Genomic DNA, 57,048 nt, shown 5'->3' with positions numbered 1-57,048 from the left:
GCCCGGAATTCCTCTGCCTTTAAAAGTGTTTGGCAGGCAGGATTTTCGGAAGTAAACTTTCCGATCTCCTATGTCGGGAACATCGTCGCTTAATTTGTTACGATTTAAAAAACATCGTAGCCCATCCGAAAGGGACGAAGGACAGATGGTCGCTCGACAATATGATCCTTGGCCGAGGCAACGCTCTGGCCCCTTTGGCAGTAAAGTTCATGCCTAAAAAAAAAGTAAGCGGCCAATTCTCTTTCCCCTTGAACCAACTTTAAGGGCAGGAGCAGGGCGCTACCGGAGGTGGGCTGCAAAGGCCCACGCGATCGCTAGATGGCAGCAAAGCGATTTAGTAAACTCTCTACGAGTTTGCTTTGCTACTCTCTACGAGTCGTATGGATTTTTACAGCCCTGAGCCGATAACCCGAATCCCAGACCTCGTTGCCAGTCTTGATCAAAGACGGTTTCAAAGTCTATCCATGTGGTCGCTAAGAGTGGACAATGAGTTGATGGCACATAAGCAATTAATCAAAGTCTACCTCAGTGATTTTCAACCTCGGCAACTCGGGAATTCTGGGAGTTGAAGTCCATGCATCTTAAAGTTGCCAAGGTTGAAAAGAACAGAACTAGCTTGTTACATCATCAACTGCTTCGCGCCCCCTCCCCTCATCTCCACCCCTTAAAGGGAAAAACAGTTATCCGGGTGCATTTTGGGAAGCGGCCTGCCCCCCCCGAGGCGGCCATATTGGATTTAAAGGGGCTGCGGCAAAATGGGGAGGAGCCAGAGTGGGAACTGTTTTCTTCGTTCAGGAGCGGCTGAAGCGGCTTGGGGTGACGGGGAGAAGCTTAAGCGCATGCGCGCTTCCTCCTCCATCCTCTCTGCTCTTTCAGAGACCCGAAGGAGCCGCAGGTAGGAGCTTCGCCGTGCCCATCCTCTCCTAGGAGGCGGGGATCGTGGTGAGTTGTCCTCGTGGAAAGCGCCCTTCTTGGCCCGAGAAGCAGCTAGCCTGTCTGACAGCGGAGCGTAACATCGGTTAGAGAGGTTGTGGCGGTAGAGGGGGCCTCCAGAGTCCCCCCGGGGAGGGGCGGGTGACCATTTCTGGAGAGAGAAAAGCTGTATGTCAAAACCCGAAACTGGCTGAAAATAGCGGTTTCTGCATAGGCGTTTATGTAATTTTACACACCGGCGTCAGTTGTTTTATGGGAGTAAATGTTATTTAAGTGGCTGGGCTAGTCCATCTGCATTGGGAAACCCTCCTCTTAATCCTTATAGCAGGATGAGGAGGACCCTGGATTTTTACCCTAGCAGCTAAAATTGGATGCAGTAGTGAATCCTGGCGTACATTTAGCCTGGAGGCACATCATGTGTCAGATCCTGCCTTTTCTGTCCTCCTCCACATGCGCACAATCCCTGTGGCCAACTCCTTATTTGTGGTTCGGTTGTCAGCGTGTTTCCTTCTGAAAGGGCGTGTCTCTGCACTGCTGGCACAGCAAAGGCAGGGCTCCAGGCTAAGAGGCAGGTGCCCGGGCTCCCTGCTGCTCCTTTGCTGACAGCGGTTGCCTGGTTTGTCAGAGCTGGGGGGGGGGGAAGCCCGTGTTCTCTACTTCCTGACCTGTCTCCCAATTCCAGCTGGCTAGATGCTTGAGTCACTGTCTAGTGACTCAAGTCGGCTGCTACTAGGATAGGCCCCAGGTTCCTTTGGGGATGTAGGACAAGGGTGATGTACCTTCTAACATCACGGTCCTTTATCTTCTCACAATATTATTACCTCTGGGCTCCGTCGGTGAATTGGTTTAGAATCAGCCTGCTCCAATGTTTTTGTTGCAATACCTCCCACCAAATTTGCACTGTAGAAGTGGCAGTCTTCTGAACCAGTGATAAAATGGGCTGGAGGTCATTATTTTGGAAGTAGTAACTACAAGCTGTCCTTGTTTAAGTGTCTTCCTTCCCTGATTCTCTTCTTTGATGCCCGAGAACCCTTTAATGCATCTGCTGTGTTTTCATAACTAAGATGTGGTAAAATGAATCCTCTGGTCCAGTATTTTGTAACTCTATTACTATTTCTTATTTTCTTTATATAAAGATTTCAGGAGGATGTGATAATTTTCTGTTTTTAACTCAATTGCCACCTAAAATGTATATACTTCTGTTACATTTCACCCTTTTGGTAATCATTCAGATGACTGAAGTTTTGATCTTTGAAACCAGCATTGGGAGGAGCTGGCATGTGTATGCTTAATTGCAAGGTCCCTTGTGTATGTGGCACTTTCTATTTATAATCATGATGCTATTGCATTTGTGTGGCTGTGTGCTGTGCCATCCTGCAGAATGGAAATTTAATGGATTCTTTCATGCTAAAACTTTAGGTATGCCATTTAAACAATAATAATTATTTTCAGTGGAAATCGTATCCAGAGTTAGATGTGTGTACTTTATATTACATATGAAAGATTTCATCTTTTGAAGCAGACTTTTTTTTATGAGATATAATATCAAAACAAGAGATAGTTCTATTTGATGTTAACCCTAGCTTTTTGGTACATTTAACAGAAGATAGAAGTGCTGATGATCATCAGTTTTGCCATCTTATCTAGGGTTGTCTCCCAATTCCAGCTGGCTAGATGCTTCTGGTACATTAATCTGACTCATTCTTCTGTGCAGGTTCTATGTTGATACCATGTTAATATTTCTAGCCGTTCTAGAAACTGACTTTCAAGTATATTGGCCTCCAGTTCCAATAGCGTGCATGTAATGATGGAAATAAAATGATGGTAATTAGAAACCAGTACTACAAGAGAGCAGCAAGGAAACATTCTAGTGCATCATACTTTTTCTGAAGATAATATTGAGCCAAAAAGGATAAAGAGGCGAATTTGAATAATTGCACTTATATTCTTAGAGGATAGAATGTTTTTATATATTTACATTTGAAGAAAGAAAGATATAAGTTAGCTTACCTAAGCATTACTGTACTTATTTTGGCTTGCTTCAGAGGAAAGAAATAAAGATAAATAAGCTTTGATTTTTAAAATAAACATTGGCATTGCAAAATATTGATTATTGCTAAGGTTGCAGTACTTAGCATAGCCAATTAGTAGCAGGAAGGATTATAATAATTTCAAAAATATTTTTAAAATGCCAATTTTAATGCTTTGTTAAACAACTTGTTAAAAATGGATATAGCTCAAATATATAATCACAAATATAATTTCTAATTATATTCTATTTTCCTTGCTAATGTTGAAATAAGAGATAAGTTAACAGATGTGGTAACTGACTTCTTTCTAAAAGTGAAAAAGCAAAGACAGACAGTAAAGAGAGAATTTGAGGTAATTAAATAGTATAATTATAAGTACATAATAGTTGTTCAGCATTTCATTACAAAAATATATTTTAAAGAATTGAACTGGATTTGGTTCAACTCTTAATGACTACAAGTGTTTATCGGCTTGCTTGGTACTACAATCAACATTATATTTTTGATAAAAATTAATATTAAAATTTTGACTGAATAATACTTTATTGGGGTGTAACTCTAAAAATATAATGTACATTTTGCTGAATACTGAATACATAGTTAGATTATACCTAACAAGAAGATGCTTTGACTAGTAATTATGATTATAAAATCTTCTTGACTAGTGATTAAATTATAATTTAATAATTAGATTGAGTCTTAGTTTCTGACTCTACATCTTTCAGAGTTCTTTTCATTACTTATTCCAAAGTAAGTCCAGAAATGTTCAAAGGGCTTAGTGCTATTTGCTGAGTGGATATATACAGGACTGCAACCATAGAGTAAATTATAGCAGTCCAATGAATCAGCAGTCTGCATGAATTAAAGCAAATTCAGTGGGACAGTAACCCAACCCTAATCCCGGGAAATAGATGTGAGTGTTATGTACATTTGTTAAATGTTGATATACTTACCTTGGAAGACACACAAACAATACAATTAACTTATCTGTACAATACAAATAATTTATTAAAACTAATTTAAAGTATTACTTAAGCTGAAGGCTTAGGCTCTACAATTGCAAACTAAAATCATACAGATAATACACATTGAAACAATTCCTATCCAGGTCCTCAAATCAGAGGAAACAAACCTTGACTAAGTTTCAAAGGGTTGCTTGTGTATTCAACAATAGCCCATCCAGCAACAAATGCTCATAGAACAAGTACCAATAACAGCATACCTGAGTTCCAGTCTCCTCCTCTCCGTCAAAGTATTCATGCTGTAAGCAACGCTTGTGGTCATTTAAAAATAATGATGGTTAGTATTGAACATAAGTGATTTCTTTTTCTGATGAATAGAACTTGTGGGCCAAAATTACTGGAAGTCCCACTTTTGTACCTAGTTAATTCCCAGCATTTTACAAGAAAGAGGAAACACAGAAGCATGGGAACTTTCTAAAGGTGGAAGTTAGTAGAAAGAAGTAATATAAAATGAAAAGAAATATTGAATAAAAGCTAAAATTACTTTCAAGAGGATGAAATATAGTCTAGCTGGCATATTTTTGATAACCCTTGTATAATATTAAAACCTCATTCCTAACAGACAAGTGGAAATTAAAATGAGGCTAGAAGGAAAGAAGTGTTGAAGTTGGAACCTAAGCACAGCCAGGGTCATCAGCAGATTGGGAAGGTATACTTTCATTTGGAGAAGCCAAAGTCAAGACAAGCAAAGGAATATGGTCATGTTCATCAGAAAATGAATAATAAATCACGACCCATAGATTAGGGCTTTCTAATGGTAGGGAGAAATAAATAATAATAAAAATAAAATATTGGATTTCTCCCCCGCCCATCTCCCCACATAAATGTGGTTTATACTTAATCAGTAGATTTTTAAGAAATCTGAAACACAAATCCTTGCTCATGGCTTACAAGTAAATGTAGTTCTCATAAAGAAAAAAGAAAAAAAATTGTAAATTATTCTATGAATTATAGAGAAGGACCAAGATAGAATGATGGTGTCTCTTCTCATTTCATGCATAAAACCCATTTCGGCTATAGTAGCAGTTACTGTTCTTCAGTATTGATGAGATAATGTACGGTACTACACTTTAGGATAGTTTGGGAGGAGCAAAAAAACCCATGTGGCACATTGCTGTTTCCTCTGACACCTGATCTTCTGGAACGTGACACCCAAGGAGTTATCTTATAATTTTTTCCATAAGTTGCTGTTCTCTAGGTGATCAGTGGACAGTTGCCTGAGCTGTAAGGCTATTTTGGCATTGAGGGCCAGTCCAGCGGATTAGGAACAGACTCAAAACATGCAGATTTCAAAAAGAACTAAAGTTACTAAAGAATATGTTTCTCCAGGAGCCTACATTGGGACCATTGTACACTTATTCATAAATAAATTGGAGTAAGGAGTGAGATACTAAAAGTTGTGGGTGATACTGACTTACAGTAGTCAAGCAAACTTCAAACAACTCTGTAAATAGTTAATAGAATGCCAAATATGATAATATTGAATTGTGATTTGGGAATCATTCTGGGTGATTCACTGAAAACTTAGCTCTAGTTGCTTCACTAGCAAAAAAGACAATGATATTGGGAATTGTTGTGAAGGGGAGTAAAAATAAAATAGTAATGATAATGTCATGTAATTGCTTTGGCCACATTACCCAAATAGCATTAAGTAATGAATAAAGCTGAATTTCAGTCATAGAATCATTGAATCCCCAGCTGAAGTAACAGTGTAGGTTACACATCAGAGACTTTGTTTTGCTGCATTATTTTAATGTGTTATTTGAACCTTGCTTATGGTAAATGATTGAATTTCAGCAAACCACAGCTTTTCATAATGTAGATGCCAGAGTACAGTCCTCAAACAACATCGTTCAGCACATCAGGACGGCATTAGGTTGGAGGAGACTGGCCTTGGGAAGTTTAAGTACTTTAATATAAAAAAAACAACAGCTTCGTTATAGGAACCAGTCTGCTAGTTAAATTGTTGCACAAGCACAAAGCAGTTGGGCTGCTATAAATTCATGTTTCCAAAAGCTGAGGGGCCAGCCTTCCCAAGGAGCTTTGGAGAGTTGCTATTGAAAGGCCAAAATGAGACTGAATAAGAAGTGATCTTACAATAGGAAATGGGTGGGGGAGGATGGAACAGTGGAAAATCTCACACTTTCTAAAGGCTTCAGTATACCACCAAATAAACAGTAAACTGATTTGGAAAAAGTGTATTTGCACTCATCATCTTTGTACAGAAGATTCTTATTTGGGGTGAGAGGAAGAGGGGCGATTAATGCTTTAATTTGCGGGTTAAGCATGCTGATTTGAGTGTTCAGGCTTGGGGTGTTTTCCCCTTTGGCAGAATTTCTTTCTTTTGATCTTGAGAATTCCTGTCATAACCCAAAAGCTGCCTGTACAAAGGAAGCTATTCCATTGATTTAAGTGTTGCTTTATATTCTGCCATTCATTCCACTGCAATTTCTTTAACTGGAATTAGGAAGGAGATAGTTGACAGCCATTCAAAGAATTAGATTTCTTTTAAGATGCTATTGTCAAATGAAATGTACAGCGTACAATTCCAAGATGTTTGTGGAATAATTGATTTTAGATGCACATTTCTAGATTTTAAATTTTAGGGAATTTTTAAAATTAGTACCCTAAAGATAAAAATTAGTGTTTGTTATTGTACAGCAATACACATATATGCAAGATCAGTTGGATTACAGTTCAGATTGGGAATTTGGAAATGGTTATGATAGTTTTTTCTTTCTCTCAAATGTAATTCTTAGAAGTAATTCACCATTCAAATATCTGAGAATAACGGCTGTCTCTGTCTTAAAGAGTAACACAGAAAATAGAGACTATAATGTGGGATTAATTTTTACAGTTTGCAGATTGGTGTGCCCTATAATATTCATTCTGTTTTTAGATTCTAAGAAAGCTGTGAAATGATGTATTTATTTAGTACCTTTTATAACATTAAAGCTGTTCAGAAAGATTAAAAAGTGAACTGATGGCTTCCAAAAAGTTTAGAGCTCTTCCTAAAGTATGAGCAATCAAAGTTGTAGCTTCAGTCAGAAGGAGAAGGTGCCATTTCTCGCTGGCATAGAGAGATAGGGAGAGTTACTAGAAATGCCAACTAGATGTCAATTAGATGTCCGCATATTAGTTGGAGGCACCCTTCCATGGCTGGAAGGGTGCCTCCAACTAATTTATAATGAACTTTGCACTATTTTTTATGGGTAATAGTCAAGACATGGCACTTAATGTATGTATACATGTATTTTTCATCAGACTGGCAATGGCTGATAAAATGAAACAAAGGATAAAAAAAAAAGAATTGCAGAAGGATGACTGAGTAGCAGTTTCACTGGATGATAGCAGTGTTTCATGATTTTTCAGACTGCTGGGTCTAGTTTGATCAACTAGTTAATTAGCCTATATTTGCTTTAGGTGCTGCTGGCCATTCACCAGCAGCATGGCATGGCCTTGCAGTGCCTCCACATTCAGGCAGGTGGTAGGATAATTTCCTCATGGCTCTTCCTCAGCAGCACCCGCCCTGTCTCATCTATCACTGCTGATGTATTAGACCTAGGCTGCTGTTCTTCCAGCTAATATCTGTTCTTCTTTGTTGTTTGTACTTCATATGGCTCTTCCAAACAGCAGCAGTCTGTTTGTCTTTTAGAATTTATACAGTGGCTCTCCAGAGCTTCTGTGGTCTATTATTTAACTAGATTGGAGGAGAAACAGGCAATTTAAATGAGACCTATATCAGTATATATCCTAATTGCAGCTAAATCACTGCTCCCCCTTCGTGTGATGCTGGCTGTTGCAAATTGCTGCAGGGTGCTGTGGATGGATCATTGTGCAGTAATCTTGGGGTGTATCTTTGCTTTTGTTTTCTGCATTGCATATTTGAGCATATCTTTGTTTATGTGAATAATTTGTTCTCAGATTACTATTAAAGCTGTTTTCCTAGTGGCATATCTACTCCATAGCCAAAGGCTTGCAATATTTCTCATGTTTTAATAGGAATTGTTGGTGCAGGTTGATTTGGTGCTGATAACATGTGGGTATCTATTCCTGCCTAACAACAGTGCTACTATTGTTCTGTGCAGAGTAGAGGCATATCTTCTGTATCAAGCTGTGAAGATCTGCACGGTCAGCATGAATAATTATGTGTGGAAAATGGGCAACACAAACAATAAAATATCCCCTGTGTACTTTTGAGGGATTTGCCAGATCAGACTGACCTATTGGAATAGTCTCCCCTGTTCTGATCTTGTCTTGCAAGATTTAACAGAGGAACTTAAGGGGTTTTCCATGCATAAAAGCCTCTTCAGATTGCTTACCTAATCTAATGTTAGGCTATCTCGGTGTTTCTCAACCTTGGTGGCTGTAAGATGTGTGGACTTCAATGCCCAGAATTCCCCAACTGGCGTGCTGGCTGGGGAATTCTGGGCATTGAAATCCACACATCTTAAAGTTGCCAAGGTTGAGCAACACTGGATTATCTTTTTTTCTCCATCTAGTATAGTAGCTGGGTTTGTAAGAGAGAAGGGAGGAAAACAAATCCTTGTTCTCTGGGGAGCACCATGTTGCTTGGTTGAGGAATAAATGTTGTTTCCACAGGCTTTCCCTCTTTAGAACATCATTTGGGCCTTTTGAAAGTGCAGATTGCCTGGAATTATACCATGCTGCACTTTGAACTTAAAACAGATTGCAAATGAAAGCTTAGCACTATGCAATATACAAAACTTGAGAGAAACAGACATAATGTAATTATATCTTTGCGTCTGATCTTGAATCCATTCAAGGCATTAAATCAGACAGGATACTTCCAAATGTAGGTACTGTGAGTTTTTGACAGATTCACATTCCTCTGAAGAGCACACCTTGATGGGGATTCATACTCCTTATCTTCTATAACAGAAACCATGCTATTCTCTTTGAAGGCAAGCAATGTTATATGGATCAGGGGGTTTCAAACTTTTTTAAGCTGCAGAAACTGTTAGTTAAAAAAAATATCCCTGATAAAACAAAGTTCTAGTGATAAAAATGGGCTATGTTTGAACATTGTTTTGCCCTTACACTCACAGGACCCCATCAAAGTTTTCCTAGGGTTCCCCAGAACACAGTTTGAAAAACTCTGATATAGAGCATAGAAAAGAATAAGTCAGAACAATTAAAGGAATGAGAGATTAAAAAAGGAAATCTTGCTAAAACTAATTTAGACCAACAACATTTTTATATTTCTCCATTCCTTTTTATGTCCTTGCTTCCACCACATGCATAAACTACTTTATATACAGTATTGTATTTTGTTGTTTAAATGTCTCACCTGTTTCTTTTTATCACATCAGTAACATCCAAATATTATTTTCTTGGTTTTCCCCTTGTTCACATATTCAGTGTTCTTTCTTATATTTGTTTTACAACCTGATCCTCATTCATTCTTTTTAGATGATCACCTCAGAATATTTATTTTGTACTGATTACTCACTTCTGCAATCAATCCACATTCATTCAGTACCAATTCAGTCTTGATCCTGTCTTTTGTTGTTTTACCATACACACACATTCCCACATCATTCAACTCACATTTACATTTCCTCTGGCATACCCAAAGCTTTCATTTACATTTTTCATTTCTTTTGAAAAACATTCATTTCTTGCAATAGAACAAATACTACCCATTACCCTTTCTACTAACATTTGCATATCTTGAAATTTCTCCATTTTCCCATCTTCAGAAATTCATGTACTTGCTCTAGGATTTTGCCACTTATGTATCATTCACTGCATTTTCCCTGTCAAACACGATTATCTTCATTTTTGATACATGAATTTTTAGATCCATACTCCATTGCATCGTACAACCTATCTAACTGCAAATCATTTAGGATCTCAGCCAACAAAAAAAGCATATAGCTTTAGGTTTAGCTACATTTATTGCTGACTGGAAACTCCTTATGGACTTTTTTCATAAAACAGAAAAAAATAAACTTATGATCTATGGTTTTGATGATTAGAGATGATAGATTATAGAAAGAAGAGAATCATGATGTAACTTTAGAGAAAGAGGTAAATTTACCATTGTACTTATAACTGCTGTAAAGAAGATTGGAAGCCACTTCTTTATATCTTTTTTCTTTCTTTTCTATTTTTCTTCTATCTTTTTTCTTTTCTTTTTTTTCTTTTTGCACTTTAGCTTTCTCTTTTATTTCTTCCTTTTCCTTTTTTCTTTCTTATTCTATTTTAATTTGTATTAATTTTTATTCTTGTTTTAAAACTTTCAATAAAATTATATATAATAAAGTATTGAACCATTTGCTAAGCATTCCATTTATTCTCATTCATGCTTTACTTCCATGATATACTGTTATTGCATTGAGCAACAACCTTCAACTCTATATTTGCAAAAAAATTCCTGTTCAAGCCTGTTCACTTTATCATATGCATTCATTAAATTAAAACATGTACAATAAATTTACTTTCTTACATTCATATACTTTTCAGTAACCTATTGATAAAGAGCAAAATCTCTTCTGTACAATCCCCACCTGGCATATGGGTTGACTGCACTCTTCGAATGTTGCTGATTGTCACTTCTCAAATCTTTTTGATTAGAATTTTGTCAAATACTTTCCCAGGTACAGTTAGCAAATTAATCATCCTGTAACTTTTCCATTTATTCTTGTTACCTTTTCAATGCTGTGTGAGAATAATAATAGTATTCTGCCAATAGCCAAAATGGTCTTCACACACACAGACATTAAATAAGTCACACAGCTACTCCATAAGTAAGCCACATCCATATATTAGCATTTTTCCAGCCACACCATGTATACCTGCAGCCTTACCATTTTTCAACATTCCCATTACGTATAAAGGCATTCTTTAAAATATTTTTTCTTGGACACTAATATTTATAGCTGTCAGAATCCTCACAATGAATTAACCACATTATTTGCTAGCTTGCTTGCTTGTTTTGGTTCTGCCATTAAGAGACATGGGAGGGGGGTGCTGGAAGGATCTGGAAAGATGGATGGAAGAAATGACCGTTAGAAGCAGATGGGCTGTTATCAAAGACTGAGGAATGCTCAAGGTCGTACCAATGAGCAGGTGTGAGAAGATTGGGAGGTTGGGGGTGTAGGGGGGAAAGGGAAAAAAAGGAAAAGCAACTTTTGGCATGCGTGGGCTCAGTCTTAGCAATGCCTTGGAACTGTACACTTGTTCTCAATAAATGACCTTTCTTTTGAACCATTACTGGTTGCAAGGAGAGTTACTGAAGTTGGGAGTTGTGAGCAGCAGATTGTTACAATAGCATTTATTTCAATTCCATTCCAACATATCACTTTCATTTCCATACAAATCTCTAAAATATTCCTTTCCCTCTCTTTTTAATTGTTTCAGTTTAATCCCAACTAATTTCACACTTTTATTTTAATTCCATTCATTCTGCCGGAGACTCCTTATAGAGTTTTTTTTACCTTTCCAAAACATTTTTAAAAATTTCTATCAAAATCACTTTGCATTTTCTTTAAAAGAGGCAATCTTAAATGTTTGTTGCTCTTTTTGACTCATGTTCTTTCTACAGTATACACATCACATATCTTTCTTTTATCCTTTTTTTTTTTTTTAGCAGTTAATCTCTTGTGGAGTCCTTGGTGCTCTCTGGGCTTGGTTGTTTGCTAGCAATGTTTCACTACCTGACTAGGTAACTTCATCAGTGCTAGTGAGTATGCAGTTTTCTCCCTATTCATATACAGTAGCTTGTCCTGCCAGTGTTGGTGGGGGTGTGGTTTTCTCCTTGGTAATTCCTTGATTATGGTATTGTTTTCTGCCTGATGGTTTGTCTGGTGTTAATCCCTGCTTATCTGGGTGTAGGCTGCTGGAGGGGATGTCTTCCAGTCTTTTTTTGTTTGTTTGTTTCCTTCTTAGCTTTGTTGTCTCTTTTGAATGGTGTGTAAATATGGTTTATTTCTATGTGTCTGTTGATGGCTGATTTGTCTGAATGCCAAGCTTCCAGGAATTCCTTAGCATTTTTGGATTTGACTTGGTCTAGGATGCTCACAGTTTCCCAGTTGAAACTGTGGTTGAGTCTGTCCATATGTTATGAAATTAAGGAGTTTTCATATCTTATGACTGCTAGCTGGTGTTAATGGATGCTCTCTGCTAGTCTTCTGCCTGTCTGTCCTACCTAGTGGCTGTTACAGTCCTTAAGTGTCCTTTTTCATACCTTGCATTAATCTAATTTCACAAGCTTCTTTGGCACTCTGTAACATAATTCTTTATATCAGTGCCTAAATACTTTCACATTCTTACATCCACTTTCCATTTATTACACTAGGTGTTTATTTCCTAACTTTCACATACAAGACTCATACTTTCTCTTTCTGGAGTCATTCTATTCTCATTCTCTTTTTCTTCCACTTCTTTTGTTTTCTTTCATGTCCATTTTCTTCTATTCTTAATTGTATCACATATTCAGAACCACTTAGCACTAATTCTGACTCTTTTTTTTTAAAGTTTTTACATAGCTAAAAGACAAATACAGAAATATATAAAGAAAAGAAAGAGAAAAGAAAAAGAGAAAAGAAAAGGTGCAGAAAATATACAGTTAAAGAAAGGGGAAAAATAAAAAAAATTAACTATTAAAGTCATTTCTTTAACTATGACTTGCACCCTTTTTTACAGCAGTTAGAAACAAACTCATTATCCCTTCTCCCTCCTCTACATTACAATAATCCTTTCAGCCCCTTATTCAATCTTTTTTCCATCATCAACTCCAGAAATCACCATTTCACTTTTTTCCATTTTCAGCAAAAAGTCCATAAAAGGCTTCCTGTCTTTTATAAAAGTACTTATTGTCTTGTCCCTGACCAAACAGGTCAAGATGCCAGCTCTGCTAGTTCTGCCATCTTCACAATCCATTCCTCCATTGTGGGTATTTCAGTATTTCTCCAGCCTTATGCATATAATAATCTTATTGTAGTTACCATTTATAAAATCAATCTTCCATAAGTCTTTTCTAATTGACTATCCATAAGTCCCAATAAAAAGAGTTCTGGTTCCATCTCAATATTAATCTTCAAAATTCTTTGTATTATTATATGTATTTCTTTTTCTTTTCCTTTTTTTCCTTTTTGCTTTTTCACAAGTCCACCATGCATGGTAAAATGCCCCTTCATGTTTTTCACATTTCCAGTATTGACTAGAAGTACCTTAATATGTCTTTGATAATTTTTCTGGTGTCATATACCAGCAGTACATCATTTTATAAAAATTCTCTCTTAAATTATAACACAATGTGAATTTCAGTCCCTTTATCCACATTCTGTCCCATTGGTCCATCTATATCTTATAGCCAAAATTCTTGGCCAATTTTATCATGCAGTCTTTAACTTATTCCTCTTCTATTTCAAATTTCAGCAAAAGTTTATACATTTTTGCAGTCAGACATTCATCATCTGTACACAGTTCATTTTCAAATTCCATCTTAAGTTGTTCAATACCCATTACCTTTTTATCTGTATTAAATCTTTCTCTTAATTGTGCATATGAAAACCATTGAAAACTAAATCCCTCTGCAGTTAATTGTTCTCTCAACTTCATCTTGAGGTGTCCATCTTCCTGTATTAATAGGCCTTGATATGTCAACCATTTTTCTTTGCCTGCTGTCTTTGCTATAAAATGCTTCCTCTGCTGAGAGCAGTAAAGATATTTTCGGACACAACCTGGGTTTATACTTATTCCATATCCTTAACATGGTTCTTCTTAGATAATGATTTTTGAAATCTACATTAACTTTATTGTACCATAAAAACCCATGCCATCCAAACCTCAGGTTATGGTCTTCTAATTCTAACATTCTTTTATTTCTTAGCAAAATCCACTCTTTCATCCAAACCAAATAGCAGGCTGGAAAGTCACTAATTCTCTCAATTTTTTATCATAAATAGTCAAAGCAATCATACATTTAGATTCATATTCATTCTTTTGCCATGTGTACCTATGAATAGACTTATGTTTAAACCATTTATTCAAAATAAATAAGTTTTTCTAAGCAGATATTCACCAACCAATCACTATTTTCATTTATTACTGAATCTGCAAATAGTTAACTTTTTCTGTACTCTCTTGTCATGTTACTGCCTATCCAGACATTTCACAGAGCACAATAATTCTTTCCCTTGGATTTCATTAATTCAGAATGTTGCACAGTTTTCCCCTCGAATCATTCCTGGTCTTCCATTATCACCATTCACTGGACTGTTGCATAAAACGTTCACTAACCTATGGATTCCTGCTTTCATACACACAATCCATGCAAGGGGCTTCACTATTTAGAGATCACCTTTCTTCTTGAGAATAGTGTTCTAAGCTATATCTGAAATTTGATAATAAGTTTGTGGCTTACAAATGGTAGCTTTTAGTTACCAAGGTAGGGACAAATGTGGTCCAGATCTCAGCTTTAAACTGCTTCAAGAAAAGATGACATTATAATGCTTCAGATACTGACTGCTCAGTGTTGATGCAACAGCTCTGTTGACCCATTTCTTAGCTCAGCTTGATATTGTGCTTGTCATGAAATTTATTGTCAAGAGGAACACACCGAAATCTGAACATAAACAACATATACCCTGCTTTGCTGCCAGTTCATCTTCTACTTCCATTCCCATCAAGCATCCTTAATATCAGAGCTATGTCAGATTCAAAGGGCAAAATGTGATTTGGAGTTTTTGTTGGTTTGCCTGCAGAATGTGCAGGAACATTTTAACCAAATGTTTTTTTCCTAAGATTGCTTGGCAGTTGTGGGGAGATACAGCTTAGTCCAAGGAAAAGATATGTCAGGAAAACCTTAAAGCAGAAATGTGCAATACATGTGTGCTCCAAATCACATTTTGCCCTTTGAATACAGATCTCTTTGCAGCCCTACTTAGATTTTTGTAATAAATGTTAAATGTTATAAGTAACTTAAGAGTCCATTTTAGCTGAAAAGTAAGTTATAAAATAAATATCATAATATTTATTGTTATACTGAAAAAGAAGGGTGGTGCTGCAATTTCTGATAGATCCTAGGTGCCACTAACTAGGGTGTTAACTGGAGGACAGTAATACACAGTGATTCAGGATTTTAGAGGAATATGGTTTTGACCAGCTTGTACTTACGTGCTACCTTAGCTATTTTTTTCCATGTGCTATCAGGCCACATTATTTAAATTTTAATATCCCTTGATGTAACCATCTGCAGTTCAGCATGCAGCTAGCTAGAGAAAGCCAAAATGCAGTAGCAGTTGGGTGCGGTTGGAAGTAAGCCATCTCTGACATGGGAGAGCAGAGTTAATGTTTACCCAGCAGTAGAGTAAAAGCCTTGTTTTTCCTCTCAGTTCATATAACCAACAAACAAGGCTGCCTTATACTTGGATTTTATAGTAACTTATCCACCACTTGGAGCAAAGCCTAGTTCTACCTTCAACCTCTTTAAAGCTTTCATTCTGCCTTTATCTCATCAGGGGCAAAGATATATTAGAACCCTGCATAACTGCCCTCCTTTGAAGGAAGGTAAGGTGGGTTTATATGTTGAAGAGAGTCAGCAGTAGAAGACTGGTGTATGTGCACACCTTGGCATGCCTTCAGAATTGAGGCTGAGGCTTCATGGATTTCTCATGTTCATGACATTGGTGATAATATTTAGCCATTTTACCACCTGGCAACCTTTTTTCTATTTTCTTTTAATTTTCCAGGAATCACAGTCTTCTAAAAATATTCTGGATTCACATTATATGTCCAGATTATTTAAACTTGAGCTTCATTATTTGTATTTCTAGTGAAGTATCTGTTTTTACTTAGTCTAGTTGTTTATCAATTATATTTTTATACCATCCAGCTCAAGATGACTCTTGGCAATTTGCAGTTAAAATCAGTCAAGTCAATAAACAAAACAACTGTGTCAAAATCCAACATATGACAGTGACGGTATCTAGCACATAGAATTTACATAGTTGTCCAATTGTCATAGAATGTAAATAGTTGTCCAGTTATCAACCCTCACAACATTAATCCCCAAATACCTGTTCAAACATGATGGTCTTAACTGGCTTACAGAAGGATGTACCTCTGGGACAGACTGTTCCTAAGCATGGGACTCATCACAGAAGATTGCCTTTGAGTTCATGTTCCCCTGAATTGTCATAGGAACAGGATTCTCACCATCTCCTCCCTACATAAATGCACAGACTGGGCATATTCTATCTGGCAGAAGTAGTTTCTAAGGCACCCTGGAAATGAGCTTTATAGGTCAAAATCAGCACTTGCTTGGGCTTCAAGGCCTATTGGCATCCATTGGAGTCACTAGAGAATAGGTGTTATGCTTGGATAGCAGTTCTTAACCTGTTAACATATTGGCTACCTCATTCTACCTTGGAGTATGAGTCCAAGGGAACTCCCAGATTGAAGACCTGCTTTGTCGGGGGGCAGGTAGCAACAATGTTCGGAACCAACACCAGGACCTGTCACAAAGTGATGGTGTTTCTGGACAAACAGTTGACTGGGCTTGCAAAATAAACTAAGACAGAGGATCCCTTGGCTCTCTTGTATCCTGAGATGCTAATCCCCCTCTGTATACGGATAGGTGAAAATAAAGGAAATCTCAAGAGCTTTACACACTAATGTAGTGTGTACACACTACTACTTCTCTAGTTTATCTTGATGATTCTTCTTCCCTAGCCAACAAATGTATAGAAATGTGGATGTAGGACATATATTTTTATAGAGCTGCTTCAGCAACTGTGAACGTATCTTTTCTCCTTTCCATACCTATTACTTAGTCCTAGGAATTGATAGCCCAAGGGTGCAGCGCTAAATTGGAATTCAAATAACCTTTATTGAAACATGTATAGACTAGCTCCTTATTTAAACAGGATCAGTAAACATTTGTAGCTATGACTAGATTGCCACAATAGTGGTGTGATAAGCCTATTTTAATATGATTCAATGAGTATCAAGAAAAGATGAATGTCATGTGTATCCAGGTCCTTCATTTAAATTATCAGACAGCCTCACAAGAAGATACTTTAAAAATAAATGCATTACAATTAGCTAAAATAATAAATCTATAAGACTAACTTAAAACAATATAATGAATTATTAAAGCCTAGACAATCTTTTATTTGCTTTTTATATTTTATATTTTTGATATTTGTAGGTCAAACTCTAACCAAGCAACTTGTATCATACATAACACAAAACACTAATTTGCTATCTCTAGTCTAATATTTAATAGAACAGTTTATAAACAGTGGTGGAAAACAATTTCAATTCAGCTTGCTTTGAATGTTTTCTTACACTTTAAGCAGTTCTTGTGGGGGGGCATCTCATAGGTTTGGTAGTGAATGTAGCTCACGTTCTGTATATTATGACTCCTGGATCATAACTTCAATAGGATTTAAGAAACTATCATTATAAGCAGATGGGGAAAAGAAATGGATGGAACTCCCACTTTCATATGTACATACATATTCACACCAAATGCTATCTTTTAAAAGGAATAAAGCGAAACGTTTATAATCTTGAGGTTTAGTGTTAAGGGTGTAGTGTTATGTGTTTTCAAACTAGATAAAAGAGAAGGCAGAATTCATTGGTTTTCAGCTTCTGATGCAGCATGCTTCTGAGACTTCAAGATAGACTGCTAAAAGCAAATGCTGGGAAAGGAAGATTCCCATCAAGTCAAATCTAACAAGCTAATATTTTGATGCTGATGTTTCAACGCATTGACAGCAGGATATGGAATTATTTGAACAAACTTCAGTAGACTTTTCTACTCCTGCCTGCTGTTCCCAGCTTAGCTGGAGCTGGACTAATCATTACATTAAATGGATGCAAGTATCTTGTATTAAGCATTTAAAGTCTTTAAATATGGTCTGAAAAAAATATCTCCCTTGGACATATACAAAGTACACCAGATATGTATACACTCTGATGTTAGTCTGTAAGCATAGCTAGCATTTTCTACAACCTTCAGAGGTATATGATAGATCATTTCTAGAACTTCACATTAGAGTACAGTACTGTAAAACTTTGTGGTCTTGTGCTTTATATTCTGTATTATTGCAAGAGATTGAAGAATTTCTGCTAATAATATTGGAAAGTGTATAATTAAGTACATTTTTTCAGCAATGGGTTGAGTGAGCTGGAGTCCTTTACAATATCTTCCCAGATTGTGGGATAGCAAGAAGTCCCTTGAAAATAGAGTATTGCATAAAATGGAGTAGAGGAAATACTGTACAGGGATACAGCAACTGCAGCAGAGTGCTAATTACTCTGTCCCTTGCCTTGTTCTATTGTAGTAACTGCGCATAGAGAGCCAGTTTGGTGTACTGTAGTGGTTAAGGCACCAGGCTAGAACCTGAGAGACTGTCAATTCTATTCCCGCCTTAGACATGAAAGCTGGCTGGGTGACCTCAGGCCAGTCAGTTTCTCTCAGTCCTAGGAAGAAGGCAACGCCAAAACCACTTCCAAAGTCTCGCTAAGAAAACTGCAGGGACTTGCCCAGGCAGTCATTCTCCAGGAGTCAAGACTGACTTGGAAACACAAAAGAACTACACATAAGGCAGGTGTGTGATCTCATATTGTATGAGATTCAGTTCTCAAATGGTCAGAGGAAAACAATCAAAACATCAGATCTATCTGTTGCCGAAACAGATAGAAATCAGGCTGCCCACCAAAGAGAGGGCCCTATTAGATAGCTCAGACAGGAGGAGGAGGTGCAAAATTATAAATTTGTTTTAACTGTATATTGAACTTGTTCTTGATACAAAACAGTGGCTGGAATTTGAGTATTGTAGAATGGAAAATAAATAGATAGATAGATAGATAGATAGATAGATAGATAGATAGATAGATAGATAGATAGATAGATAGATAGATAGACAGACAGACAGACAGACAGACAGACAGACAGACAGACCTTGGCTTTTCTACAATAAATTACTTATCAGAAGTTCCTGGATACTTTTGTGCCTGTTTTATTTGTTTTGGATACTTTTGTGCCTGTTTTATTTGTTTTGGCCCAGCCTTGGATGGGAGAAGCCTAACTTGTTGGAATACCCATAGTAGAGAAAGTTGTGTCAGAGAATGAATGTTTTTGAAAATCTATGACAAACATTTGGGTAGATCTTCATTTGCATTTAGGATGGGAATCTTATATTTCTTCTTCTTTTGTACATCTCCATTCTGCAACATTCAGGGGTTTTTTTCCTATTATTTTCTGATGATCCTACCTTCTGTTGCAAAGTTTCTTGCTCCTGCCACTTTTATTGCCTTTTCTAAGTCAGATCCAAAGGTTACAAAAAGCTGGAAACATGAGGAGATTTCCAGAGAACGGATGGTAAACAAGTGTTAGGAGGGGAAGTAGAAAAAATTGACAATGTTGATGTCTGTGTATTTAGAATCTTAAGCAAAATGTGGGAGCAGGTAGCAGCATTTATATTAGGCTCTGCTAGGATAGTTTCTGCTTGCTTTTAGGAGCCTCCCAAGGGATGCTAAGAGGAAGAGAAAAATATACAATGGTAGATTCCCTATTTTTAAAATACGGAGTGGTAGTATAGTTCGCATGGATACCTGCATTGACATCAGGTCAAAGACTTGTAGCTTTATTTTTTTTTACTGTTTCCCACCCAATGGAATGTTGAAAATAAATTATGCAAAGAGCGCCAGGACTCTGTCCATCTGGTTGCTCATCAGCAGGAAAACTCTCCCAAGCCTAGACAGAATGGGACCAAATCTGGTGTGGCAGGACAAGCCAACAGAAGAAAGTTTGAGGTTGAAAATGGGCTGGATCCAATCAGGGTCTGAGGAGAAAAGAAATTCAGAAGAAAAATTCCCAATGCATCCCTATGGGAGAGGCATTTGGGGAGCAGCTTCATTCTTAAACACCTTCCCTCCTGGTCATGAAACCCAGAATAGAGCTTCTCTTAAGGGATTGGAAAGAATTCCAGAAGCCATGCTCTGCAAGCTTTTCCTACCTTGTTTAGAATTTCTAATTTATTGTAAAGGTAGCCAGCCTGCTACAAAACAGCACCAAACTCCAGCATAATTTTCAATTACAAGAATAGGCTGCCCATAGGCTCCCTTACTATTCTTAGAAAATAAGCATGGTGGGTGACTAACACCCGGTGCTGTGTTTGGTTCTGAAAAAATATATAAAGTAAGCTGGGGTGTTAGAAAGCATTTTGTGGGAAGATCAGCCAGATGGGATACTGAGAAGTAAAACCTCAGCAGTTTGCCTTTTGGCAGATGTCTGTTTTGTGATTGCCCATGGCCACTGTGGCATGCATTTTTGGAATGCGCAAATCCCTCCCCCGCCCATCCAATGATAGCTAATTTAGGAAAGTGCTTTATCCTCAAAATCCAAATGTGTCCACAGCAGCCCACTAAGATTGCCCGTCATTGTTCTAAAATAACAAATTCAGCTGTTACTTCGAACTTTGTTCTGTGTAGTACATGGAAAGTTCCCAGGCAACTTATCATAGCATCCATTGGCTGAGTACATGCAACACTCTGAACACCGAACCACCAGGCTAACAAAGTACAGTAATTGTGTTCCAGTAACAAGCTGTTTCTAAATGAATAAACCACATTAAGGCTTAACATGATTGCTTCGTTTTCAATTCCATTTTAGCTTTGGTTTCATCAGTATTTCTCTTTCACCAAAGAAAGGGATTTTCTCTTCCTTCCTCAAAATGTCCTGCACGCTCATTTGTGCGCAGCCACCAACAAAGCCATCTCACACCATTGGTTATCCTGCTGCCCTGGTTCCTTTCTCTCTCTGCTGCAGCCAAAACATTCTCATTCTCTCTCTCTCTCTTTCTCTCTCTCTCTCACACACACACGCACATTTTTTTCCTCTTGGGAAAAAAAACCTGAGCACCTCCATCCTCTTTCTGACTTCCTTATAGAATTGTTCCAGTCCGCTTCTGTGTCCTGCCTGCTCCACAGCTGTGTGGCATGGAAGCAGACCTGGGTTTGAGAGACCTTCAGAGCAGCAGGCAACTGTGCTAAGGGACTCCCATTATCCTGATGTGGGTTGGGTTTGTTGTTGTTGAGGGGATTTTCTGTTGGTCCCTCCCACCAGGGGGAGGTGGCTGTTGCCTAGCAAAGAGCCCAGAACATGCAGAGGTGGGACTCCCAGAGAACAAAGGCAAATCTGCTGATATCTTCCTCTTTCTTCTCCCTTTCCCCCCTTTACTGGTTGGGCAGAGTACAGTAATACCTTGGCCTGCTGCCAGCGGATCACGTGACTCCAGGTTGTCTCCTTTGTATCTGCAGCAACGGGGCAGACTGCTCCAGCCGCTGTTATGAGGTAAGTCCCTTGCAAAAGCATGCAAGTGCTTTGTGTGTTTGGGGGGGGGAGGTGTCTTCTTTGGGGTGCGGATGAATCAGTCAACCTGTGGTCTGTACTGTATTGTTGCTATGTATCTTGCTATGTATCTTTCACTGAACTAGGCAGAGGAAAAGAAATCTGATTGTGTGATTTTAATAAGGAATAGGAGAAGGGTTCATGAGATTGAGCAACGCTTTCCCCTGCAGCGTCTGTAATCCTCTCCTTTGAATTTTCATTTGCAAACTTTCTTTGTACATCTGGATAAAATACATGTCGTACTGTGTGTGTGTGAAAGTCTGCCTGCTTTTGTCGAACAGCATGTTTCCAGCTTGTTTCCTTGCCCCACTCTCCTTCCAGCTTGCTTTAGATTTCAAGTATATATAAAGAGTTAAATATGCTCTAGCATGGATGAATAGTTCAAAAAAACCTGTTATTTTGGAGTAAGACCTAACAATTATATGTTTTCCAGAGATGTTCATAAAGATGCATGTTAATGTCAGAATCTAGAATTGGAAGTAGGAACATTTCTAAGCATGTTGAACAATTAACTATCACAAACCCTACCACTAAGTGTTTGCCCCCAAATCTCCTCCTACTTAGAGAGTAATGGTCCTGCTTGGAGTTTTTGCCTGTGGAATAGGGTTCAGGATTTGCCACCACCATTCTCCTTCTCCTTCTCCCTTTCCCCTCTCTAAATTGTATTTCTATTTATTTAAACAGAAGTTTTCTAATGCAGAGATTGCCCCCCCCCCCAAAAAAAAGTTTCCCCTGTACTTTCTATTACTTTACTGGAACCATTCATTCCTATTCTTGTTCGTTCATTCTGGATCTCTGCAATCTCTGGAAAGGAAGTCTGATTCCTACAGTTTCCTCTATGTTTTTAAATGACAGTTAAATCAGCCTTGTTGATTCTTGGAGCTATGGGGGTGGTGGGAGAATGTCAGTTTTGACGTAACTGCCATCTTTACCTCCATCTGCTCTTCCCAATGACATACTGTGTTCCATATCACCTTTTTTTTTTTTTACAAGGATGTGCAGTCTTCAAGTATGGTGGGAATTTCCTTCTTTCCCGCTTTTCAAATGAAAAGGTTAAATGGGAACAAGATCTTTATCCATAATATCACATCATTGACTTAATCTTTCAGAATCTATCTAAGTAAGCCTGTGATCTCTACTAACCCTTTCTTTCTTTTTCCTTAAATGGAGGTAATACTGAAAGATTATGTCCACTATGGTGTACCCCAGGGAGGAGAAAATGGACAAGCTAAGCCAAGAAGAGATTATCTCCAACACTAAGCTGGTGATGCAAGGGCTGGAGGCCCTTAAGAATGAGCATAACTCGATCTTGCACAGCCTACTGGAGACGATCAAGTGTCTGAAGAAGGATGAAGAAGCCAATCTAGTACATGAGAAAGCCAACCTGCTACGCAAGTCAGTGGAGATGATTGAGCTGGGACTTGGAGAAGCTCAAGTGAGTTACAGTTTGTACATGAATCAAACAGAAGCAACCAAATATAGACAATAATACATAAGGATTCATATATGTTGTCTAGGACAGTGATTAATAAGCATGCTTACTAAGTAAACACAGTTATGTGCACATGCTGATGAAGATTCTCAGTCATCCAGGTGGAATTATCTGGAGGTTGAGTCATGGCAACTGGACTTCTTTTCTTTTGGTTAGGTATGTTTCTAGATACTTTCTAGACTGAAGAAGCTGCTTGGACAAGCAGCAAAACATATCTTACCAAAAGAAAAGAAGTCCAGTTGCCATGACTCAACCTCCAGTTATGTGCATACCACTCATCTTTGAAGTGCAGAACAGTCAAACCACTAGGCGTAGAACAAGTTGGCAAATATTGGATTTTCTGAGTGCAGGTTTTTAGCTTTATGATTGTATGGATAGAATTGAAACCTGTATACAGTAATTGAAACTTGGTTATGAGGGGAGAGGACTTCTTTGGGTTTCTACTTCTTGCGCACCTGCCCAAGCACTGGCTCCTTTTCCCTTTTGATTTAGGAAAAGTGGAATAAATTGTGCAAAGTAGCAAATATATGTGTCTGTTTGAACTAAGGACATCAGTATGTCAGTGGTTTAGCTTTTGCAAATGCAGATTGTGGGCAAATGAGGTATGTGTCACAGCTTTAGCCAGCCATGCACAATCCTAGGCATACAAAGCTGATATGAATGAGATGAAGCATCAAATCATATTTGTTGTTCCTTTCTTCCTTTTCTCTCTGACAACATTGTTCTTCTTTTCTTTTTTCCAAACAAAAGATTGGAAGAGGCATCCAAGACAGTGTATGCTGCACAACATTGGATAATGGCCCAAACTCTTACATTATTTTATAGAGTTCAAAAACTGATTCTTTATTCAATTCTACCTTTGGCTTATTCCAAGACCATAGGAAATGTGGTCAGTACATTTTGCCTATGGGTCTTGGAATGGTCTTTGGTGTTTTGTTTTGTTTTTCCTCTGAGACTGGGAAGTTTGACAAAAGAACCATCTCTCAAGACAGACATTTCTCCCTTCTTCTCTTGGGCCAGGTCATGATGGCTCTGTCAAACCACCTGAATGCTGTGGAGTCCGAAAAGCAGAAATTGCGGGCCCAGGTGCGCAGGCTCTGCCAGGAGAACCAGTGGCTACGGGATGAACTAGCAAACACTCAGCAGAAGCTGCAGCGCAGTGAACAAACTGTGGCACAGCTTGAAGAAGAAAAGAAACATTTGGAGTTCATGAACCAGCTGAAGAAATATGATGAAGATGTATCCCCATCGGTAAGAATCTGTAGGGTATAGAATCTGTGCTTATTGGAAGCTTCCTCACACAAAATAAGCTAGTAATAATCAGCTTTCTCAGAGTTCCTAATAGTATCTGCCATTTTGAGTTTCCCTTCGCTGGGCATGACAGGCACATGTCACCTACCCTTGTAACTGGGGAAGTTATCTTTCTGGGAAAGAGAACATTTTAATGGATTTGCATCAGTAAAAAGTGTTGGAGATAAAAACCTTGCAGTAGTAATGCATTATGATCTCTCTCTCTCCCCCCCACCCCTGCTTCTCTTTCTCTTGGTGCCTTTTCATATCAACATTTCAGGAGGAGAAGGAAGGCGATTCCACAAAGGATTCTTTGGATGACTTGTTTCCAAATGAGGAAGAGGATCAGGGACAAGGATGTAGGTTTCATTCTTCCACTCTTCTTATGGGGAGAGCAGATGCAAATGCTATATGAACTGCTTTTGACTTTGCCTTCTGCCAAATATTCCATCTGACTGAAAAATTAAGGACACAAAGGAGTGGCAATCCCTATGTGTATGAATAAACCATAATATAGCATTGCATGCTGTGCTTCTTTGTTTATTCATGTGATGTGTGTTTGCAGTGCCTCATCAACACAGCAGTGCCGTAGCAGCTGCTCAGCAAGGTGGTTATGAGATCCCAGCACGCTTGCGTACACTACATAATCTGGTGATCCAGTATGCATCACAGGGACGTTATGAGGTAGCTGTGCCTCTTTGTAAGCAGGCCCTGGAGGATTTGGAGAAGACTTCAGGACACGATCACCCTGATGTGGCCACCATGCTCAACATCTTGGCCTTAGTATATAGGTGAGCATTGAGAGATAGAAGGTACCTGCTTCTTGTGGATATGGAACAGCATCTCAGGAACAGAAATGAAAGAGGAAGTGTGAGAGAACTCAGTGTAGTGAACCCCTATTGTGGAAACCTCTATTAAGGAAGGGGATGTTATGTCTATGCAATGTAATCTCTCTACTTTTATGTCATGTTTATATAAATTGTCCTACTTTTAAACTGTATCTGTATCTAACATTTTGTTGCAGGGATCAAAATAAATATAAAGAGGCAGCTCACCTGTTGAATGACGCATTGTCTATTAGAGAGAAAACTCTTGGCAAAGACCACCCTGCAGTAAGTGGTTATTATTCCTTTTACTTTAAGAAGAAGGAAATATCTGAATAGATAGAAGCTGAAAGGTAATCATGTCATTGCCTGATCAACTCTTCTGATTCCCAGGCTAATGCAGCTTTTAGCCATGATAACTCAGGATGATGGGAATAATATATCTGGAGGGCACCATATTGGAGAATGCTGCTCCTGTACACAGACAGACACAAATACACCCACACCCACACACAGACACACTATAAACTTTATAAATAAATACAAAACTTCTAGGAAGGGAATCTGGCCAAGCTTTAATGGAGTATATCTGCCTATAAGAGGCATTAATGAAGATGCACAGCTTTAAGGAAGAAAAGAGAAAGAATGAAGAAGTACCTCTGACTTTTCACTGGAATGGAGCAAACTGAATCAAAACTAATTGTCTGTAGCTTTGTTTTCTGAACAGTAAGGCAACATTTGGCAAATAGCTTTATAAGGAAATCCAAGCATGATACTACAGTAGTGACATTTGGGCCCAAATGTATATATCAGTGTTTTATTTTATATAATAATATCAGTATACTTGTTGCTTTACAAATTGTTGGCAAAAGAAATATATAGCTGAATGGAGCAGCATTTCTTGAAATAGTAGCCTGCTGAGAAACGGTGTCACAATTAGGGCTCTGTTTCAGATATCCAGTTATAGCTGGCCAATATTGCCAGCTATAACAAATTAGCTTTCTAAGGAATATCACTGTTTATGCCCAGTATTTGTGTTTGTGCTTTGATTTTTCCTTGGTTCTCATGCAGTTGTACCCATGTCTCTGTGCAGGTTGCTGCAACCCTAAATAATCTGGCTGTTCTCTATGGCAAAAGAGGGAAATACAAGGAGGCAGAACCATTGTGCAAGCGTGCGCTGGAAATCCGAGAAAAGGTATCTATTTCTTTCAGAAGCTTGAAGGAGAAAGGCTTAGACCATGGGGTTGCTAGCTAGTGAGACTATACAGCAGCTTTCACTGCTAGAGATTTCCACAATAGATTCCTGTCTCAGAAAAGGAGAATATTTTGGATGAACTACATCCAAATGTTGTTGGCTACAAATGTAGAGGCTAATGTGGAATAATATGTCAAGGAAGCTATGTATTCAAAATTGAAGTTTCTAATGATATTCCATGATGCAGTTTCCCCAGGAAAAATATTTTTTTCAGAATCCTCAGAACTTTATAAACTATTCTTATTTGCTTCATTTTCAGGTTTTAGGCAAAGATCACCCTGACGTGGCCAAACAGTTAAATAACTTGGCTTTACTATGCCAAAATCAGGGCAAGTATGAAGAGGTAGAATATTACTATCGCCGAGCGCTGGAGATCTACGAATCCCGCCTAGGGCCTGATGATCCAAATGTTGCTAAAACAAAGAACAATCTGGTGGGTCCATTTGCTGATGTGAGAGCTGTGGAGGCAAATGGTTATCTGAGATGAGGAGTGACTGGCTATGCAATCCATTCTTGCTGCTTTTATAACAATATGCCTTGTATTCTGCCAGGCCTCCTGCTACCTGAAACAAGCCAAATACAAGGATGCAGAGACCCTGTACAAGGAAATTCTCACCCGTGCCCACGTGAAGGAATTTGGCACTGTTGATGGTACGTACAACAAAGAACAAGGAGGCAACATGTACAAAGAGACCGAGTGTTAGAAGGAAATTGAGATCTTTAAATGTTAATTATGAAGGGTTCTGAACATCCCATAATTCTTGTTAGGATAGGTATGTGTAGAAAAGAGAACTTCTTGGAAGAAAGCTAGGATAAGTATTCATAAATAAATGAACTACTGATCTGTCCTGTTTTTGGTACATGGAAATAGCACTGTGTTTCTGGATTTGATCAAGAGCCTATTTTTCCTTTGGACACATTTTGATAAGAAAAAGACACACAATCTGTTAAGACTTTTCATTAGTGGTGAAGTTTACACTGCCTAATCTCTTGTAGCTTGTTTAACAAATCTTTGTTTGTTTAAATTTAAGGTGAAAGAGATCTAAAAGCCAATGTATCAGTATATTTTTACCCTGATCATAATATGGTGGAGGGTTCCTGCAAATACCATTAGAATACATGTAGAAGCATTCCCCCCTCTTCTTATCTTTTCTCTACAGATGAACACAAGCCTATATGGATGCATGCAGAAGAAAGGGAGAAAATGAGCAAGGTGAGGAGAAGAGCAGTGCTCTCACAGACATTGCAGTGCCAACCTAAACCATCGAGTGGCTGAAGAAACTCCCAAATGATTATTGGGAATAGTTTTAGGTCAGAAAAAAGCTAACTGGAAAGAGAGACATGAGTCATATAGTAAAATTATGCATAGTATAGAGAGACAAAAACCCTCTCTCAAAACACATAAGAGCCCAGGGTTATCCAGTTAAGCTGAATAGGTACAAGACAGATAAAAATAATCACTTCTTCCTATTGTGCTTAGGTAATCTCGCTGTGAGAGTCCCAGTTCCAGTGGGACAGTAGAGCTAAATGGGGTTACAGGTATGCCTTTTGTCAGCTTCTGTTGATATGCCAACCACATCCCTTCCTGGGAGAAAACTAGCACAGCAGTCAGATTGATCTATGGAAGAACTCTTCAAGATACCACATTACCCTTGTGTCAGAAGCACTGCACAGGCTGCCAGTTTATTTCCAAGGCTACTGGGGAGAATGCTCCTTGTCTGTAGGATTCCCCATCCTCTAAGAAATCACAATTGCCACGGGTGTGTTTGATGGCTAAATCTTTTCGGTAGCCATTCCAAGTCTTTGGAATGCACTGCTCGATGAATAGAAGGACCTAACATCTTTGCTTTTCTTTGAAAAAGGACACAAAACTACATTTTTAAACATGTAAAAATTTATTTGTATTTAATAACTAAATATAAGATACAGTGTCATAAGATAAAGTGTTGATAATCAGCAAATAGGATGATTTCTGAAAAGATTACACAAATTCATGGAGAAAGTAGCCGTTAATAACAATAGATATATGTTATCTTCAGGGTCAGAGGCAGTAGGCCTCAATACCAGTCCTTGGGAAGCAAAAGCATAAAGATAGCATTCTCCTTTTGTGGAGGTATAGGCATCAGATTGTGGGAACTAAATACTATGCTATATAGGCCTTTGATGTGAACTAAGATGGTGTTTCCTATGTTTTTCCAGATTCTATGGTGTGCACTGAAATTGTTTGTCCTATTTTTCCTGTGCCTTGCATATTTTCTCTTGTTATAGTGGATTCCTTAGGACGTACTGGAGAATGGACGATGGATTTCAGCAGGTTCTGGGCCACAGACGTTTCAGAATCAGAATGCTAAAGCTTGCTGTTTTGAAGGGCCATTTGGCTGATCAGGAAAAAATAGTTGCTTGAGCCCCAAATCCATGATAAGAGGAATGGGAAGAAGCTACGGTCTTCTACATCACTACTACCTTCTCCTGAGCACCCACTTCTTTAGACTTCCCAGATTTAGAAAAGTCAATTATTAATATTTCCCTAGATTGGAAGGAGAGAAGGATAAATTGAAAAGCCTCTGCATACTAGAGCTACAGCAAATCCAAAGTCCTTGGGTTCAAGCTTCTGATGTAGTGAATAATGGCACTTAGCTCTTTTGGAAAATCTATACAATCTGTAATCCATTACTAAGAATAGGACAGAAATTTGGTAAACCTCTGGGACATTTTGGACTAAGGTGCTGAATACATCGTAGCAGTTCACAAGCAGGGTGGCTTCATTCTCTGTTTCTGTCTAGTGGAGTTTTTATTTTGTTCATCTAAGCTAGTGACTGATACCTGTTTCCAATAGTAGAGAAGAGTAGATATCTATTTCCCTGGGTTTTAGTACTTTAGTTAGTTTCCCAAACCATTGCTATGGCTATAACTGCTACAAGGAATTAGCACTGTTTATCCTGTTGGTATCCATATGTTAAAATGTCCTTTTGTGAAATAGGTTGTTTAAAAGGGGTGAAAAGGACTACATATGAATGTGCATGCATGTGTGAAGTGGTACTAGTTAAAATATGTCAGCTGTTCCTAATTTCTGCCTGTCAGTCAATTGTTACTACTCTCATTGGGGACATCTGCTAACTTGGATACATCCCATCTGCTGACTTGGATACAAAAGCTGACTGTACCCATAGGATCATGCTGAGAAATCTCTGAAATTAAGAACTCTTCTTGAAATATTCTTAGTTTTTTATTGGTTTTCCCTAAATTATGAGTGGAAAAAGACCTCACTCTTCTTCTCTGACATGTGTGAGAATTTTCCTGATACCAAAAAATGGCACTTTTAAATCAGAAACCTTACATATATTTTATATTTCAAATTTGTCACTGCCCATCTCACTCCTGAGTCCAAGGGACTGGTTTGGGCTCCTTTGATTGTGTTGTGTGATTTTATACATTTGCCATTTTGAACTAGCAAGCATTAATTTATCTTCTAATCATTTTAATCTCAGGTACTTTTGCTTCTATCAAACTTTTATCTCTTTCAATTTTTCAAACTCATGGAAAAAATGCCTACATGAAAGATGGTATTGACACCTTCTTCCTGAATACTGGTAATAGGATTTGCAATTGTATGTCATCCAGAAAGCAAACTGGGTGACTTGATAAGGAGAGGAATCTGGTATCCTGAATTCATAACTCAAATGACCTGACCTCTTCTGACTCCTTCCAATGTCTTCTTCACTATAGCGCCTTTTCTCTGTTATGGCTGCTCTGATTTCCCAATTACTCTGCTGGACTATGGAGGAAAAGACCCTATTGTAGATCTTTACTCTTCCTTAACTTGGCAAATATTTTAGGTTAGTCACTGAGGTACAATTAAGGGAGCAAATGTGATAGCCAGTCCCATTGTTATGACTATGTTATGACATTAGACCTGTCCATTTAGCTCACTGTTTTCTGATTGGCAATGACTCTCCAGAGTTTTGGGCTGGCAGAAGTCTTTCCCATCAATTGTTACATGATTCTTTAACAGATACATATGGGGTCGCATCAGTTTCAGTTTCTATCTGTTCAGACATTTCCTTCTTCTTAAAGTAAAAAGGAATAATAACCACTTGCTGCAGGGTGGTCTTTGCCAAGAGTTTTCTCTCTAATAGACAATGCGTCATTCAACAGGTGAGCTGCCTCTTTATATTTATTTTGATCCTGCAACAAAATGTTAGATACAGATACAGTTTAAAAGTAGGACAACAATTTATATAAACATGACATAAAAGTAGAGAGATTACATTGCATAGACATAACATCCCCTTCCTTAATAGAGGTTTCCACAATAGGGGTTCACTACACTGAGTTCTCTCACACTCCCTCTTTCATGTTACAGTATTTATCAGTAGGATTATGCAACACTTTGAACTAAATTGTGAAGAGTTGCTTTGGAAGCCTCCCTGCAAGAGCTGCATAAACCTCAAAAAAAGGCAAGGCAGCCCTTTTGAGCTCAGAAGTTAAGATTTATAAGCAACAGACTCACTGCCTGTCACAAATGAATATAGGTTCTCATTTGTTGAAGCTTAGTAAAATGCTAAATAAATCCGTCCTTGGAAAGAGGTAACACATGAAAAAGATTTAGCAATTAGAGGAAGATCTTCAATTAGATTTATGATTTTCTATTTATCTTGCTTTGTAGAATGTGTTTCTGAATAATATTTATGGAAAGAGACAAAGAAATGCAAAAGTCAGAGTTTAATACTCATCCATTTGTCTACCTAAATCAGTACCCCTGTGTGATATAAACAACAAACTTTCCAGCTAATAACTTTTTTTTTTTAACAGCTAGGTTACATCACTTTTCCTTAAACACAGAACTGAGCCGGAGCACTCCAGCATGACAACACAAAAAATATTTCCAAGCAGTGGAGAAAAGTTAGATTATATGTTGTTATTGGAATAACAGAGTTTCACTTAATGTATTTATTCAGTTTCCATTGTCTTGAATGTCTTCTCCCACTAGACTACTTGATTTTTTTTTTGTTTCTTTTGTTTTGTTTCATGCTATTAAAAGGCATAAAACCCATCTTACTAGAGCATTGCTTTTTTCACATGTTTTGTCACATTTAATCCATATAGCCTAGTGATGTCATTGATATGATGTAGTCCCAAACAGAACTAAATTCCATCAAACATGGTTGAATTTACTTCCATGTAAGTGTGAAAGGATTGGATTTCTGTTCATTGCCTGTGGGAAATTGGGGATTGTAGAAATAGAATATGGATAGCTAGTTACCATTTCTGTTGGGATGTTACATACATAACCTTGTGGGTTTTTAAAATTATATTTTTATTAAGCTTTTTTTAAAAAGAGGAAAAAAGATATAAGAGGAGAAAATAAAGAAAAAGCATGTAGTGAATAAACAGAATTTACAAGTATCATAGAATTAGGTTATTTTTTTCAACATTTTATTAATTGGTTTTAAATAACTAAATACATTGTTTTGAAAACTACAAGTTGTTTTATAATCCAACAAAATATCAACGGCAGCGGTCAACACAGTGTAAATCATAAAGCAAGATTAAAAATTACAGTAAATTCTATCCAAGTTACTGAAGATCTATTCTGATGTAAAAAGTCATTTAGAATATTAACACTTTGTTAAGAGAAACCCAAATTTCAGATGTGGTACAAGCCCATAACTAGAAGTATATATAGAATGGTTTCCAAGTTGAGTGAAATTCTCAGATTTATTTTTGAGATTACAAAATTATTTTGGACCTTGAAGCATATTCTCACAACTTAATTAACCATTCTTCTGCAGAAGAAATTATACGTATTTTCTAGTAGGAAGTATGGAGTATCCTCGCAGCAGTTGCCGTGTGCAATGCAAGTTCTGAATACTTTGTGGAAATATAAGGTTTAGTGATACTTAATTTAAAAAATAGGTTGAAAGGAAATTCAGCTTTTAGAATTTGTTTCATTCTAGTATAAATCATTCACCAAAATTGCTGAACTTTACAACATTGCCACCAAATATGAAAAAAATGCTCTGAGCTGGCTGTTACATTTCCAATAATTTTTAGAGAATGAGCTGTCCATTTTAGCAATCAGGACTAGACTAATGTAGCAGTGGTAAAATGTCCTTTAGCAATTTCTCTTAGTATTCAGTGTAAAGTTTTTCCCCCCACTAGAATTCCCATTGTTGCATATAAATTACTGTATCTATACTCCTTGCAGTTATAATCTTGGAAGATTGTTGGTATTGTGAAGCCACTGAATTGGAAAACAGAAATCAAGAGGGGAGAAAGAATTATCTGTATTGCAAACAATGTCTGAGTGTCAGTTCCTTGCCCTCTCTTTGCAAACAATGTTCTGGTCTTGCCTAAGAACAGCCTTGTGTTCTCAGTCAGCAATGACTAAGGCTGAGTATCATTGAAAACTAGTTCTCCTTCCTCAAGTGACAATTTCCTTTCCTTCCAGTCTGCCCTGGAACCGTGCCCTAATTGCACGTATCAGGCTGCAAATCTATCTTGGTGTCCTGTGCAGAAATTTACAGGCACTGATCTGCCTTTACAACTATAGTGCTTGGCCTACACAGGAGTGGCTGAAAATTATGTTACTTTATGTGAGAAAGCTGTGAGAACCTATTTAAATTGTGTGTATATAAAAAATGTTCATATGTCATCATACATAATCAAAATAAAATATCTGATTCTGGATAAAATATTTTACCTGTCCTGAAGACTCAGAAAGCAGCAAAGGGAAACACATATAGAGTTAACTGCAGGCTTTAAATGAGAATAAAACAGGACACAATAAAGATGACTTTTACTCATTGTTAAATATTCTCTTTGTCCCAGCAAGGGGGAGGACATATAAAACTGGTTCCTGTTCCTACTGGGCTTATAACAGGCTCAAAAATGGAATCTGACATCTAGGCTTGCTGGCAAAACCTAATTTACTTAGTAATTTACCTAATATGTGCATATCAGAGTACATACATTATATAACATCCCAGATCCAATCCCTGGCAACTCCATATAGGACACTCTGAAGAACCGCTGCCAATTTCTTATCAATAACTGAGCTAGATAAAAGTATATGGCAGCTTCCTGTGTTTCTAACTTATCTCCCCAATACATCTGGCATGTTTTTCAGCATTACTCTAACCGGCTTAGAACCTCCAGTTATCAGGAAATCACTTTGTCTGAGGGCATTTTAAAAATCAAAGCTGTAAGCTATGGAATTAATGACTGAATTGGAGTCCTTGGCTAGGTTATTCAGAAAAAGCTAAGGGTACAAAAACCTGTCAGTGATTTAGGTACACTTACAGTGGAAAGTTGCTGCATGCAGGAATGTTATGCCCAGAGTTCACTCTTACATGCAGCTATGTGTGTCTTTAGCCTAAAATCCCACAAGTTTCTCAACCAACAATGTGTCTGTGGTAGAGCAGAAAATATTCTCATGAAGTGTTTTTATATGCAGAAACTGAAAGAACTGTCTTTGTTTTAAGTATCAATTTATGCCACACAGTTTACTAATTTAAGGGGGGGAAACTCTTCTTTAGGCAGTATCTCTGCTCTCCAGTACACTCCTATTACAAATGAGCTTAATGATCAAATTCTGTGCCAACTCAGAGTGCATCAAATACTTATTTTTAACTTCGTAGGTCTGTTTTCAAAATTGGGATTTTGCTACAAATCAATATTTGTAGTATCTCATAGGACACTTTTCTGGAAATTTAAATCCTGTCATGCTGACCTCTGGAGAACACTTCCCATGCCATTTGGCATGGAGCTGGCTGGGAGCTCTTGCTGTGGAGCGCTAAGTACGTCAGGAAGATGTTCCTTATCTACTTAGTCAAGTCATAGGAGAACTAACTTGCAAATAACTCTTTTTTCTTCTGGGATCAAGGTGGAGTCCATCCTTGGGGCATATTCATACTATCATGCTTATACAAGTCCATTAGAGTGATCCCCAACCTGATGCTTTCCATATGTGTCAGACTTCACTTCCCATAATTGCCACCCATGCTGGCTTTGGATTATGAAAGGTGAAGTCCAGCACAACAGAGGGCTCTAGATAAGGAAAGGCTGTTCCTTATAGTTGGAAAACAGTAGAAGAGCCTATATTGCTACCAAGTGCTAAACAAGCGCATTATTGTTTTTGGATACTCTTGTTCTTGGGTGCTAGTGCTTTGATTGTTCTAAGAAATCTTCCCCTGTTGCCAAATTCTCTTCCAGAGTAAACATGGAGAAAACATCCCCTATGCAGAGTATGGTGGCTGGTACAAGGCCTGCAAGGTTAGCAGGTAAGTCCTGGTATTTACTCATGTTTCTAAACTCTCTTTTATGTTATTCTGGTTCTGGTTCTTGTGGATGTAACTCCTTTGTGAGTTCCACATTTGTTCAGTAAAGGAATGTGCAAATGTGACAAGAAATGTGAAGGCAGGGGAAACATTTCTATAGGCTGGTAAGGATGGAAAGCTCTATACACTTTGTGCTGCAAATCCTTGGAGGGGGGATGACAGAGGGTGCCCAGTAAAGCTGTTTTATAGAGCAGCCTCCATCCTCCCCGCCTTCAGGTGCTGCCTCTCTGGTATGTACCTTCTCTTGATGTGCATACATGCATGGATTTAAATCCTTCTGATACAGAGTGAAGAGAGAGAGATTGAATTGTTTTGTAAGACCAATTGAATCAAAAAACCCTGGGCTCAAAAGGAGTGCAAAAAAAAACTCTTAGGAGAGATCTGCATGCAGAATGACAGAGCTCCTTTGACTTCATATCTTGCCCCTCCTATACCCTACTGACTAGTCAGCATATTGGGGGAGGGGGTGTTTTTAATATAGGACTGTTGCTCTCCTGTGTTTAAAAAAAAATGAAAAAAATTATCTCTCATCTGCAATGGAGCTTCTTCCTACTTCTTCCATGCACCTTCTATGCCCCACCAATGGGCAGCAGTCTTTTTTTTAATAATAATAATTTCATTAAATATGTTATACAGATAAAACTAATACAATCTACATAGTATAATATATATATAATTTTTAAAAAATAAGGTTCAGAAAAAGAAGAAAAGAAAAAGAAGAAACATCTCCCTTCATCCCCAGCAAATATAATCAATAACAGCTCATCACCACCTCTTAAAATAAAACCAACCATCTCTTCATCCCATATCCCACCCCATTCTCTATAAACCAATCTTTAAAGCCTCATCCCTCCCTCTCAATCAGCAAAAGTCCATTAAGGGTTATCAGAAATAACAACATAACTATTATAAACTACATTTAATAAACCCAGTTTGAATCCTTCCTTTTACATTTATATCTCCTTTTTTATTTAAACAAATCCCCCTATCTCCTCTTTTCAAATAAACAAAACCTTTAAAACATCGGGATCTGGTCCTGGTCAACAAAAATCCATTAAATGTTATCAAAGATAGCAACCCATTTATTTTAGCCTTGATGAAATAAACCAATTTTATATTCTTTTCTCTTTCTCCCAACAATCTTTAGTTCCCTCAAACAAAATCTACAACAGTCTTGAGTAGTCAGTGGCAGCTCAGTAGATCCCCACCTGACCACATCATGAACCATATCATCAGTTAAGTGTTATAGATTGTCCATATGGCAAGACTGGTGTCAGGATGGGAGGGAATCCACCAGTTTTATAGTAGAAAATCTAAAGATAACTTTAAGTTGTCCACACAGTAGGCTGGGGATATGATGGAGCTGTATCATAATGGCATGCCCCTTAAAAACAGTTATCCAATCATCTTTGTTCCATGGAAGCAGGATGTGAGACTGAGGTCTGCAACAAGTAAGAATTGCCATCATTAGTTTATTAACTCAAAAGGCTATTGGGTCCAGATAGGGCTGTCACTGTCCTTACCTCCTAGCATCCATGTCCTGGGGCAGTCACCTCATTCTTCCTAATAGCTGCTTTGGCCATTAAAAGGCATACTGCAGGTAATGCAGCTAGCACATAGCCCTGGCGGGAACATCTTAAGCCAAATGTGTCTTCTTGGGATTGTGCATCAGCTGCAAGGGCAACTGTATGAGTGCAGGAAAAGATGCCACTGCGTAGTGTCCTACATGCATGCTCACACACATTCTGAATCACATTTTGCCCTTAATGCAAATATAATTGTAGGGTCTCTATACACTGGAAGATTCATCATCAAAGACAACTTCGGTTCTAGTGATCAAGTTACTGCAAAGTTAAAGAATGACTGTTAATTTCAGTTTTGCATTTTTTCTTGTATGCCACTCAGCCCCACAGTGAACACTACCCTGCGGAACCTGGGTGCGTTATACAGACGTCAGGGCAAACTGGAGGCTGCAGAAACTTTAGAAGAGTGTGCACTGCGTTCCAGGAGACAGGTAGGGCCAGTACTGACCCAAAACAATTGCTGGTGCTATGCAAGATGGAGAACAGGTATTCTTCCAGATAAAAGTACTTTTATCCTTAATTTAATGGAAACTCCAACGAAAAGGAAATAAAAGTTGTGTTTGTCCAAATGTATAATCTTGTATCAGTCATGGAAGTTAGATTAGCCCTGATTGTAGCCACCTTTCAGAGCAGTTGAAAACAGAATTCTTCCAAGGAGCATTTGGGACTTGGCACCTGTTTTTCTGGATTGATTTTTTCAGATATTTGTTTTGTGTATTTTTAAAAAATCTTATTGGACCTTGGATATTTTTGTTTGTTTGTTCATATTCTTGTGAAACTGCCAAGAGTCTTGTGGGAATCCAACAGGGTAGAAATGTAATAAATACATAAATAAATATTGATTGATTTGAATTTGCATTGTATCTCAAAAGTGTAGAACTAGGATCCTGAAGCACTGGTGAAATTGTAACTATAAAATGCTATTTCCATGATAATAACAGCAGTGGTATAATTAAATGTAGTTAGCGTGATTTTTTTTTTTCCTGGAAAGTTGCAACTGCTTAATTTTGTGGAATTCTTCCCTTTAGTCAGCACAAGTCACAGAGCATCAGGAAATTAGACAGAACCATTTGCTTAGTGGTTTGGGGTTTTTTGGAAAGTTTTGGCTAGTCCGAAAGAAAAACTCCAGGCCAGCTGGCAAAGATATAGCCTGCCAACTGGTTTACACTAAATTTGAGAGAAGCCTTTTTTCTACCCCAGTCTCCAGACTTTAAGCAATTTATAATAAATAAAATGAGAATAAAAAGTAAAACAAGAATAGCATAAAACACCATAAAATAGGAAATCTTCTAACTCTCATAACCTAAAAACAGCAGGAGCAATTAAGAATCCCAAAATCAAACTCTAAGGTCCTAAGCTCCAAATGCCCAGCAAAGTAAGACATATTTCTGGTGGATATGATATGAAGAGCCTCATTGATGCTGTAATGTTATCCTACTGCAGCTGGTTAGATACTGTCTGTTGGTCTTCTTGATGGTCATTTCCTGTATTTCCAGTTTATCAGACGGACTCAGTATAATCCAAGGGGATTTTCTGAAGTGGATTTCTTAGTGTGCAAAAATCAGTATTATGAGAACTTTATTTTCCGTTTTTATTTTTTCAAAGCAAACTCTTATTTTTTGAAGCAAATTTCTTAGAACACTTAGAAAGGTTAAAACAAATTTCTACACATTTCATGACCCTCTCAATGGGTTAAACAGGTTTAGTAAGCCCACATATGTACAAGCTTCACATATAACTAAACACTGTCCCTTTTCTTTTTGCTTCACTCTTTTCTCTACATGGGAAAGAAACCTCAGTTAACCACAACTACTTGTTAGCGGCTTCCAAAACAAGCCACGAATCAGCTTAATTTTAAACCACGTTTTCCAGTGGCCCTTTTTTGGAAGCTATTATTATTTCTCAGTTTGGACATAACAGTAAGTGGTGACAACTGCAGCTTCTAGTTCACTTGCTTTAAAAAGGGAGTACTAAAACAAGTTTAAAGCAGCTATATGCAAGTGCACATAACTTGGATGTACTTTAATACTTCCTTGTTAAACCAGGATTTAATTTGGCAACATTTCCATAAAGAATCGTAGCCCTTCTCTTGCTGCAGAATATTCATTAATCCATGATGACCAGGAAATAGACTGTAGTTTTTGTTCTCTAGAAACTCTCAGAAAATCTTCTTTGCTTTCTTGCCAAGATCAAGCCCAGACTATTGTTGTTTTTTATTGTTGTTTTTCCCTTGCAGGGTATTGACCCCATTAACCAGACTAAGGTGGTGGAAATTCTGAAAGAGGGTGATGGCTCTGAGAGGAGGAGGAGCCGAGACAGCCTGGGGGGCAGCATCAAATATGAGAATACCACAGATGGTAATGAGGAAGTGAGTATGGGCGTGGAATGGAATGGGGTAAGTACAAGTCCACCATCAAGAACCACCTAATCCAGCCAAGAGACACAGGGGGCAGTAACTCCCTGAATTCTATGCTTCTGTGCTGCCCCCTGGCGTCTCAGGGAGCTGATAGCCTGTCGTGGCATGTCCACCTTCATTCATTCTTCTGCATGATCTCTGCCCCTTCCTTTTAATGCCACTTAGGTAGAATCAGGAAAGGCCCTGCCTAGTTTCTCTGTGGTTTTTCCAACCATTCAGAAGTGCGGAATATTTAGAAGAAGATGAGAAAGACAGAACAAAAACAACTAATCTTAGCCACTTCCATACTAAGATTCCACAGTACTGTTCTCCCTCTTTCTGCTACAGGGAATGGGGAAGGAAAGTGGAAGAAATAATATTGCTTCCCTTCCCAGGAGATAATTTTGCTGTCTAAGGAAGTACCTAGAGGAGTTTGGCTTGGGTTGCAGACAGGGGAATACCTTAGGAAAAGGGTGCAGGGGTAGGAGCAGCAGTGTATGTCCATGTATGCATGAATGGTTGAAGGATATTGAGAAGGGGTGCAATGAATGTGTCAAACTCTTCTTTTCAAAATAACAAAAGGCTACATATATCTTATTCATATACTCATCGATAAGCTGTACACATGAAGAAACACATTTTTCTGCATTTATTACAGGAGAATATGTGCTAAAGTAGATGTCACTCTCCTCTGCCCTTCTTCCTCTTTGCTGCCCTTTCTGGTGCAATAATTAGCTTGTTTCACTACAGCAAACTGCTGCAGAATGGAGTGAGGAAGACCATTGAGCTGGATCAGGAACATACCACAAAGAGTTTTCAGTCCTTAAAAAATAATTGTCTCACTTCCAGTGTCACAATATTACATCCAGTTTGTGAATGATAAAGCCAGGTTTTGATAGATAAAGTCAAACTATATAAAATTAGTCTTTGATGAAAAACATTCCAAATTTATTTCCCATTTCTCTCTCCCCCAAAGTCTGTTCTGTCCTTTTTGTTCAGAGATGGACATTTTGATTTGGATTTTTGAACCAAAAACATGAGTTGGGAGGAAAGAGCAGGCATTTACCATGTATTACTCCTTCGATATGTTTATTTTTCTAGGCTTTGTTCTAAAATAGATTGAGCAGCAAATAATTTGGTCTCAGTTAATGGTGGGGAGGTATTGACCACTCATTGTTTCTGTGCTTTGGTCATACTAACATACACTTGCTTCATTGCTCTTTAACTCTTCACACTCTACTGATCCCTTGCCTGCATGTGCTTCTCCATCCCCCATCTATCACAAGCAAATTGCCATGACAGCCAATCAGCAACTAGGTGTCTTGCAGTCTTGATTGTGGATTGTACCTAGCAGGAATACATTAAAAAACTTGCTGGAGAGAACACCTGAGCCTCCTAGAATTGTGTAAAATAGCAATATATGACATTCCAGACCCTAAAGACTTATCCTTTGCTTCCTTTATGAAGGGTACTTAAACCTACTTGATATATTAACATCCAGCTGAATGAACCACTTTTAGTTTTGCCCTTATTCTAAGATCTTTTAAAAACATTTAAATGTAGGTATATAATATTTTCTTCTTGCAATTCATTTTTCTGTTAAATAGTTTTGAAAAACAGCAAGTAGTCCTTGACAGTATCATAGGTACTGATGAGGCTATAGGCATTAGTAGTTATCTTCCACAGCTATAAAACTGCAGAACCAGGTTTTTTTATTTGTCCCAGGATACACAAAACATACAATTTGCGGATAACACAGTTTAGGCCACTCTCTTCTTTTCCTTAAATGTTACATTTCTTGAAGCTTTGATTAGTGTCCCTTGCCTGTCTCGATCAGTGTCATTCATCTCAGTTATTCTATGCCTGGATAAAGAAGGATTGTCTGCAACCATCTTTTATAGTTTGCTTTTTCCAGGATTTAGGGTGGACTTCATCCCTAGTGAAAAAAGCAATGAATTTCAGATGGTAGTTTCCTCTTTACTTTGATACTGTGTGTCCATGCTACATCCCGTGTTCTTGGCCATTTCATTTGCTGAAAAGGCTATAATCTTGTTCCAGGAATCCTCCTCTCTTTGAAAGCGTCTTGTTTAGATGACAAGGTTGAACCTTAAAGAATGCCAAGGCCATAGATCACTAGAACATTCCCTCAAATGGAAGGGTGGCAGTGTCTCATGACAAATATCTATGCTACATTATGGCTGCAACATCTAAAAATGATATGCTGTCTTTTCCAGGCAAGGAATAAATACAAGCTTAAACTGTCCCCCACATTCTCCCAAGTCTTCAAAAGGAACTGAAAAAGATTCTTAACTGCCATGTATCTTCTGCTAATCCAGTGAGTTTCAAACCATGTTTAGAAAAAACTGGGTTTTCTTGAAAGCTTGTCAAGGTACTTCAGAGATGATGAAACTGCCTGAAAGACATCATTCTCACTCCTTCTAGTCACTCCCTAAAATGCATTCCCTCTAGTCACACTCTTAATTGGCATGGAGAAATGCTGAGATCCTATAGGACTGCCCAGTAAATTGAGTATTTCCCAGAATGTTCAGCACCAGCAGAAGATCATGACTCACCATGGAAATGGCTCTCTATCATTACAGCTCAGTACAGTTTTCATTATAGGAATTCTTGAACCCTCACTTACTTTTCCCATCAGTCAGTGATATTTAAAGTGTAAATACATTAGTTTGAACCTCAGGGTGAAGGCTTGAATTTAATATAAGTCTTAATCTCTCACATTTGCCCTGCCTCTTCCTTGTACAGTTAGATGTACACTTATGAAGCTATTATATTGGCATCCTAATCTCTTTTCCCAGCTGCTCTAAATCTCATTGACATCCTCAGCTTTAAAAAGTCCCCAGCTAAAACTATTGGATCCTCCCAACCCATGTCTATATTTTCCAATAGCCTCAGAGGAGGACATTAATGCAATAAATAGAGTATATGGCATGCAGGTGCAGGGTCCAACTCCCAACGTATTCAGTTAATTATTCTTAGCTGAAATAGTGGAACCCAGATAGTTATGGGCTAGGTAAAACAATTTAATATTATGCCACTTCATATGTACAAGAGCTCCTCTTGCCCTACTCTGACAGCTTACCCCACATGAAAGATCCTATTATTCCTAATGAGGATGTAATTTGCCAAGAAGCAAGCTATTATCTATTACAGAACTGCCAGTTTCCCATCCCCAACTTCATTTTGCTAATGAATACTTATGGTTCAGGGTTTTTTTTTTTCCTGTTTTGCTTTGTTTGGGAGTAGGATGCTCTTTCAGGAAGAAGAAAGCAAGCCTCAACAACTTAAGAAATGGCCCACTGTAGCTAGGAGAAAGGCTCCATTTGTGTTGCTAACTGTATCTTCACATAAAAATACAGTAAGCAGAACATAAAGGAGGGAAGCAAATAAATTTTGTGACCTTATCCATTAAACATTTATGTTAATAGCCAGCTTTTCATGCACTGTATTTTCCCAGTTTTCATGACTGCTTGAGTTAAAATGTTAGCAAACAGTGGTTTCTCGGGACCTTGGACTGGAACTGCAGCAGTGGGAGATAATTGATTGTCTCCCAATAACTGTTCTGGAAGATTATTTTTATTTAGAAAATAGTTCCAAGGGAAAAATGTTAATTAATGCCTTCTTCTCCTGTGCAGTATTCTCAGTTTGAACATGGGAACCCACCCAACTCATATTTCACTAGCATTTTAGGGTGACCCGAATCTGGATTGTATTATCTTTAAGAATTAGACTTAAAGCATACTCTACACATGCATCAAGACTACATAGGACTGTTTCAGATTGCTGGTGTAGAGGGATCTTCTTTTCATTCCTCTGCATGATTCTTCTCCTCCTCCTGGCATTTGAAAGTCTAATTCTGCCTTGTTGTCTGAAGCAGCATAATGCTTTTTCATAGTGCTGCTTGTGTAGAGTATGCCTCTGGGGTTCTTTTTCTTGCTTGAATACAATTTTTTCAATGCTAAATTATCCATTTTAGCTGCTGAGATTGTAGAGATGGGTTCTTTTCTGAGAGATTTTTATCCTTTTATTATTTGCCACTAATTTTCTTTCTTTTCTCTTCTACCTCCCTCCACACCATATTAGACTGGTTGAAGCAATGGGACCATGGAATAAATGAAGGAGTCTTCCTCTATATGGCCGTGCTATGTATTGGACCTTGTAATTAAATGGGTCTAATTCTTTCCCAAAAATTGTGCTAGTCAAATAGTGGTATTTGACCCAAAAGCATGACTAAGCAAAGCTTGTATTTTGAAATTTTCAAAGCATTTTTCACATTAGCTAAAGGGATTTGTATGTCCTCTGTTAAGATCTTCTGTGTGACTTTCTACCCCTCCATAACTCTTTGACCTCCTTGCCCATACTGATAACATATAGCTCTATTCCCTCCCTGTCACTCATCAGGATACTGTGCATCCTCACTGTGGCCTTGTAAATTGTGTCTTTCTCCTCTCTGTGCACTAGGCTTAAATGCCTCCTGAGACTTCTCCCCCCTCCCTTCCACCAACACAATCACCTGGATGCTTATGCAGCTTCTTTCGACTTTTTCTTCCAAACCATCCCCCTCCTTCCACTGCTCCTGCTTTCCTCGGCAAGGACTCCACACCTGTCCCCCAACCAACCTTCCATCCCAAGTGACTACCAAGGAGCACAGCAGAAGAATATTCAACTGGCTGCACACCGCTCTACTACAGCACCAACCAGCAAGAGAACAGGAAGAAACTCTACGAGGTTGCCTCTCCCCACTTCCTTTGTGTGCCAGAACAGGACTTTTTCAGGATTCCTTGTGGTTCCTCTCTTCTCTTTCCTGTACCTGAACCAAGGGAGGGGGGTTGATATCTGAAAGTGACCTTGTTCCCTGTTCTGGATACACTACATTCACAATTGCCCATCTTCCTATTCCTTGCCTTCACATTTTGCTGCCTCCATTTGAACAATTTGCCCCCTCCTGATCTTTCATGCTGCTTCCCTTTTCTTTCTCTTGCTTCCATGGCAGAGAGTACAAAATTTTAAAATAGAAACAAACACCCTAATATCTCCCCCCCTCCCATATTTAAATTGTAGATAAATACAATTTATAGGATAAATGGGGTGAATAAATCACGCTCTTAACTGTTTGATGACAAAAAAGTTTGAATGCCCACTGCTGCTTTTATACAAGCCTGGTTTCTATCTTATGCAGTAATCTAGTCCAGAGACCCATAAAGAAAGATATGGAAACAGCTCATCTGTATTCTCTAGTATCTGAAGCCCTTTAGCTTCAGGATGTAACAGAGACAAAATCTTGAGCTGTACCTTCTCTCTAAAATCTTACTTTCACAGAAATGAAAATAGGATAAACAAAGGCATTAGATATGGAAAGATAACAATAGCAGAAGGTGGCATTAAGAGAGTGTTAATGTTAAGTGTTTGATTAATCCAAGTCTGCACTTGCCTGGCCTGTCGCACTTCAGGATGCTTGCATTTCACAAGAAAATGCTTCTCTAATATTACAACCTTGGGAATATTTTTCTCCCACAGTTCCTTGCTCATAGAAGGAACAGTAATTGCTGAACGAGATGGCCTGTCACTTTTTCCTTATCACTCTGGTCACAGAGCAAGATGAGTAGGGTTGTTGATGGATTTTCTTCTCTGAATTTATTCTCATTAATGTAAATTTTTAATAACACATTGCATGTGTGGTCCCAGCCAAATGCCACAAAGCAAGCACATAGAAGATTGGTGTGTTAAATGGTAATGTAGCACTATAACTGCTGCTTATTTAGAAGCATGTCAAATGAGCACAGAAGAAAGTAGGAATTTGCACACCCTGTACAAGAATGATGAAGCAAGAAGTCTTGCATGCAAGAACAAGGAGCACAGACAGTAGAAGGCAGAAGTTTTAAAGTGGGAATAAGTTGGCCCACTGAGACAGCTCTGGAGGAATTTAACAGAGGGAGAAAGGCTCTAGAAGAAGTGGATTTTCAATATGTATAGTACCATCCTGTTTGTGTTTTCTTAGAGATAAGTAAAATTGCATTTAATTCTGTTTCCTCCCAGATGTCTAGGATTACCACCCTGGTAGAAGCCATCTTTGAACGCCTGAGCATGTTGCCATTTTGCGAGCTAAGATGGGGGCCCAGGGCAGGAGGAAAAGGGTGATTCCCTCAGGAATTGGGCTATAATATTTTTCCAGGGTAGGGATATGACTCCAGAATACAAATGGGATATATTGATCTCAAATTGTTGAGAAAGGGAGGAAAAAAACTGATAATATTCCAATCTGAAGAAAGTTGAGACATGTTCGGTATAGCAAAGAAAGAAGTCTTCTCTTTCACCCAGAAAAAACTGGATGTTGAGATTTTTTTAGGCTAGGAACCTAGTTTCTAAGATAGTAAGTTTCTTTATTATTTACATTGGTGTTAAATATGTGGTTCTTTCATTTCTGAGGGATAGCCATATGATTTGATCCATCTCCTGGGCAAGCAGATCTGAGGGAAGACCTCCTTTCAGCCTACTGGCTGATCATAGTTTTAGGCTGTGTGCATGTGAGAGGGGGAGGGGGTTAATGTAGTTCAATACCTTTGTGAGTACAGCTGGTTTCTGAAAGAAAGAAAATATTAGATAAGTTTACAACTTAGGCTAAGTATTAGATAAGACTTAAGCAGTCTTTGAAACTGCGAGTGCTGGCAAATGGAACTGAATAATAAAAGTATAGCACGATCTCTTTGTATGGCTCTTTTTGAAATAGCCATGCCTGTCTCCTGTTGGAGGAGCACCAAACCAGACCATTCATTCAACCCGGGAAGGTTATACTCAGGTGGAGCTTTGCCACAGGGCAGTTCAAAATGTCTTTTATGCAGCTCCTTTGAGAAGTCTTGTGCAGCTGTGGTGGAACCTTTGCTTTTGGCCACATGCTTCAGGAAAGGAGACATTCATGCATGTCTGAAGCAGGGCAGCTTCTGCCTTCCCCTAAGGCTGAGATGGGCAGTAAGTGTGATCTGTCCTGTTGCTAAAAAGCCTCTTGTCCTACTTTCACTAGCAGTTATGGCTCTGCCCTGCCCAAGTAGGGTAGGTGGCTGATGATCCAATGAAGAAGCCCCTGGAGTGGACCTAAATGTTGCTCTTGCATCCTCCCCATAAAATGCTACCAGCTCTCTTCCCAGCTCTACATACTGTGTTGTGCTGGGCTATCTGCAAGTCTTTTTATCTCACTGTCTAGGGGGGCTGAAACTCTGTGTTTTACTCTGCCTTTGAGACATACATGGTGCTTTCCTTGTTGCTGTGAACTAATTTACCTCTGATTAAAGGCAGAAGGACCCGAACCTTTGCTTCCTTGTGCCTCTTTTCCATATGCTGTCTTTTTTTTAATCCATTTCTTTCCATAAAACACAAATATTTACACTACCATACACTACAAATAATCTGAGTGTTTTTTCCCCTTCTTGTTCACTAGAAGAGCAGAAAACAGGTGTGCATGTGTGTTTGTGTTTAAAATATGAATGCTTTGTATGGCAATGGTGCAGAGAGATGAATCTCCCTTAGAAGAGAGTCATTGCTTACATAAAGTAGCTTTGAATTTAATCGCTCTATAAAACTGAAGGGGAAAACAGAAATTTTAAAAAGATGGGATTTTTGAAAGATGTATCTGTGTAGGATGTTTTCAGGGTCTGAGAATCTAGCCCTCAAGGAGAAAATGCTGCTGAACAGCACTTCAAGGGACAATAGCATAAATCAAGTCCCATTTTCTACATATCTACCTTGCCTTCTTGAAGTCCAGCTGTGTTGGACTTCGGCTTCCCAGCTCCCTAGGTAATATGTGACTATGCTTGCTATGGCGTATGGGAGTTGACATCCAATACATTTGGAAGGTATCAGATTCAGGAAGTTGACTATATTGTATCCCCAAGCTTACAGAACTTCTTTTTCTGCTTCTTCCCAGAGCATAACAAATCCTAGCAATAATGCTTAGCCTAATGCTTATTTTCTGCTAGCTATGTAATTAAGAATGCATTTATAATTGGAAAATTATGTAAAAATAAAACTTCTGAAGCAGTTAAAATAGGCAAATTCATGTTGCCTGACAGGAAGAAAGAAAGTATTCTTTCCCATAAAACCAATATGTTTTAATATTTCATGCTATTCATGATGGGAATGCCTGCCTTGATCAGGTGATCAATAAACAATTTGTACCTGATTTTTCTAAAAGACAAAAGTGACAGAATGTGACACAGGTGTCTTGTGTATTACTGTATATGTCTTTCTTTGAAAATAATAATGAAGTAATGGATGTAGTGATATTCACGTTTTTGAGTTTCACTGAACTTTGCATTGGACAGAGCTAGAAGTTAGGGAATCTCAGGTGTTTATAGCAAGCTTGACTACCAAGAAAGCCAGAGTTTGATATTCTCTTCCTGACAATAAGCTCTATTGAATTCAGTGGATTTTATTTTTAAATAGACATGTATACAATTGGGCTTTAGAGAATTTGCATTGCTGATGTAATTTATTGTTTTCTAACCAGTCACTTAGTCGCCCATAGACAATTTTGAAAATATTAATAAACAACCTTTTATAAAGGACATGAATACACTGGCATTATACTTGTAGTAATGATATAGATTTATTGTACTTCACAGGCACAATCTTATATTCAGCCTTCCCAACCTAGTTCTCTCCAGATGTGCTGGGACCATAGCACAAAGCTGGGAATTTTGGAAGTTGTAGTCAAACACATCTGGAGGGCACCAAGTTTGTGCGAATTAGTGTATATTTATTTCTCAGATTAATTCCATTGCAGCTTTAGGTCAGATTTAATGGGTAAAAGACTACAGTAACTGTAATTGCAGCACCAATATTGTAAAAGGCTGAAATGAAAAGATGTACGCCTAATCTTCGTAATTAAGAGATTTGTATGTAAAAGCCAGGTATATCTTTTCTTGCAAAATGTCTGACTTCTTCCATAATGTAAACTACAGTAGATCAGCTATTTTCTGTAAACCTGAGTTGTGCTACAATCAGATTAAACATAAATGGTGGAAAACTAGAGCAAGTAGATGAATTTCTGCACATTGATAGAATTGTTATTAAAGATGGGGAAATAAATGGAGAATTTTAAGACATGTAAACGCCTGTAGAAAAATAGTAGGTAGCATGTGGTCTATTGCAAGGAATAAAAGAAACAAAAACAATTATGTGTAACAATGTGCTTCTGCCCACTTCATTACATGGAAGTGAATTAGGTATGTTAGGAGAAACATATAAGTTGAATACAGCAGGGATAGCTATATAAGATTTGCGCTGTAAAACAAGAAAAGCTAGAGTCAATGAATGCTGAGTGAAAGTGGATTCGCTCACTCAACAGTGAGTAACCAATATGAAAGAAGTATGTTGAGGTGGTTTGGTCATACAGAGAATGAGCATTGAATTACAACTCAAATATATGAAGGAAGAGTAAATGGGCCAAGAGGAAGGGGAAGTCCAAAAAATTAATGGTTGTATGGAGCTGATAATTTAATTTAATTTAATTTAATTGATTTAGGCACCGCCCAACTCCAGAATGACTCTGAGATCCTGAAAAAGAGCGAGACGAGAATTTTAATGAATAAAAGGCAGTGCAGGAATTGGTATATGGGTGTGATGGAAGCAAGGGTGGTTTGCAAGGGGAGAACAATATGGAAAAGCATAGTGAATGGTCTTTGTGAAAACAAGTTTGAATTAGTTTTCTAATGTTATTAATTTCTTTGGCTTCCTATTTCTTACTCTTTTTCTGGACTCTGAAAAACATTGTTTACTCTAAAAGGGAATAGTGTGATTGATATGTATGAAGTATGTATGTGTGCATAGTCTTGTATTTATTAAATGGTAACTGTAGCAGTCACTACTAGAACTCATATACCTGTATTAAGGTTGGTTGTAGCAGTCTGTTGTAATAAATTTCAAGTAATCACCTAATGTTATGAGGGAAATTTCAAGCAATTATCTAATGTTATCAGGCAAGGAGAGAAGTTTGTCATATACTCACAGCCCCTCAAGCCAGCCTTCTTTGGTGTGATTCCTTCATGTATTTTGGAGTATACTACTATAATCACTATCATATTTGGCAATTTTGACTGAGGATGTAGTCAACATATCTGGAGAGTACTAAGTTGGGAAGGTTGTTCTTGAACTGTTTTACATGAACCAACTTGGTGCTTTTAATCTGTCAGTGTACTTCAGGACTGATTTATATCTTATTATAGGATCATGATATCTATACAAGAACAGGTTGCCTTTATTTCCACAATCCCTGTTGTATAATCACTTTATACCACAAATCACTGCAGTTCTATCAGAGTTGCTACAGTATGATTCAAAAGCACAATTGTATCTTTATCAAGCAATACACATCATTACCCAAGCTCACATATATAATCTTTGTGTGATAATCAGTGATGGAAGCAGTCAGGCTGACAAGATCAAAACACAGATGCTTTTTTCCCTGACTTTTTCCTTCACAATCTTATCTCAAAACAGATAGCTTGCCTGTGAAAGTTGCACCTAGGTTAATTTTCTTAAGAGAATGGGCAAGGCTTCAGAAGTCTCTATCATCCTGAATGAAGCATCTCTTCTATGCTGTAAAGCACCTCACTTTTCCTTTGGAGTCCTACTTGCCACAAGTTTTATATCTTGATATGTACATACTGTACTGTCATTCTGATATGGCAAGAACACCATCTATTTCAACTGGGGAGGATGAAATCAATCCAAATAAAAGTGAATCCTATTTTTTGTCATTCAACAAATACCTCCTGTAGCCTTTCATCATCTGTTCTGTTGAACAAGTCTCTGAATGCATTTTTTTTTTGGAGGGGGGAGGTGCTTCAGAGTCAGTTTTTGACTCCTGATGACGGCCTGGACTAGTCCCTGCAGTTTTCTTGGCAAGGTTTTGGGAAGTGGTTTGCCATTGCCTCCTTCCTAGGGCTGAGAGAGAGTGGTCACCCAGCTGACTTCATGCCTAAGGTGGGACTAGAACTCACAGTCTCCTGGTGTCTGGCCTGATGCCTTAACCACCACACCAAACTACATAGTGGCAGCAAAAAGAAAAAATATTCCATGGCAGGTAAAATGGTAGAGATGCCCTCAGAAACTAAGCTTGCTTCACAGGGACCACATGGACACATCCTTGTGTAGAAATCATTTTCTTAGCACTTTTTTTCCCCTCTATGGTGCTCCTTTGCATCCAAAAATGGAGAACTTTTAGAAAACATTATTTTGACATCTAGAGTCATTAAGGCTATATAGTACTCAGTAAGGCTACTGCTCACCTCTGTAGAATGTTTCCCCAAATACTCTAGAATCCAGGTGTATCTTCCTGTCCACATCAATTTAACAGAAACAAACCAATGTTTTCAGAAGGAAAGGATTTTCACAACTCCAATTCTTGTTTCACGTCTGTATACTGGGGTACAAAAATGTAAAATATATCCTACCCCTCGAAACAGTAAGAGCCACTAATATTTGTAAAAGATGCATAGTTGGTATGAAATACTGAGCCTTCTCAAAAATGCAAAAATATTTGAATTCTTCCAACGTAATAAATTGTTGAGGAATAAAGACCACATCTAAACCACAAACATGCAACTTAGCTATGATTAGTTATACAGCCAGATGGCTGGTTCACCAAAGTATCAACTTTTAACCAGAAAGAGTTATTCTGTACTGAATGCATTCGGCAGCAAATGTCTCCTGTAAGCTGGAGTATCTGTAAAGATCTTTTCTTTATGTAAATTCTTGTCCAAGCACAAACTATAATTCTGCACGACTGATATCTTGACATGTGCTGCAAAAGTTCAAGTAATTGTGTGCCTTTTTAGATGAAACAACAACAACACAGTTTAAATAGATCACACTGTCGCTGTGAGCTCCATGACCAAGTTTATACACTGTGCTAAACCAATCCTTGGCTAAATAAGCCATGGACTGGAACTGGGCTCACACACTTAGACATGGGGTGATATGTGAGCCTAGCCAATGTCACATCTCTGAGGAGCTTCTGGTTGAAGGGATAACTGCATAGACTTGTTGAATCCTATTATTAGTTGCTGCTGGAATTCTAACAGGATCCAATATGAGCCAGAAGACTAGAAGCCATCAGTGTAATTTCCTACCAGAACAGCAGTCTCTTGTAATCTGGTGTTTTCCCCATATTCTGTACTATTACTTCCATTACCCATGTCCAAAATCAATTTGCTAACTGGTGTTGTAGTCTAGCATAGCTGGAGGGTGCTGAGTTAAGAAAGACTGCTCTAGGATAATCCTATGATGAAACACTATACCAAATTGAAAAGGTTCAAGTCACCTGGGCCTAATCACTGCATTATTGCTAGTGCCCATCACCATCTAAGCCTACTGGAGTCCATGTAGTAGAAGATCTTCACGCTGAAATTGCCCCCAGCTGCTTACATGTGTTAACTCTTGCATTGTATACTGCTAAACATATACTGGTCACAGGAATCACTGGCCTTTTATATGCTGCTGAACTACAACTCCCAGCATTCCTTATGCTTGATACCATAGTATGAGGTGGGCTTGAGTTCTGGAATTTAAAAACTCAAAAGACAAAAAGAGATAATTGTGATGCCAATTATCTCTTATATTAACCTATAATATAGTATAATTCTCCAGAGTCTCAGCCAGTGACCATGAATTTGTGGTTTCTCAGCATCTGGAGAACATAAAGTTAGGAAAGTTAACTGTAAAAGAATAGTGGCCTCGATGTATCTGCCAGCTCATAACCTTCTGCATGACCAAGGCAAATAACCAAGAACAGAAATGATTCAGCATTATTTGCTTTCTAAAATTCAAAAGAGGGAAATACGGCTTAGAAGTCTTTCCCTTCCCCCAGTATTCTAGAAAGGGATAGGGTATACAGAAGAATCCCTTCATCCTGAACAGAGGTTTTTGTTTTGAGAAGAGTTACTATTTTCACTTCAGGACTTGGAGGTTGTGGCTGATTTAGCTTAATAAGGGTGCAATATCAGGATTAGAGAAGGACCAGACAACTCTTCTTCATAAGGCAGGAGTGGACAATCTTATGGGATGGGTACGTTGCATTTTGAAAGCATGTGTTCTTTGTGTTCTCACAAAACATGTCTGCCACAAATACCTATCTAGGAGAAGCAAGCAAGTGAAGGTGCTACCAACTCTTGCTTTTGCCCCACCCTCCATGCTACTTATCATACAGCTTACATTTGATTTTTGTCTGGAGCAGAATCAATCATACTCTGATTTTTACTTTCCTGAAATATAGTGCCCATATGTGCTCAGAGGCATTGTTGGAAATACAGTTGAAGCTGAAAGCTGATGTTTTGCAACTTGTTTACCTTCCCACATAATTTACTTTTAATTAAAAATCAGACGGGACCAGGAGCCTCATAGACACCAAGGAGAAATCCATATACATACTGGTATTCACAGAAGTGAGATTGCCCATTCTTAACATGAGGTGTAAGGAGCCTCTTGGGAAGGGACAGAAACTTTGTCTTCCCTCAGCTGGAAATCTGGTTTCTTATACTGAAAAACAGCAACACTTCCTTCCTGTCTTTTCCATTACAAGATGCATGAGTTAAACCTTCATGAAACCACAGAGAAACAGAAAGACAAACAAAATGTATAGTATATGATATAGAAAAGTAATATAAAAGTGAGAGCTATGTTGGATCTGACAAAAATCTAATCTGGCATCCTATTTCTTACATTCCTGGTTATCTATACTAAGTAAAATTTGGGGCATGAGCCCAACAGTTTGCTCCTGATTGTGTTTCCTAGCAACTAATATTGCCCAATAATGATAGTACAGTAATATGTAACATAATGACTCACAGCCATTGACAACTTTATTCTCTGGTAAATCCCTTAGAAAGCTACTTAAAATAACATAAAACATGTTGTTTTTCAGCCTGAAGTGTTGGAATATTTTCTAGCAATCATTAGGATGCCAGCTAAATAACAAAATAAAAAGCCAATAATTAGAGATAGAGAAACAGGACTTGGAGCAGATAAAGAACTTTCCAGATACAATTTTTTTTTCTTTTTAAATTAAAATTCTCACAGTAGTAATTGTGACCAATGATAAGACTAAATTAAATTAAATCTAGATTAAGGCTATTTGATTCCAGTTAAAACTTGCTGGATGTAGCATCTGACTTGGAAATTGGGTGCCTGAAAATCACACGTTTCTGGAGAGAGATATAAATTTTGTCTCACATAACAGTATAGACAGACCCTCAATTTTTGTGACCTGGACATTACTTAAAGAAACCTCTCACATACACCCATGTATACAAACATTTTTTTTTTTACTGGCCTTAGGGCCACCTCCATTCTCCCTTCCCTCCGGATGCATTTATATTAATAGAAGCTTATAAATATATCACTCACTCCCCTATAGATGTATAAGGTGGGGGGGGGGGTCTCTTTAAAAGAGCATATTATGTGGTATGCAAAACTGAAGACCACATTATCCATCCGGTAGAGTCAAGTGAAAAAATCTTTAGCTAATTGTATTATTTCAGGTTGTTGGAAGAAATTACATTTTAAAAAAATATTGTTCCCAAAAGAAAGGGGAAAAAATCCAACACAAAGAAAAAGGCAAGAGAAAAACAGGATTGCACCCTTTCTCCATTGTTTTTTAATGGAGGGACTTTTCATGGGGAAGCATTGAAAAATGCATCTCCCACATACAAACTAAAATTGGTAGAGTCATGCTTTGCAGTGTATAAACTAATTCAGGGTTTAATGAAACAGAGAGAGGTATACCTGTATTTGTTTGGTAGGGTTGCTTCCTGTGTGTTTTTTCAAAAAACCAATCAGTACATTGCTGTTACTACAGTCTAACCTGGAATTCTATACTCTGGAATACCAAGACTTCATCCACCATCTCTTGTCATGTTTTTATCTTCCTTTCCAGGATGGTACTGGTGCTCTCCAGCGCACTGGTTCACTAGGAAAGATTCGAGATGTGCTAAGAAGAAGCAGTGAAATTCTGGTCAAGAAACTTCAAGGGAATGGCCCATTGGAGCCAAGGAATACTAAGTAGGAGGCGCTTCTTGGGCTTGCATGTATCTAACTGCTGCCTGTCAGACCTGCCCCTTCCCTTCCCTTCCCTTCCCTTCCCTTCCCATAGGCTGCGGAACTCACTGATCTCCTTTAACATTTAATTGGCGACAAAAACAATTTTTATTTTCTATTTAATTTATTTGTGTGACGCATCATCTAACAATTTTAGATGGCCTATATCATAATAGAGGCTGGGCTGACTGCAATGTTTTTACTTTTATGTTGCACTAGAATGTTTTAGATTTATTAAGCAAGGAGACATTCCTGAGATTTCTCAATGTGTTCTTGCTTAAAAACATTACATGATGGGACTACAAACCACGTAGTGCAATGTTTTTTCCAGAATGGGGATACCATTCTATAGGAAATAGCGTTCTACTACTTGGTTCCCATTTGCCAATGTTTAAGGTACCCTTTTCCAACCTTATATTCTTTAGATGGATTAGATTACAATACTTCCACCATCACGATCATCCCAACTAGCATGTCTATTGAGAAAACTTCATATTTCTCTAAGCCTTTTCTGATACGCTAATGCTAGCTTCTGAATCACCCTATATTCATTCATTTCAAATATTAGTATGTAAAGATACAAATACAAATCCTTATTGATACAAACAAGATATGAATCTTCAGCTTTAGACATGAAATCTTGAATATTTCCTCCTGTTTTTTTTTCCTTGACTAAAACAGAGGTTTCCTATGTACAGTATGATTTTTTACTTATTTAATATTAATCTGGACCAAAGAAAAAAGTAGTTCTGGAGACAGAGCAGTAAAAATAACTTTCTTTCTCCCTACTTTATTAGCATGAAACGAGCTGTTTCATTGAACTACCTGAATAAATCCAGTGAGGATGCCTTCCAGGTAAGAGCATCATTTGCCTCATTCCCAAAATAGCAGCAACAATCAATGATTAATACTTTTTGTATTAACTGACCTGTTTAGCCCAGAATGAGAAGGAATGGGGAAGAAAATGGATATGCAAGGGAGACATGCTCAATTAAGGGCTGGATGAAAAGCATTCAATATTGTTTCTGGTCATGAAAATTTCTCTATATAATTTGGCTTGATGCTCCCCATTTCCAGATAGAATTACAAAATGAGTGAATTTGTGGACCAATTTCCTAGTGATTGTTTCTGAAATGATAATCATAGTAGCTTCAAAAACTACCATCCTTTTCCTCAAAAGGGCTGTTAATTGTTGTATTCTGGATTATGCAAGGATACGGCATAACGATATGAAGAATATGTAGAATATAAAACATAGGGCATGAAGTGTGCATACATAAGACTCTATAGTATTCTTGGAAGGAGCAGAAAGGTGAGTGTCTCAAAGATTCATATCTTTTTTCAAATATTTTCAAATCCTTTTTGGACTACTGCAACATGGTTTCCATGGGGCTGCCCTTGAAGACCATCCAGAAATTACAGCTGGTCCAGAAAATTGTGGCACAGTTTTGGGGTCCCCCATGGTTCACCCATGTTACACCACTGCTGCTTCTTTTCAGGTGCAATTCAAGGTGCTAGTTATCACCTTTGAAACCCTGAATGGCACAGGGCCAAATTATTTGCAGAACCACCTCCCGCTGAGAGTCCCACTAGAGTGTCTGTGCTCCAGGTCCCTTCCCTTAAATGTTGCCATCTAGTGAGATGTAGGCAATGTGCCTCCTTGGTAGCTGCCCCTTTCCTTTGGAACACCCTCCCTCCTGAAATCTAGCAGACCCCTACCTTCCTAACCTTCTGAAAAATCTTAAAGACTTGTCTTTTCCCACAAGCATTGGGGTAGTGTGAGGCTGCAGCCCAGAAAAATTCCTTGTGGATATGTGGGGATGTGTTGTGGTTGGGAGCACCAGCAGTTTTTAGGTTTTTTTATGTTTTCTGCTGCTTTTTATTGTTTTTATTGTTGTTTGTGAGCCACCCAGGGTTATGTTGCATAAGATGGGTGGCTATATAATTTTTTTTAAATAAATAACTAAACAAACCTAATTCAGGGTGAGATAAAACTTAATTGTGAGGCAAGAATTTTTTTTCCCTTCACCATCTTTGTGAGATACAGGATTTACATCTTGAAGTCTAATATGCTTTGCTGGATATAGATACATTTGAGTATGCATCAGATCATTTTTAATGCACACTGGGAGATAGAGACTTCTGCAGGTTGGCAGATGCAAGTTCATGAAAAAGGGGATTTGTTTTTCAGGGCTCCCAACACCTTCGAGCCGAGAGTAGAGGCTTCAGTGCAAGCAGCATGGATCTTTCATCTCACACCTCCAACTGAGTCTACCTGTGTTGCCATCTCAGATATGACCTGCTTCTCTTATTATTTGGCTATTTCAGTTGCAACCTCTTCACAAGTTACCACTTCCTCATGTTGATATAGCTACTGTGTTGATAGAGCTCTCATCCCTGGATGGTACTAACCAATATGGAGCCACGGCCAGATGAGATGAGGAAGCTCTTTCAGTGATTTGTTGTGGACTTTGCAGCTTGGCTGAATGCACTTTCCAAGTTGTGTTTTGATGATTGCACAGAATGTGCTCCAAGAGCTCTTACTTGAAGTACTGGCTCTCTGAAGTGCAAAGTCTTGGCTCTCCCTTAACAAGAGCTACATTTCACTACATAGTACTGCTGGGAATTCATCTCCAGCAAGTCTCTCATGCTGACTTATTCCTTTAAGTGCCTACCTCTAGGCTTGACTTTGATAGGTTCTAGTTGCATTTATTCTTGCACTCTAATGACCCTTATCTCCCTCTTACAGCCTTTTATCATGAAGGCCTTCCCAAATCCGAATCCTTGCTCCTGCACTTCTGAAACAGACAGGAAGTTGGCTAGTTCAGCTTTGTGGGGAATTACTTTGTGTAAGGGACAAAGTCGGAGTATGAAGAGATACATATAGATTCTACAGAGATTATGTGTTCACACTCCATTCTACAACCCGTCCTCACCTTGGACTCATTGGCAGTGTCTGTCTTCAACTGAACAACAATAGTGCAAAGCAATGGAAACTGCCACTGGACATATGCTACCCATGATTCACTTCTGATTGTTTTAATTTAATAAAAATGATCACAAGAAACAAACTTGACAAGTGTTTCCAGTTCATTTGTTTTGGATTTCTATCTTTATTGAGCAACAGCTATGACAACAGAACAAGGGAAAGAGCAGTACTGGACCACAAAAACTGTCATATTTGTAGCAGAGGAAGATGGGTGCACATTACCACCCTGAGAAGAGCAAGAATAAAAATCTGCACTTTTGAACACAAGTCATAACTATATTTACATGAGAGTGTATGACTGGGTGACTTCGGGCTAGACATTCTGTCAGCCTAACCCGCCTCACAGGATAGTTGTTACGGAGAAAATAGGAGGCAGGATTATTAGGTATGTTTGCTGCC

General features: G+C 38.2%; 1 protein-coding gene across 4 annotated transcripts; it reads left to right on the top strand.

Annotated features, from left to right (window-relative positions):
* Positions 1-746: 746 nt before the first annotated feature.
* On the top strand, positions 747-56,739 carry KLC4 (kinesin light chain 4). 4 transcript variants are annotated; one of them, XM_025162988.2, is made up of 17 exons: positions 747-895; positions 21,218-21,320; positions 22,548-22,812; positions 23,890-24,120; positions 24,440-24,518; positions 24,725-24,950; positions 25,184-25,271; positions 26,077-26,178; positions 26,498-26,671; positions 26,790-26,889; positions 27,399-27,451; positions 34,453-34,520; positions 36,483-36,591; positions 38,397-38,555; positions 53,500-53,624; positions 54,458-54,515; positions 55,852-56,739. In XM_025162988.2, exons 3-17 carry the CDS (start codon positions 22,564-22,566, stop codon positions 55,927-55,929), a joined length of 1,899 nt encoding a protein of 632 aa, XP_025018756.1. In that variant the 5' UTR covers positions 747-895; positions 21,218-21,320; positions 22,548-22,563; the 3' UTR covers positions 55,930-56,739. The 4 variants fall into 4 exon arrangements, with proteins under 4 accessions (XP_025018756.1, XP_007422734.1, XP_007422733.1 ...); XM_007422672.4 differs by having other exon boundaries at positions 757-942; positions 38,397-38,528; XM_007422671.4 differs by having other exon boundaries at positions 757-942.
* Positions 56,740-57,048: the final 309 nt, after the last annotated feature.

This window comes from Python bivittatus, unplaced genomic scaffold, assembly GCF_059951505.1.
Source record: "Python bivittatus isolate LINGU-HERP-01145 unplaced genomic scaffold, Pbiv_v1 ctg000020_np1212, whole genome shotgun sequence".
Lineage (NCBI taxonomy): Eukaryota > Metazoa > Chordata > Lepidosauria > Squamata > Pythonidae > Python > Python bivittatus.
The sequence above is the reverse complement of the archived record's forward strand: the minus strand, read 5'-3'. Positions and strand labels throughout refer to the sequence as shown.

Excerpts from the sequence above, each read along its gene's own strand:
- KLC4 (XM_025162988.2), top strand. The coding sequence starts at position 22,564 with ATGTCCACTATGGTGTACCCCAGGGAGGAGAAAATGGACAAGCTAAGC. Across the intron at positions 36,592-38,396 it reads CACTGCGTTCCAGGAGACAG|GGTATTGACCCCATTAACCA; the intron begins GTAGGGCCAGTA and ends TTTCCCTTGCAG. Across the intron at positions 54,516-55,851 it reads CCAGTGAGGATGCCTTCCAG|GGCTCCCAACACCTTCGAGC; the intron begins GTAAGAGCATCA and ends TTTGTTTTTCAG.